At 41.5% G+C, this 71,503-nt stretch overlaps 3 protein-coding genes across 4 annotated transcripts; all 3 read left to right on the plus strand.

Annotated features, from left to right (window-relative positions):
* The first annotated feature begins 499 nt into the window (after nucleotides 1-499).
* On the plus strand, nucleotides 500-4,496 carry dlb (deltaB). The gene is made up of 7 exons (XM_042008478.1): nucleotides 500-637; nucleotides 728-967; nucleotides 1,125-1,182; nucleotides 1,260-1,517; nucleotides 2,251-2,612; nucleotides 2,713-2,929; nucleotides 3,145-4,496. The coding sequence occupies exons 1-7, from the start codon at nucleotides 581-583 to the stop codon at nucleotides 3,861-3,863; spliced, it is 1,911 nt and encodes a 636-aa protein (XP_041864412.1). The 5' UTR covers nucleotides 500-580; the 3' UTR covers nucleotides 3,864-4,496.
* Nucleotides 4,497-6,859: 2,363 nt separating this feature from the next.
* On the plus strand, nucleotides 6,860-42,237 carry ppp1r14aa (protein phosphatase 1, regulatory (inhibitor) subunit 14Aa). Of its 2 annotated transcripts, XR_006012941.1 has the most exons (9): nucleotides 6,860-6,891; nucleotides 7,764-7,815; nucleotides 7,899-7,930; nucleotides 11,320-11,644; nucleotides 14,898-14,978; nucleotides 15,113-15,145; nucleotides 28,531-30,013; nucleotides 38,910-38,914; nucleotides 42,227-42,237. XR_006012941.1 is itself a non-coding variant. In XM_042008480.1 (7 exons), exons 1-7 carry the CDS (start codon nucleotides 6,875-6,877, stop codon nucleotides 28,726-28,728), a joined length of 738 nt encoding a protein of 245 aa, XP_041864414.1. In that variant the 5' UTR covers nucleotides 6,860-6,874; the 3' UTR covers nucleotides 28,729-30,026. The 2 variants fall into 2 exon arrangements, 1 of the variants encoding a protein (XP_041864414.1); XM_042008480.1 differs by lacking the exons at nucleotides 38,910-38,914; nucleotides 42,227-42,237 and having other exon boundaries at nucleotides 28,531-30,026.
* exoc3l2a (exocyst complex component 3-like 2a) lies at nucleotides 32,908-45,938 on the plus strand. The gene is made up of 13 exons (XM_042008477.1): nucleotides 32,908-33,041; nucleotides 36,887-37,455; nucleotides 38,025-38,242; nucleotides 38,641-39,391; nucleotides 39,475-39,586; nucleotides 39,669-39,779; nucleotides 39,871-39,971; nucleotides 40,627-40,737; nucleotides 40,833-40,968; nucleotides 41,560-41,682; nucleotides 41,774-41,929; nucleotides 42,799-42,920; nucleotides 44,784-45,938. The coding sequence occupies exons 2-13, from the start codon at nucleotides 36,911-36,913 to the stop codon at nucleotides 45,079-45,081; spliced, it is 2,784 nt and encodes a 927-aa protein (XP_041864411.1). The 5' UTR covers nucleotides 32,908-33,041; nucleotides 36,887-36,910; the 3' UTR covers nucleotides 45,082-45,938.
* Nucleotides 45,939-71,503: the final 25,565 nt, after the last annotated feature.

Below are 71,503 nucleotides of genomic sequence, written 5' to 3' on the forward strand. Positions count from 1 at the left end.
TAAAATATACAATAGTTTCTTTTTCATAACCACTCAAGCTGTTTTATCTTTAGGTCTTTATTATTTTTAGTTTTATTATTTTAAAGTACGGTGACAGGCCCAGTCTTGTTCACTTTGCCTTGTGTAATTACCATCATGCACTAATGCAAACCATATCTCCCTTGCAACAGCTTCTCATGCATATTCCTAAGAATTTGGTCCAGATGTAATGTGGGTTGCCCAAATCCCCACGCAGCTCTCGCGTGTCAAGCTGCTCCCCTGAGGTCTGCCAGGCTCCACCTCTCTGGCTGTGACGCCCAGGATGAGTGGGTATAAAACCACTCTGCGCCTTTACGCACCAGAACATAAACAAGAGAGTGCCCTCAGCCTAAGACTGAGGAGAGGACAACTACCAGGAGGATTCAGGGGACGTTGAATAAGCATCTTTACAGTAGTAAAACAGTTTTTGAAAGTTTAAAAAAATTATATATATATATATATATATATATATATAAGTTTTCAGAGCTTTTTTTTCCATCTGGGAATATTGTTGCGCACGACGAATGAGCACATCCAGTTAGAAAAGTAAAGAAACTTCAAGATGGAAATGGCGCATCTACCTCTGAGATACTTCTTGGCTCTGGCCTTAGTGCATGTTGTAAGTTGGCTCCTGTTGGAACTCAGGTAACATTCTCAAGGGGCCAAGACGCGCACGACGTTTGATCATCTATTTTCCCCCTCTCTCCAGGTTTTTTCCTCTGGTGTCTTTGAGCTGAAGATCCATTCATTCCACACGGCGCAGCGCATCTGCAGAAGACACAGGGACTGTCATATTTTCTTTAGAATTTGCCTAAAACACCCAGAGGATGTGATCTCTGCGGAGCCACCCTGCACCTTCGGGACCGGACACACCAACGTCATCAGGGCAGATCATACGTCGATCTCCAGCAGCGCGCCCATCAGGGTGCCTTTCCACTTTAAATGGCCGGTAAATGTCAAATTGTCAAATTTTGTTGAATTACAACAAAACAATATATAACGGGCTAACCTGGTCTGGCTTTAGGTGTTGTCAGTTTTAGACACGTGCGTAAAATACCCACATGACTGCGTATCGGTGTAAGGGCACGCTCTCTTTTCTATTCTAGGGGACATTTTCGTTGATCATTGAAGCCTGGAACACAGAATCACCGACTGAGTACACAGGTAGGTTCTCTACAAGTTAATTAGAATTCCGAAATATTTTTAAATATTTTAACCACTCACTTCAAATTCCTCTCCAGATAACCAGAACAACCTCGTGAGCCGCTTAGCAACCAGGAGGAGACTTGCCATCGGCGAAGACTGGTCCCAGGACGTGCATTTCGGCGAGCAGAGCGAGCTGCGGTACTCCTACCACGTCTTCTGCGACGAATACTACTTCGGAGATGGCTGCGCCGACTACTGCAGGCCGAGGGACGACACCCTGGGCCACTACACCTGCGATGAGGAGGGCAACCGCATCTGCCTGGAGGGTTGGAAAGGAAACTACTGCTCTGAACGTGAGTACAACTAAGATGTCACTCCGACTGCTGCCGTTTAGTGACACATATAAACATCCAAAAAATGTTTTTTTCCTTGAGAGTACACAAGATTTGTTGGATTTCAACTGAATCAACTCATGAAGATAAAAGAAAAAAGTGTATAAATTTATATTCGAGAGAAAAAATACACATCAGATAAAGAAAAAAGATCTTAAAGAGTAGAGACAACTACGCTGTACTTTAAGTCACAAAATAGGAGAGACGGGAACAAAAAATGGACAAAATATAGGCTATTGCAACCTTTTCTCCTCCCATGGATGGAACTATTTGAAGTTTTAAAGGAATGGATAAAAAGTGTTTTCTTCTCACTGCTCAGCCTGTGGTCGATGTTTAACCTCCTGCATTAAAAATTCAGACAGACAGAATATCCTTTTCTTTTGGTGTCCATCTGCCTTTTGTTCAGTTACAATGAGAGACGCACATTTTTCAAGGTGGTCTGGGTGGATTTATGTGTGAGAGAAAGAGAGTTACAGTTTGTGTGTTTGTGTGTGTGTGTGTGTGTGTGTGGGGGGGGGGGGGGGGGGGGGGGGGGGGAGCATTTTTCTCCGGCAGTGTGCCTACCAGCTGCTTGGCTTAAACAGTGAAGTCTGGAGCAGGGCTGGGTTTAGACAAGGGGCCCTGTACGCGCGCGTGTGTATGCAGAAGGCGTGCCATTGTAATCACACACCCTCCCCCTCCCTTTTTTCTCCAGCCATCTGCTCGGCGGACTGCAGCGAAAGACACGGCTACTGTGAGGCCCCAGGGGGCTGTACGTGCCGCATGGGCTGGCAGGGCCCCTCCTGCAACGAGTGCGTCCGCTACCCAGGCTGCCTCCACGGGACGTGCAGCCAGCCGTGGCAGTGCAACTGTCAGGAGGGTTGGGGGGGGCTTTTCTGCGACCAGGACCTCAACTACTGCACCAACCACAAGCCCTGCGCGAACGGGGCGACGTGCACCAACACGGGTCAGGGCAGCTACACCTGCACGTGCCGACCCGGCTTCGGTGGCACCAACTGTGAGCTGGAAACCAACGAGTGCGACAGTAACCCCTGCAAGAACGGAGGCAGCTGCAATGTGAGTAACTGTAAAAAGATGATGAATAAATAAACTCCTGGTGGAAAATACGTTTTCCTTGTTGAGCTCGTTTACCTGAAGTTTTTTTTTCCTCCTGCAGGATTTGGAGAATGACTACTCATGCACCTGCCCGCAGGGATTCTACGGCAAGAACTGCGAGATCATTGCCATGACATGCGCAGATGGACCCTGCTTCAACGGCGGCACCTGCGTGGAGACGCTGACCGGAGGCTATACCTGCCGCTGCCCTCCCAGCTACACCGGCTCCAACTGTGAGAAGAAGCTGGACCGCTGCAGTAACAGACCCTGCCTGAACGGTGAGTGGGCAGCACGTGCTTCTCCTCTAGGGACATCTTGTGGCGGAAGTGCACATCAGCAGATTCATGGTTTTTCCTTAGCAGCTGCTGTTGTTTACGCTTCTCCCAGAATGTACTTGGAGCAAATATAGCCAAATTAACGCTTCATTTTAAAACATTGGGTACCTTCTTTTTTTATCTTGGATGCTGAGCTGAGTGCTTCTCTCTTTTTGCAGGTGGTGAGTGTTTGGACCTCGGCCAGAGCATCTTGTGCCGCTGTCAGGCTGGCTTCACCGGTGCCAACTGCCAGGTCAACATCGATGATTGCGCCTCAAGTCCTTGCCAGAATGCTGGAACCTGTCAGGATGGTGTAAACGATTACACATGTTCCTGCACCCTGGGTTACACTGGCAAGAACTGCAGCGTGCGTTCAGACGCCTGCGGTGCCCGTCCGTGCCAGAATGGCGGCACCTGCTTCACCCACTTCACTGGACCCGTGTGCCAGTGCCCTAAAGGGTTTATGGGTCCAAGCTGTGAGTTCACACTACAGCCCAGTTTCAAGCCTGCTTTGCGACAGGCTGCCCAGCCTTCTTCCACCACCCTCACCATTTCCTGCCTCTTGGCCACCCTAATGCTGGTTCTAGTGGCAGCCATCCTTTTCTTGAGGAGGAGGAGGAGGAGGATGGAGGGAAGAAAGCAGCTGAGCGACATCGCGGTGTACAACGACTTGGAGACAGTCAACAACCTGGGAGGGAGTGAGAGAGACGCTTTCCTCGGTCCCAACGGCCTGTTCAAGATCAGCAACAGCACCGCTCGCCTCAGCCTGTCCCTCTGTCCCGAAGGCAGGTCCGGGTACCGGCACAACCCCGCGGAGAGCAGCCTGGTCAGAGCAGAACGCCCGGACTTTATGTGGAGGGACGAGGCCATGCTGGGCTCTGGAGCAGGCCTGAGATGAAGCAGGGAGAAATATCCTTTTTCAAACGGAGAAAAATAGAAAAAAACAAACATTTTAGCACTTGTTGCGCCTCTCTTCCTGCAGAGTTCAAGGAGGAGCGAATGCATGAACCCAGACAGATGTCAGTGTAGAAAACTCTATTCTGACAAACGAATTTCTAATGAAAATGATTTCCGAAGACGTTTTTGTAAAAGTATTTGGGGTTATGCTCTTCCATGTTTAAGATCCAAAGAGACCCACTGTAGGACCTACAACACAAACCAAATACAGGAAGACACAGAACTCTGGGGGAAAGCCCGTAAACATCCTTCCCGTTTTTTCTCTTAAATATCTTCACTTTGTTTCATCTTTTAAACAGAATTTTTCTTTTGCTTTTCAATCTTCCTTTGACCATTATTTCCTTATTGTGCGTACCATCATTTTGTTTAGTTAAATCTTTATATTATTTATTTATTTGAAAACTTGTGTTCATGGTTTCACTTTGTCACAGATGTAGAGATTTATTTATAAGATGCTGAATGAAAACCGATGCTTGATGTTGTATCTGGATGTATAACGAAGCTGTGTGAAATATCCCAAAGATATGTTGTGTGGGGATATTTTTAAAATAATTGCTTTATCACACAAAGTCAGCCATTACTGTAACTGATATATATATATATATATATATATATATATATATATATATATATATATATATATATATATATATATATATATATGATCTACTGCTGTTCTCTCATGTGCCATTTTGTGTTTATGCCAAAGTTTGAGTTATGTTGCATATTTTCATTCATATTATTTAAGCTCATCATGTTGTGGTTGTGATGTGGAATAAAAAAAGAAAAATGCTTTGAGATGATTCTGGATTTAAATCTGTTCCACAAACTTTTTTATAATTGCCATGTGTTGGGTGGGAAAAGTCACAAAGGTGGTCTTTATTATTGTCATTGCTTTGCTGAAGTGTACTATCAATTAGTTATAGATTACACATTAATTGGAATTAATGGTTAATCTAATTGTTACTTTCCGTCATGAATCAAATATTGAAAAATGGCAGAAACACTGTTGCACAGTCATGTACTTGACTTGTCCGTTTTCTCCAAATAATAACCTAAAACTGAGAAAAGCAGCAAATATATAATAAAAGTTGAGGCCAGAAAACATTTTCCACTTTTCATTTAATAAATCTGAGCCATCAGTAGTTTGATCTGTAGCTAGACGAGCTCGTAGACCATCATTCTGCTGCTAGGACGCTGGACAGGACAGGAATTAAAAAAGTGGCTAATGAGTGTGCATACATGGAGAATGGAAAGACCATAGAGAGGGGTTCAGTGCATCAAAGGAGGTCCCTCTGCTTGAAGCAGCAGAAAAGAATGACTAAAAGGTCACCAAGCCAGCCTTAATTGTAAGATTGATCAAGAGGCCAAGTTTTAAATCTAATCTTTAAAGTACAGACAGCGTGGGCTACCATAACACAAACCAAGAGCTGCTTTCACCATAGAAAATAAGTGAAGATTCTACCTCCCATCTACTTCTGGAAGCAATGCCATGTGGATGGCCAGTTTGTAGCACACACTGAGGAGCTTCGTTTGGGGCTGTGAACGTTCTGTGTTTGTAGTGGGGACGCTGACGTTCTCCTGGTTTGGAGTGAGGCTGCACAGTGATAGTTAGCAACGTCCCCTCATGACCAGGTTGTTTGAATCTGTGTGGAGTTTAATATATGCTTGGGTTCTTTCTGTCTGCTCTCTTCACCAACTTTAAAAGTTCCTGAAAACCACCCAGGTAGGGAAGACCAAGAGCTGTGAAAATGAACGATTACCCACAAGTCTGTTTACACTTAATGCTCAAAGCTGCTTTATCAAAGTGTACAAGCAGCTGTTTTGTGGATGTGTCCTGACATAAAAACTATTTAAATCTGATGGAACTGAGACAATCACAACTTAAATCAGAAACGTTATTCTTGATTTATTGTTGTTTTTACTCTTTCACAGCCTGGAAACTTCTGTAATGCAGTGAGAAGAAAGTTGTCATACAAGGTAAATTTGGTTTTAACTTGAATTTTTGAGCTGGCCCCTGCCATGAGCTGACGAAGGGCCTGCTTCCCAAATCACCACTGAGGGCCCCTCAAGAGATGTTCACTTTTTAATGCAATTTGTTTACTGCTTTTATGTTTTACATGAAGATTTGTATACTGTATGGTCAAAGGTAATGCTTTTATTGTTCTATTTTATTTGATCTTATTTATTTTACAGGACAGCTCAGCCACGTTGTTGTTTTTAAAGTGCCTTATAAATAAAGATGCTTTGGTATGTTGTCATAGACAACACAGTGTTATGTAATTAGAGCTCTGCTAACAAAATGTCACAACAAAGGACACACTCTTCAGGTGTGGAAAAAAGAGAGGGAAACGGAGGACAGAGGGGTCGGGGGTTCGGAGCTTAGAGGTAAGTTTCCTCAAGTATAGAAATTCTGAATATGTTTGACCCTTCTGATCTAACAGGTTGAGTGTAGCTAATTAGCCAACCAGTTAATATAAGTAGTAATGATGGACAGAAGAAAAAAACGTATTTACCCACACCTGTAAGATGACGTCACTGAGCTGTAAAGCATTACAACAAAGATTCTCTGTCTGTCTTTTACCTTGTTCTCTGGTTCATTTTTATATTACAGGCTTTTGTAAGTCCCAGTCGGTAAGCCATTTTACTACTTAAAAAAGAATGAATGGACCTACACTTTATCTTATCTGGGTGTTGAAACCTGTTCAACTGTAATGTGCAGCACATAGAGTTAAGCATTCCTCATAAACTCACCACAGCTGCACAGTTTTCAGAAAAAATGTGGACGGTTTTCCAGCAGATGCTTAAAAGCACTGAGCTAGTTGGATCTTGTTTCACACTGGAGTTAAAAACAAGATCAAGGGAAGGATGCTTGTTGGATTTTTCCACATTAGAATAACATCCTAGAATTGAAAAGACTGCAGGAAACCTTCACCTGTGAGCTGCTTCACCATGAGTCCGTGTGACAGGTACGTTGCTTTTCATGTTGACACACTGAGCATTTTAGAGAAACAAGGATTTATTCAAAACAATGTATTTAACTGTATGAGCCTGCTAGACTTTTCTAAATAAATTAGAACATGTTAAAACTTTTCAGATTTCATTTCTGAGTTTTCATTGAAAACAGACTTAGTAGCTATTACGGATAACTGAACTTATAACTATATATCTGTGCTTATAACTACATCACAGACGTGACGAAGATGTAATAAGAAACACATTAACTGTCAAACCAAGAGCCAGAAATCTGCCCTCTCTCCTCCCTGTTTCTCCTCCTCTTTCTTTCCGCCCTTCGATGTGTTCAGTTAACCCTGATCTCTGCACTTCTTCTTCTATGGGCTCAATTCATAACGATTCATCAGTTTACAGGGCGAGCAGCTGATTTACAGACGCAAACAAATTATTTACATTCATTTACAACTGCAAGACCTTTCTGACTTAATATTGAGCCCAAATTCTTCTTCTTTTTTCTTTCTTCTACTTTATAATTTTTGGCGGTTGGTAAAAACAAACTGGTGCGTTACTGCCATCTAGTGGTTGGAGTGTGGACCAGAATGTTTCCCAGTCCCATGCAGCCCCCGCCCCCGTCATGCTGCCGTGCCCCCAGCTTGAGAACCACTGCTTTAGTCTCTTTTCTTTGTAGAATTATCAGTGAAACTGAAGTAGATTATTTTTCAATCCTTGATTTGCAAGAATTGTTCCATCAGTTTGCAGATTGTATAAAAGCAGCTGACATGAAGTGCAGGTTGATGTTTAGTTATTTCTAATCACACAATAATGTGTAAAATTTATCAAGATTAAGATATAAATTTATGTACAACTTTAAAAACATTTTTTATAGTAAGTTCAGAATCGGGTCCAGACTGGCAGTGAGGAATCCACCAGGACGACAGGTAAACAGAAACATGAAATCAGGTGTTTGGTTTACTCAACGTGACATAACATAAACTGACGTCTTTTGTTCTTTTCCCATTAGAAGTCCCAGACTTCCCTCCCGTTATTCCTGTTGTAAGTTAACCCTTTCAATGCCTAGTGTTCATTAGTGTTCTAGTCCAGTGTTCATGTGTGATGATGGTATGTTTGCAAATAAGCCACTTCAGTGGATATTAAACATACACTCAGGAAAAAAAGACTTTGTAAATACCAAGTGAGACTCAGTAATTAACAGGAAAAGAAAATTATGCAGCTGTAATTTTTAAAAATAGATATATGATGTAAAATATGGCATTTGTATGTTTTTTTCTCATTGTGCCCTACCAGGAGAATGATGTAAATTATAGCCAAAGGCAAACGTTACGATGCATCAAACAGAAGCATTTGTTTGAAATTGTAGGAAATTAAATTATAAAGGAAAGAGATAAATAATAAATGTTTTATGTTTAATTAATACTTTTAGAAAATAAATTGAATAAAGTCAAATAGGATTACAAATAAAAATAACTCAACTATATTTAAATCCAACTTTATCAAGCACACAAGAGCAACCCAAAGTGCTTTACAAAATAAAAGCAATAAAAACACTAAAATAAAACAAGTAAAAACATTAGCTCAATAAAACATTAAAATTATTAAGAGTTGAGAAATGACAAGAATGAAAGCACATTACAATAAGTAAGGATAGAAAACAGATAAAAGCATGCATGAGATCATTCAAATCAAACATCAAACAGGCTTTTATTTTGTAAATAAATTCTGTCTTAAAACCATTTTTTCAGACTTTTGAGATAAAAGGCAGGTTTGATGCGGGTCTGTAGCTGGTTAAATATCAGCTGTATAAGCAGTGACAGCTAATGTAGAAGTTACTGGAACAAAGCTGAATAAAGGCAGACTGATCTGAATGAACATTTCCACACACACACACACACACACACACACACACACACACACACACACACACACACACACACACACACACACACACACACACACACAGGAGTGTGTGCTGAGACCAGTCCTTTTATCTTCAGGGAGACATCAGCTTTTACCATCGCTTGTATCGGCCTGGTATCAGGATTTGGATTTGAAGGACAGCAGTCGCATCACTTCAGGCTCCGGAGCTCCTGGCTAACAGGAGGCCCACGTTCATCTCAGAAGTTTGGATTTAGACATTTCCTGTCCGGACAAAACACTAATTTCACAAAGAAGCAGCAATGATCAGATGAATCATATTTTACCATCAAGTTTCTTTGAGATGTTAGGTGTGTGATCTTAGGCGTGTATATGACTTCAGGACCGGAAAATATGGCTCTTGTTCCGGCTGGACCTGTGTGTCTAACGGGGTCTGCACCTGGATCCTCCTGGTTCATCCAGTCCTGTCAAGTTTCTTGTTCCGGTTATTTTTCTGTTGGAAGAAAGCACATTTATGACTTAGTGAAACATTCAAGCGTATGTCCAGCGGTGAAACTTCTTTTCTTACTGGATGTGGTGTGTTTATCATATGGATGCTTTTTCGTTGTTTTACAACAAACTTAACTCTTATGCTTTTTATTTCCAGCTAAATGGATTCTACGAGGCTTAAATTGTGACTTTCATTCAGCAGTTTTTTTCTCTCCCACTTATGCTGATGATGACAGCGTGTTCAACAGAACAACCCATCATTACATTTACTCACAACAATGATATATATATATATATATATATATATATATATATATATATATATATGTATATTGTAAGTCATTTGTTTAAATACAAGATCACCATTTCATCAAACAATATCATCTTGGACATAAGTGCAGCAGCTTCTCCAGTACCTGGTTGAGCCAAAGAGCTGGACAAATCTTTCTAACTCATTCTGAGTAGAAGAGTTAAGCTAAGTGTGGAAATGCTCCTTAAACAACTGCGTCTTTAGCTTGCTCTTAAAAGTGGATACGGACTCTGCGGATCGGACGGAGTTTGGTAGATGGTTCCACCACCGGGGAACAACAGAGGAGAAGAGTCTAGCTACTGATGTGGCGCCACCTTGTGGTGGGAGCACTAGGCGTCTTTCACTGGCAGAGCGTAACTGTGGAGAGGGAGTGTAGCTCTGGATTAAGGAGTGAAGGTAGACCGGAGCCGTTTGGGTTATTGTTTTGTAAGCCAGAAGCAGAGCTTTGAATCTGATGTGCTGCAACTGGAAGCCAGTGGCGAGCGATTAGCAGCGGAGTGACATGAGCTCTTTTGGGCTGGTTGAAGACCAGACGTGCTGCTGCGTTCTGGATCATCTGCAGAGGTTTAACTGAGCATGCAGGCAGGCCAGCCAGTAAGGAGTTGCAGTAGTCAATGCGTGAAATGACCAGAGCCTGGACCTGGAACTGGGTCGTGTGTTCAGTCAGGTAGGATCTGATCCTCCTGATGTTGTAGAGAGCAAATCGGCAAGTTAGCAACCAAGGCAACATGGTCCTTAATGGTCAGCTGGTTGTCTACCATGACACCAAGATTCCTGATAGAAGATGTAGGCACAAGTGTGATAGAGTCAAGCTGCACGCTTATCTGTGGCAGTAAGGAAGGATTGGCTGGAAAGACAATAAACTCGGTCTTGGACAGATTTAGCTGAAGGTGGTGATCCTTCATCCATGCGGAGATATCAGCAACATGCTGATATTCACATTGAGACGGTTGTGTCGTCAGGTAGGAAAGAAAGGAAAAGCTGAGTGTCATCTGCACAGTAGTGGTAGGAGAAACCAGGAAAGTTAATGATGCACCGAGTGAGGAGGTGTATAGTGAAAAGAGAAGAGGGTCGAGCACCGAGCCCTGAGGCACCCCTGTTGTCAGCCCATGTGATCTGGACACGCCCCCTCACCAAGATACTTTGAAGGATCTTCCTGTGAGGTAGGACATAAACCCTTAAGGACAGATCCTGAGATGCCAAGCTCCGAGAGTGTGGAGAACAGTATATGATGGTTGACTGTGTCAAAGGCAGCAGACAGGTCCAGCAGTATAAGGACTGAGGATTGACCAGCGGATCTGGCAACCCGTAGGGAATCAGTAACTGACAGGAGAGCAGGTTCAGTAGAGTGACCTTGCCTATAGCCAGACTGATATGGATCTAACAGGTTGTTGTCTTGGAGGAACTGTGAGACCTGACTGAAGATGGCACGCTCTAATATTTATTATTATTATCTAAGCAACACTATAATTTTTTTTTATTATTTAATACTTAAAAATAATTTAGGGAATAAGTAGACTACAACTTTCACAAGAATTATTTTATTTGATTTATTGATGATTGGTGGAACTGAAAGTTTTTATTAATAAAGAAATAATGTAAATATTATTTTTAAGAGTTGTGGCAGAATGGGCAGAAAAAAAAGTTCAATAATTTGATTGTTTTACAGATGCAGATCGTAAAGATAGTTTTAAATGTTTATCTTATTTAAGCGCGTGTCTTCATTCCTCCTTCCTTTGCTTGAATAAAGATCCCACACAGAGAAAGCAGCCGTGTCCCGCAGTGCCGGCGTCGCCTCCCAGCTCCTCTCTCCTCCCTGCGGGTTAAAAGAAAAAAACAGGACAAACAAGTCGGAGGAGCTCACAACGGGAATGGCTGCCCACGAGACCGGAACGACGTCTGCAGAAACGGATGAGCTTCATTTATCCGAGCTGGGTTCTTTGGATGAGCAGGGGAGCAGTATCTCGAGGAGACAAGCCCGGGTCACCGTGAAGTACAACCGGAGAGAGCTGCAGAGGCGGCTCGACGTGGAGAAGTGGATCGACGAGAGCCTGGACCGGTTGTACAAGGGCCAGGTGAGTGGATGAGTTCTGAAGCTAGAAAATCCATTTTGACTCATTCAACTCACGTGCGCGTCTGCATCTTATAAACAAAGTGCAGTTTTGGGGGGAACATTCAGGTCTACAACTTTTGAGATATTAAAATGAGAAAATGTTTGAGACATAAGTTTAATTCTGAAGAACGTGTTGCCAAGGCAACTTGAGGTTCTAAAGCTACGAGTCTCATCTCCAGGTCGCAGCTGATGTGTGAGGCGCTGGACAGGAGAGGTGGGGACAGCCTGTTCTCCATACATGGCCAAGCTTTCTGTGTACACCACGTCCAAGATTGTTTCCCTCTGCAGATCTGGATCTGCCTTGGGCCTCTGCCCTTACATGGGCAGTATGGGACAGAGGGAGAGGGGTGAATGATGGGAGAGGAAGAGGAAATGAGGAGGGAGTTTCATGGGAGGAGGTAAACAATGTACATCTGGATTCTGAGGCCAGGAGGCAGGAAGTTGGAACATCTCAGGAAGTGGAAGATTGCCTTATTTATTTATTTATAATGGAGGGGGGGGTCAGAAATGTGTGGCCTCCCAGGTGCCAACCCACGAACAAATAATGAAATGCTAAAAAATATCAAATGGCGTCAAACTTTCTCAGTTCAGAGGCCACATACAGCGCAGGTTAATCTCAGGCTCGGACCAGCGGAACAACAGCAGAACGCCAACAAAACCTCAAAAATCCCCAGTTTGTTTTAGGTCCAAGAAGAACACGCATCACACATCGTTCGCTCTGCTTCCTTCAGGGAAACTGCAGGAACATGTGCATTAAGTCCAGTGGGAAAGTGTGTCCAAACCTTTTATTGATAATGTAAATGTATTTATGTACTTGTCATGGAGAACTGACACCAAAACAGCCACAGTGACACAGCTTATTTCTTAGAATCATGCCACACACAAAACAAAGCATTTAGCTGATTATTTGAGCACATTGCTCATGAATTTAATGTTCTGAACTGGAGCTTATGGCTGTACAGCAGAGTTGTAGTCCTGTACGTGCATGCATACGGAGTAAAATGACCATATATGAGCTTAATCACAAGCAGAGTGAAGCTGTGGTGTGGTGTGGATGGCTGAAGTACTGTTCCTTCTCTCTGCTTGTACAATGACTGTTCGAACAAAACTGGTTATTGTCACAGCGTTAGTCCTCCTCCTCTCCTGGGCTTGAACATGCATCATGCAGCTGATTGTTATGTTCCATGCAGGCTTGAGGATGGATTATTTTCTGAACCTTGTGAAGCAGTTCCTTTTTACTTGGCTATTACTATTGACAGTGCACAGCAGTTACTCTTCAAAAGTATCATATTTCGGATTTATTTGTATCCTTAGAAGATCAGAGCTTGTTTATTACATCTGCTGCCTTTAATAGGTCGCCGTCTTCCATTAGCCTGAGTGGAACATTTCTTTCGTTGTCTAAAACGCTGCTAAACCAAATAACTCGGCCTGGGTCTGGGTGGGACATCTATCCATCGCTCTGAAGGATCTCTAGAATGTTTCAGGACTGCAGTGAGCATAAAACTGTGGCTTTAATGAGCTGTACAGGTTTGCATGGTGATATGTCCCAGCCCAAGCTCAGAGTGAAATGATCCAGCCTCCACATCTTTATGTCCACCCACAGCTTTAAATCATGCTGCATTCGCTGAACCTCACCTCATCTCATCTCATCTCATCTCATCTCATCTCACAGCATCTTAAAGGTGGAAGGCCAGAAATCTTTTGCTAATCTTTGTGAACAGTGATTTATCAGCTTTCTGGTACTTTGTACAGTGTTTTATTGGATCAAGATTAGTATGAGAAATACTTTACTTGGTAAACAATCTTTGTACTTTGGTCAAAATGCAGAAGCTGGGATTAATAAATTCTCCACCAGGACCCAACTTGAAAGTGCAACTTCTCATTGGCCCATTCTTTGATCTTCAAGTCACAAGCCTAAAATTTCCATCTCCCCTTAATAGCAATGTACAAATGCAAGATTACATCAGCTAAAATGTTAAACTTTACCCATATAAGCACCAGTTTTAAACTTTAAACTTAAATAAACTAGAGACAAAAATGACTTTTGTCAATCCTTTATCTTCTGGCTGGCTGACAGTACGTCCCTGATACCGTCGCTGTGGGGTTTTAGCAAACTGGGCCAGTCTGGTGGGAGATGGCCTAAAAACAGAGATAAGTGCACCGAATGTCATCTGGATGAGGGAAATGTAACATCTCAGAACAAGTATGACTATCAGCTTGGTGTGTGGTAGCATTTTTTTAAATCATTTTAAAAAGATGCCTCCAGGGATATTGGGGGAAAGTTGGTGGTGTGAAGCTGGGCTAGCGGTCTGAAATACGGCACAACCTGCAGAAGACGAGCAGAGAGCGAAACAACAGCGAGCTGCTGTGCTGTTCCTCTGCATTTCCATGTCAGACACATTTAATTCAGACCTTTGGAAAATATTGCAGTTTGGGGAGAAAAAAGGAAATAATTTATTGCCTCTCCACAGAGTCATCGTTTCAGTTATGCAATGTCACAACATTCATTTATGTCTGGGAAATAAATGCATTAATAAGTCTGAGTATTGATCTTAGAGAAAAATCAGTGCAATCTGGATGGTGGAGGAGACGGACCGTTCAGTGAAGTCTTCTCCAGCAGATCACAAAGACCCTCTTCAGTTAATGTCTGGACTCTGTGATGGTCAGCCCCTGTATCAAAATGATGTTCAATGCTCCCTGAACCACTTTTCCTCTGTTTGAACCAGATGAATCCAGGTGTTCCCACTCTGAAAGAATCCAGCGCTCACAGCGAAGAAAATCCACCAACCATCCACTGCTCGTTATTATATTCAGTCAGTTGTTTTCTGGGTGCATAATGTTACTGATGCAACCCCCACATGCTGGTACGTGGGTGCAAAGCTGGATGGGTGCAGCACTTCATCCTCCACCACTCTTACCCATCACTCTGGTTGAATCTGGACTCATCAGATCCCAGTTTTGTTCCTGTTGCCGCTAAAACCAGTCAAATGAAAGACTAATTTTCAGTTACCTTCACTGATAAACGTTCTTTTTTTTGTCCACATATCTTGAGACTTAGAAATGCTCTCGCTCGTTATCCTGAGTTCTGAATTCTCCAAATGTGACTGAAACATATGAATGACTGTTCCAACAAACTGCTTTTACTCTTTTTCTTATTTTCAGTGTATGTTTTTGGGTGTGCACATTTCAAAGTTTGTGTGTTGTTCTGGCTTCAGGAGAGCGACATGCCAGAGGAGGTGAACATCGACGGCTTGATTGACCTGCCTAATGATGAGGAACGAGTCCAGAAGTTAAAGGTAACGTCTGTTATTTGTGATAAAAGCGCTCATATGACAGATATGAGAGACATATTGTTTCCTGGTGATGACAGAATATTGATGATGGTCTGTGCTCATGTTTGTTTAAACATTATCTTTATCTGTTTGAACAGGAGCTTCTTCACAAGTGCAGTAACAGCACAGAGGTATGTTTGGACTCTCCCATGGACTGACTTACACATGCAAATGTAAACCTCACGTGCTCACAAACAGACACCAAACTGACACTGCAACATTTGATCTTTCAACTGTCCCTCCAGCTGCCTCAACAATAGTTTTCTGTGCTCTTGCGGTCTTTTCGCCCCAGTTCAACACAGAAACAATGAGTCCTTTGGGCTGAAACGTCCTCATAGTGGCCTGGTTAGATGTCCAATCACTGGAAAGAGAGCACTGAGAGGCCGTGCTGCAGCTTTGTAGGATTTTTCCTTCTAAAAAATCAAACACTGTTTAAAAGCATTAAAACATGTTTCTGCTGCTGTTCAAGCTGATCCTGATAGAAACTAGTTCCACAGTTCATATTTTGGTGTCTTGATCTGTGGGTTTTGGTTCTGCTTTTGGTCTAGTTCTTGTTCAGGTTCTGTTTCTTTTACATTTCTTTAATAACCTTCATCTCCAGCTGCCACACCTGCTTCTCAGCTGCAAACTGCCACACCTGCTCCGAATTTGCAATTTTCTCCCTCACTTTAAATAATCCAGGTTTTCGTTTGCTCACTAGATCCTCCATATCTTGGAGATGCCTCCCCGGCATCGATTTTGTCCCTGATCCGTTAGATTAGAAAGCTCATTCTGGCTAAGAACAATGTAAAGTGAATATAAAACTATTTAAATATGTGTTTTTGGTGAATATTGGTTTAAGACAGGTTTAAATCTTTTTAACTTGTTTAATTAAATTGATGCTGAATTTAAAACATTTTAAAGAAGAATTTTTGTCACATCTCTTGACATTTGTTTAATGTTTTAAATTTAATATTTTATTTGAACAAAATGTAAAAGAAGTCAAGTCTTTGAATACATGTTTTTGTTGAAGACCGTTGCAGTTTCTGCTTGTCCTGTTGCCAAAACACAACACATCTGGGTGCTGGGTTTCCCACCAGGAGTAAGGCTCCGATGTCACAATAATAAAATTTGAGCTGGGGAATAATAAATATTAAAACAACCAGTTAAAAACCCTCCTCCTCCTTGTATGGGGTTGCTGGGTGTGTCATATTGGAAGTTCCTGGTCTTTGCTGAGTGCATGGGATGATCTGTGTTGTAAACAAATAAATAGGAACCTGGAAAAAATTCAGCCATGACCAAAAGAAATAAAGACTAAGTACTCAAATTCTTTTATACTATTCTTTTCTTCCTATGAGTTAAAGCTGTTATTCCAACAAAGGAAAAGTGGTAGAAAATCACTGGTTCTCACTGCAGCAGTGGATCCAAATGCCACCAAACAAGTGTAGCGGCTGCTTTTAACATACTGGAAATCTGCAGATTTAAACCAGGATAATCAATGTACATCCATCCATTTTCTATACTGCTTCAGGGTCACGGGGAAGATGGAGGCCTATCCCAGCAATTAGCCAGCGAGAGGTCGCTAATCTATCGCAGGACCAACACAGAGACAAATTACTGCTCTTCCTCAGTTCTAGCAGAATTTAAAGCAACCGATTAACCGAACATGTGTTTGGATGGTGGGAGGAAGCCACCTGGAGAAAATGCTTTTAATGGCGATTGTAGAGCTAATTCTTTTTCACCATTATTTACCACTTTGGCCTACTGAAATATAAAATCGCATTTGCAAAGGATACTGACCCAAGATAATGTCCATATAAGTCAATATAATATATTTATAAAAAAATCAAGCACATGAAGATAGCGCCCGCTAGCTTGGCCATGCCGGCAGATGCTAGTTAAAATCAGAATACTTACAGTTAAAATCTGTGTCCACATTTACTGCTGTAATTTCATCTAATTGTGGAAATGAAAGATTTTGAGTGTTGGTTAGATAAAACAGGAGACATACTCTCTTACAAGAAACAAACATATCTTTCCATTTCTTGTCAACTAGAACAGGGCTATTCAATTTAGTCCCACAAGGGCCCCAATTTGGCAGGTTTTCAATTGTTTCCCGCCCCAACACAGCTGGCTCTGATTAATGAGTCATTCTACAGAACCTCATAGGCTGTTGGATCCATTTAATTTTTTAAAACAAGATGATGATGGTGAAACTGTGTTCCCTTAAAAGTGAACAATGGAGGACATGGCCGCTTAATGAAAACCCAAGGGCCGGATTTGGGAATCCCATTTTTCATTTAATTTCATTTATTCATAAGACATGAATTATATTCTGTTTAAAATAATCAATCACAGTTTAGGGTCACCCCAGAAGCCATAAACGGCTTATAAACAGCACCCCAAAACAATACCCAAAATACATTTATACATACATTTGTCCTATCTAGTTTATCCAAATCTAGAACCCCAAAACTGCCTAAAATCTAAAACTTATATCTTTTTAAATATGATTGAAAATATTAAGTTTCTAAGTTTTTCACATCAGGCATCTTGCACATTAAATACAATTGAATTGTAAATTATAAATGAAAATTTATGGTAATTTATTTGCTTATTTTCTAACTTTATATTATTAAGAGTATAAAACTGAGTGTATGTTAATAGTAATGTATGTTTAAACTTCTTGGATAGGCATTTTGACTCCTTTATAGAGTCTTCAGTCTCTTTCCAAATCTGAGGGCCCTTACATTAACACCAAAACCTGAACGTTTGAGTTTACATTTCTTTCCTCTCAGGAGTTGTTTTCTTCTTATGTTGGTGTGTAGGATGACTAACTGGTTTGAGATGACAGAATCTGTCATTTAGCCTAAACACTACATCACACACAATACAAGCATTATGAAAGATGTTGCACTCAGTCAGTTTCAGAATTCCATATTTATAGAAAAGAGGATCTGAGGGTTGAACCTGGACATGATAAAACTCGTATGATTTTCTTCTGTAATATCAGTCATTTCTCGAGGTACCTCGAATACATGTTACACCGTATGACATTACAATAATTTATATGAGGTTAAAAAGAAGACCTGTGTAAGGCTAGAAGAGCTTCAAGAGGAAGAAAATGCCTCAGTTTGTAAAACAAACCAACATATTTAGATAATTTAGTTGTTAATCAGTATTTTTTCTAAAATTTAAATTTTCATCAATATAAATTCCTAAAAATGTTATAGATTCTACTCTTTGAATAGCTCGGCCACTTATATTAATCTGTACTTGTTCAATATTATTATGGTTTTTATTTGATTGAAATATTATACAATAATATTATACGTTTTATTTAAATTGAATGATAATTTGTTACATTTGAACCAAGTGTTATGGTGTCAGATTTAAGCCATAAGTCTAGGGGGCGCAGTTACACACCCACGATAAAATGACACTCTCTCACACGCATAGATATTAACTTTGCGCGCACAATCTAACTGTCTCACACGCGTAGATATGAAGTCTGCGCACAATCTAACTCTTCAGACGCTACACTACAGGCTGCGAGCGAGGGTGTCATATGGGGCTATTATTGTAGCAATATTATCTACAAATCCGTGTTGAAAGTCACAAATGCATACAGAGAGTCGTGTATCCGTATCTTAATTTGTGTGTGCACAGTTGGATTCGCAAATGTGTAAATAAATCCACAAATGTGTGATGAGATTTCTGTGTCTGTACAAGAATCTGCAAATGTGTAAAACAACTTGTGTGTAACCCGGTTTGCAAATGTGTAAAAAAATTCCACAAATCTGTATTTAAAGTTGCAAATGTGTAGACCAATCTGTAAATGCGTGCTAAGATCTGCACATGTGCAGACCGATCTGTATCCACAGAGAGACATGAATGCCTGGAGTATTTCAGCTACAAGGCCCAGAAATACAGACAAATCGCTGGTTACGAGTCAAGCAGCTTCTGGATTGGCTCTCTCTACACACGTGGATTTTGCTACACTTGTTCCGTGAGAAATCCACAAATGCGTGTCAGGATTCGTATCCGTAACGCTTGGGTTTGCGTGCCCTGACCGCTGGCTCACAGGCTGCCTCACTCCGGCTGCCGTTGGTTCGCTTGCTCTGCTGCTGGCGGTAATATAATTACTGCGGTCAAGCCAGCCGCCTTTCGTTTTCGCGTAGTCAAGCCAGCCGCTCCTACATTTTCAGTGCGCACCTACCGTCAGTTTACGGTAAATGCAAGCGTACTGCTGCAAGGAAATTATTTCCGGTTCACAAAATAAAAGCACGAATTTAAATGTGTATTATCAAGTGATGTTTTAAGAAACTGATTCACGTTAACTGTAAACTATCGGGGTATACTGCTAACATTTACACTAAATAAATACCTTAGAATGTATGGAGTTGAAAACAGTTTTATCTATCTATCTATCTATCTATCTATCTATCTATCTATCTATCTATCTATCTATCTATCTATCTATCTATCTATCTATCTATCTATCTATCTGTCTGTCTGTCTGTCTGTCTGTCTGTCTGTCTGTGCTAATAAACATATACTGAGGCCTTAAAGCAAATACTAAGTGGTGTATGTTGACCATCCTTGATAGCACTATCATTCTAGACTACTTTGGGGTCAATAGGTCACATGACCTGGGAGTTATTGTAATAACTTTTGAAATAACATGAAATATATATGTGTGTGTATATATATATATATATATATAATACATTTTATTTAAAAACTCCTTTCAAAAAACCCAAGTACACTTTACAGGAGAATGAAAACATTTAAAAACATAGGAGAGAGAAGTATACAAAAAACTAACAAGCAAAGCACTAACAAGCAAAACAGACGACAACAGTGTAATGGTGAGTGAAAAACTAGATGGCATAGGACTGTCTGAACAAGTGTGTTTTCAGTTTAGATTTAAAGAGAGGGAGAGAGTCTATGGCACGAAGATCAGGGGGGAGGGAGTTCCAAAGACGGGGAGCAGAGCGGCTGAATGCTCTACTCCCCTTAGTGACAAGGCGGGCAGGGGGAACAGAAAGTTGAAGAGAGGTGGAGGAGCGGAGTGAGCGGACAGGAATGGAAATGTGTAGAAGCTCAGATATGTATGGTGGAGCCTGATTGTGAAGTGCTTTGAAAGTGATAAGGAGTATTTTGAAATTAATTCTTTTTTTTATGGGAATCCAGTGAAGTTGTTGTAGGATGGGGGTGATATGATGAGTGGAGGGTGTCCGGGTGATGATTCGAGCTGCAGAGTTTTAAAGGAGCTGCAGTCTTTGGAGGGCTTTGTTGGGGAGACCAAAGAGAAGTGATTTACAGTAATCAATTCGTCAGGTGACAAGGCTATGGACGAGAATGGCAGTGGTATGGGGGGTAAGAGACGGACGGAGACGGGAAATATTTCGCAGATGAAAATATGCTGACCGAGTGATATTATTAATGTGGGACTGAAAAGAGAGTGTGCTGTCAAGGACAACACCCAGACTCTTTACTTGAGGGGAGGGAAGGATGGTTGAATTGTTGATGGAAATGGAGAAACTATTAGATTTGGAGAGAATATGGGGCGTGCCTATCATTAGGACTTCTGTTTTAGAACTGTTGAGTTCTAGGAAATTGGAAGAAAACCAAGAATGAATTTCTTGGAGACAGTGGGTAAGGGAGGTTGGTGGAAGTGAGGAAGATGGTTTGGTAGAGAGGTAAAGCTGGGTGTTGTCCTTGTAGCAATGAAAATGAATATTATGTCGACGAAAAATGAAGCCAAGTGGAAGAATGTAGATGATGAATAGTAGGGGCCCCAGGACCGAGCCCTGGGGCACACCAGCAGAGACAGGGTAAGGGTTGGATTTGTGTGATTTAAGTTGAACAAACTGTGTGCGGCCAGAGAGGTAAGAAGTTAACCAGGTGAGAGGGGTGCCGGAGATACCGATAGATGACAGTCTGTCAAGAAGAGTGCGGTGAGAAAGTGTCAAATGCTGCTGTGAGGTCAAGAAGGATGAGAATGGACAGTAAACCAGAATCTGAAGCTATAAGGTCATTGGAGATTTTGAGGAGTGCCGTTTCAGTGCTGTGGAGGGGACGAAAACTGTACTGAAACTGCTCGTAAATATTGTTTGTGATGAGGTGGTTATGAAGCTGAGAGGCAACAGACCTTTCAAGAATTTTGGAAATGAAAGGTAAATTGGACATAGGGCGTAAGTTATTAAAATTGGTGGGGTCCAAACCGGGTTTTTTCAGGATAGGTGTAACTGTAGCCGTTTTAAGTGCAGGAGGGACGATTCCGGAAAGTAAAGAGGAATGAATGATGTTGGTAATGAGAGGAGCAAGAGAGGAGGAACAGGTTTTGTTTTTTGTTGTTGTAATTAGGTTACACATGTTAAGGAAATGTTTTTGTTTTAAAACTATTTGAAAAGTGCCTTTAAGATAGTTTGATATTGATGTGTAAATAGTTACAGTAAATATATATATGTTTACCATTTTTGGTCATTTAAATATTATTGTCTTTGTTTATTTGTTATTATTATTATTGTTGTTATTTTCAATTTTATTGGTACTATTGTTGTTCTTAGAGTGATGAGGTTACACATGTTGAAGAATTATTTTTCTTTTAAAACTATTTGAAAAGTTCATATACCATTTGACCATTCTATTTATTTTATTTAATTTTATTGTTCTATTGGTTTTAGATCTACTTTACTTCCAAATATATATTTTGATAGACATTTTGAGAGTGACATGTGTAAATAGTTAAATGTATATATTAACTATTTTATGGTCATTTCCTAATTCAAATTGTTATTATTACTAGTATTATTTTTATTTATTATCATTGTGTATTTATTGATGTTGTTTTTGAGGTCATTTTAATGTTAGATATCATTATCATCATTTTTTTCCCCACAATGCTTAAGTTACACATGTTGAAGAATTGTTTTTGTTTTAAAAAGGTTTGAATTTGAGATATCTGAAGTCCTTTTACTGTGTGACCACTGTATATATTGTATTTCATTTCATTATTCTATTGGTTTTTGATCAAATTTACATAACAAATGGGAGCATTTTCGGCTCAATAGCTTTGAGGTCATGTGACCTATTGACCCCAAAGCAGTCCAGAATGATAGTGCTATCAAGGATGGTCAACATACACCACTTAGTATTTGCTTTAAGGTCTTAATATATTTTAAATGATTTTTAAAGTGTAAATATGAGCATTTTCGCTCAATAGCTTTGAGGTCATGTGACCTATTGACCCCAAAGCAGTCCAGAATGATAGTGCCGTCAAGGATGGTCAACATACACCACTTAGTATTTGCTTTAAGGCCTCAGTATATGTTTATTAGCACAGACAGACAGACAGACAGACAGACAGATAGATAGATAGATAGATAGATAGATAGATAGATAGATAGATAGATAGATAGATAGATAGATAGATAGATAGATAAAACTGTTTTCAACTCCATACATTCTAAGGTATTTATTTAGTGTAAATGTTAGCAGTATACCCCGATAGTTTACAGTTAACGTGAATCAGTTTCTTAAAACATCACTTGATAATACACATTTAAATTCGTGCTTTTATTTTGTGAACCGGAAATAATTTCCTTGCAGCAGTACGCTTGCATTTACCGTAAACTGACGGTAGGTGCGCACTGAAAATGTAGGAGCGGCTGGCTTGACTACGCGAAAACGAAAGGCGGCTGGCTTGACCGCAGTAATTATATTACCGCCAGCAGCAGAGCAAGCGAACCAACGGCAGCCGGAGTGAGGCAGCCTGTGAGCCAGCGGTCAGGGCACGCAAACCCAAGCGTTACGGATACGAATCCTGACACGCATTTGTGGATTTCTCACGGAACAAGTGTAGCAAAATCCACGTGTGTAGAGAGAGCCAATCCAGAAGCTGCTTGACTCGTAACCAGCGATTTGTCTGTATTTCTGGGCCTTGTAGCTGAAATACTCCAGGCATTCATGTCTCTCTGTGGATACAGATCGGTCTGCACATGTGCAGATCTTAGCACGCATTTACAGATTGGTCTACACATTTGCAACTTTAAATACAGATTTGTGGAATTTTTTTACACATTTGCAAACCGGGTTACACACAAGTTGTTTTACACATTTGCAGATTCTTGTACAGACACAGAAATCTCATCACACATTTGTGGATTTATTTACACATTTGCGAATCCAACTGTGCACACACAAATTAAGATACGGATACACGACTCTCTGTATGCATTTGTGACTTTCAACACGGATTTGTAGATAATATTGCTACAATAATAGCCCCATAGTGTCAGCTCTGCGCAAGCAGGACTCCACCTGCGCGCGCTCTCTCTCTCGCCGTTTATGCTCGCGAGGTGAAGCTCTGCGCGCGCGGAGAAAACACTTTTGACACTTGGGGACGGATCAGGAGACGTGGGGGGGTTGAGCCTTGTCCTTCTTATGATTGGTCACTTTCAGCCCCGATCCCGCCCTCACGGACATAATTTTTTTTCCTGCAAGACAATTTCCGGTCATTCGTCGGCCACGTACGTCATCGCGGTGCGCGAAGTACTGTCCCAATTCACAGAATTTGAAGGACCCTCCGAATCCACCCTTCGAATCCGCACTTCGTTTGGCCTCAAACGAAGGATGCTGGTGATGCATCCTTCGCGGCCTCTTTTCTCCCACAATTCGTTGCGCACAGGACGGTGGCGAATCAGCAACCTCAGAAGAGTCGTATTAAGTTTAAATAAAGTTTTATTTAAAAAAAAGTTCGTTTTTTTAGTGTGCCTCTAGAGAGAGGGTTAGGGTTAGGGGTTAGTACAAGAGGAGGAGAGTACAAGTGACCACAGAAGAGAAACATGAAGCCGTTTGTCAATTGTGATTTTAATACCATGACACATACAAAATCTAAAACAAGAAAAAGACATTATCAATCCTCTCCTCTTCCCACCTCATCCTTTCATTTCTTTTCCTCAAGCTCTCCTCTCACCTTCCTTCTCCTTTCATTTCCTCCTCTGCCTCTCTCACCATCCTTCCTCATCCTTTTATCTCCTCCTCTCCCTCTCGCTTCTTCCCTCCTCCCCTCACTTATACTCTCCTCTTTCTCTCCTCAACTCAGTCTAGATTTCATGTAAAGTAGGTTCAGTAAGTCAGAATAAAATCATTAGAATGATTTCATTCATTCAGGAAACTACTGTGGGGAACCGGAGGGAGAACCAGAGGATGTCGTTATCTGTAAATCATAACAGTGCAGACGACACTTTCACAGGTCCTGCTTGCATAAGACAAAAGTTCCAAAAGTGTGGAGATGTTATGAATGCAGGAAGGTGCAGAACAAATGAGACCTTCCGCTGTTATGCATCAGAAATAGTAAAAAAAAACATTTGAGAATCTTTATTTTTTATTATATTTAGCCCAAGGTTACATTTTCTAATGGTTTCATTCTAATGATTGTATTCTGACTTACTGAACCTACTTTACATGAAATCTAGACTGAGTTGAGGAGAGAAAGATGAGAGTATAAGTGAGGGGAGGAGGGAAGAAGAAGAGAGAGGGAGAGGAGGTCCCTGTCATTCCTCCTGCTGGTCACTGTTGTCCTCCTCCTGTCTGTCCTCCTCCTGTCCCTCCTCTGTCAGCTCTGCTCACTGCCCTTTTTCTTTTCAGGGCCTGAGTTCGTGCCATTTGGTAAATCCTCTTCTGCTTGTTGGGAGAACTTAGATGAGGAAATATTGTTGGCACATAGTCTGGGCTTAGTGGGTTCTGGCTTTTTGCACCTGATGAGACAGAGGTTTCAGTTAATATTACTCGACCTGTTTTCCAGGCAGCTACAACCAAGTAACCAGATGAATGAAATATCTTAAGTTGATCTAAGCACAATAAACTATCAACATTGACCTTCCACCCGAAGTTAACAGAAACTGAAAACTGTAAATGCTGCTAGTGCACAGAAGTGGCCATAAATAAAACAACAGGGAAACGATTAAAATATCCGCTGCTGTTTTACCGATCGTCAGTTATTATTAAGACAGCACAGACTGCAGAGGAGCGTCCTTTAGCAGCTTAGCTTGTTGTGGTGTAAGCTAACTTTTGTTGCTGTAGACCGATATGTAAGCTAAGCTAACAACTGCTATCTCTGTTGAAAGATCTTCATATGAAATGCTAATCAAATGCAATTGTTGCACAAAGGGTCTAATCGGATTTAATCTAATCACTTACTTGTCTAAAAAGTTTGTTTATCAGACCCCGCTAGCTAAAGCTAGCTCTCCTAGCTTGCATTGAAACTCACCTGATATGAAATGTACACTGCACAGACGGCTACTTGCAGTCAGCGTCCAGTTAACCCTCCTGATCGCTGAAAGCCATCTCTGACGACGTTCTTCTTCCTTTGGTAATCGATAAAAAGCTATATCTCCGTCTCCTTTCTTTTTGTCACACCCAACTGCACAGCATTTTGACGGCATCTCCGACTACCTGTGTGGTTCAGGTACTCAGCGCAGGTACTCAATATGGCGGCGGCAAGCATTCGAACGCAGTGGAACGCGTCTGTGACATCAGCTGCAATGTATCAATATAATGAAGAGAAGTGGAAATAATATCGAGCCCTGTGGGACTCCACAATTTAGAGTTTGACGTTGTGACATGCTATTTTTTATGTGAACATATTGCTCCATTTCCTAACGTTGAACCGAGTGCTGTGCCCCGACAGCATAATGTTGCAGTTAGGTCAATGGTGTCAAACGTTTTTGATAAATCCAGGAAAATGCCAGTACCACATTCTCCTTTATCAGTAGCATCATATAGTTTTCCAGTGAGTTGGAGAATAGCCCTACAAGTCATGCAGTGCATGTCGGGCGGGGCTCCCGGCTCATTGCGGTCACTGCCCCTCAATTTTAATTGCACACAACACACACTACATAAACAGTCAGGAGCGGGGAGGGAGAGGGTATTGGGGACCTCTCACACCCCTGTTCCCCCTGTGTGTGGCTGGGGGTGGGTGGGGGGAGGTGGCTGCCCCAGGGGCCGGGTCCCGGGGTGGCTGCGCTGGTGGGCTGCTGGCTCTGTGGGTTGCTGGGTCAAGGGGGGGGGTGCTTGGGGCTCGCTGTCCTCTGGTCTGCCTGGGGTGTCCCCCACGGGGCATGGTGGCGTGACTGTGTGATGGTGAGTGCTTGTGGGTACGGCACAGTGGAGGGTGTGAGTGTGGGGTTATAAGGGGTGCAGATTGGAGTAGGTGGGGGGTGGGGGGAGGGGTCCGATAGCACCCTGGTTTCCGGGATGTGCGGCTGGAACATCGGGGTGTGTGCTGGCCTACGCCGGGTGGCTGTCTGGGGGGGCCTGGTCCTCCTAGGCATGTTGCGGGCCCTCTGCCTTTGGGGGGTGGGGCGGCCACCTCTGGGCTCCTGGGGCCCTGGGCCCTTCACTTGGGCTGCCCTGGGTGGCCGGTCCCTGGCGGGGCCGGCGGCTGCTGATCTTGGCCCACTGGGACCTGTGCCCCAAGACCGTGGGGGACTCTTGCTGGGGCTCTCCTCTGCCGCCCTTCGGGTGGGGCTGGAGTCGTCTTCGTGGTGGGGTGGCTTGGGTTGGTGCTCCGGGTCTGCTGCTGGGGGCCCGGGCCTCTGGCCCCGGTCTGCCTCTGACCTCCGTGGAGGCGTAGTCGCATTTGCACAATCTCACTCACCACTCTTCATCACTAATCACTCCTCTTCCTCATGCTCTGCATGCTGACACAGTCATTGAGTTGTCCAGTGGGTTTTTATACTAAGCGATAATTATTATTTTTTTTTTTTTTCCTGTGAGTTAGTATCTGGTCGCTGTTATGTCTTTTTGATTTGGTTATTATTTAAAAACTCTTAATGACTTGCAGCCCTGTTTTTTCTGTGTGTGTTTCTGTTTTTGTAAAAGTTGTAGGAAATGTTCTGGTGTGTTCATGTACAGGTGTAACAGTTTGTTGTCTGGTGATGGTGTGGATTGAAGGGTCGTTTCCTTCTGTCTGTGATCTTTTTGTCTCCTTTCTTCTTTCCCTTTTGCTTCTTTTTGCTATTTTCCATCTTTTTCTGTCCCCTCCGGTCAGGTCCAGCAAGATTACATAGATTCCGTGATTCAAAGTAAATAAATAAATAAATTAATCAGATTATCAGGAGGAGCCTTACCCATAGGCCTCCCCTTGGCAGAGCAAATTTGTTCAGCACGATACAGCAAACAGATTATCATTTTGCTGCTATGATGCTGGACAGGACAAGTTAAAAAAAAAAAAGAAAAAAAGAGAATAGCCCTACAGGTCGCGTTCTTCTTCCTAAAGCCATATTGTGATGGATCAAGTATGTGATATCTACCTAAATAATCACTAAGTAAGTAATTTAAGTTTCAGGATGGAGGATCATGTAATCCAGTTTACTTTTATTCCGGTTGTTCAAAGCCACATTGGATTGGATCTGCCTGATCCAGAATCCCTTTTTGAGATCATCAAATCTGGATTTCCAGCCTTTAAAACAATGTGGGCTTCTGGCTACGTGAAGAACAGCAGGTAGAAGAGCTGGTTGGGGGTTAGTTTAAGCACTTTTCTCTTTGCGACAACACACAGGGAACCATGAACATCCACTTCAGGTATAATTTTATGACTTCTCACCAGAGCCGCAACAAATAAAAACTACTCCGTTAACAACTACATTGTGGATATTCTGGAATTGTCTTAAATAAAATAAGTGGACTGTCCCTCTCTGTGAGGTGTTAATGAGGACCCGAGCCCCGTGTGGAGGCCCAACCTCTGGCTCTCTGTCAGAATGAGGGACGGATGGACATGTAGCATCGTTACTATTTCTGACAGGTTCTTCTCTGATTATGCAGCGATGACTGACAGGAACATGGATTATTGTGTGTGCTATAGAATTTGTGGGTGTATTTCATGGGACATGATGTCTTGTTATTTTTGCTGTACGATGCTGACAGGCTGAACAGGAGCTTCTGCCTGTTTTAACCAATTTATCACTGTAACACTTAAACAAGTCAAGTGTAAAATGCAATTATAAGCATCTGCAGCAAATTAAAAGGTCTATTATTTGATCAGCTGTTAGGTAGAACCACATGTCCTTCCTGAAATCTGCCTTCTGCTGGGTTAAGGGTAATCCTGTTTTCTTGGATCCTACTCAGAAGTTTTGAACAACCCAAACTGAGGGTTTAATCCGGAAAGCAACCAGGACTGGACTACGTGATCCAAGCCCATTTCAGAATCCGGATTTCCCTTTTGAACAACCCATTTTCAAGATTTGATCCAATCCGATAACTGATATCCGAGCAGATTACATTTGCACAACCAGACCCAAATGATAAAATATTAAACCTGGGGACCCATATTAAATATTAAATCCTGAACTCCATCAAAAGCTCATCAGACTAATTGAATTTAAAATAACTAAACTTAAATCAACAAGACAGAGAAAGGTCTTTGAAATTATGGTTGCACATATAAATTTGAAAGACCTGTTGTGAAGTTGAACTTCTTTTAACTCCTTTCTGTGTCATTTGGTCTGGTTGCTGTGTTCATCTTCAGACCTTCATCATGGAGCTGGTGGCCAAGCTAGAAGGAGTTCACAAACAGGAAGAGCTGCAAACTGAAGGCATCGAACATCCGGTCATTTGCCACAGCTATCATCGTCATGAGCCCTACCACTTCAACAACCCACAGCATCATCCACACCGTCCACACCACCACTTCCACCACACCCAAGGCAAAAACCAGAGCCTCTGATGACCTCCGTTCCACATAAACACACTGTTGGACATGAAAATGTAAGGGGTTACTTATGTTGGACTATGTGAGTAAATGTCAATGAAGGTTGGAATATAACACCTAAAAAATGCTCTTTTCCTATGACTGATGCTATTCTCATAACTTCTTTCTGAAGCCAGCTTAGCATAATGAAAGAAACCATGAGAACAGCCAGCGTTAGCATGTTTAGAGACCTACAGAAATCTGCTAACTATTGCAGCTACAGCAGCTTCACACCAGCTGTAAACATTTTGAAGTTGTTGCCATGGGGGGCATCTATTGTCTTACAATGGCATAAATGGGACTCTACAGGTTTTTTTCTTCTTCACTATGCTAATCTAGCTAGCCTCTCCTAGCTCAGTCTTTGCAGCTAACAGTTCGCAGCTGCTATTGGCTAGTGCCTGCTAGCTTAGCTAGGCTGGCAGATGCTAGCCCCTATTTGTCCCCACCAGCTTCTCATTTTCATTAGTTCTTCACAGCGTATGCCAGGTATTTGTACATACCACCCAGCAGATAGTTGGAAATGGTTTCTTTAGTTTTTAATGTGAAACATAGTTCTCAGCCGATTTAAACTGACATGGCTAATTTTGCTCCTGACATGTGTAACACTTAACATGTCCAAACGTACAAATCGTACAAGGATATTGATAAGCGAGTTTTAGAGGAGCTGGCAGGCAGATTTTGCTATATTTAGCCAGAAGAAGAGGTGCTGTTTATTGTCTCATGCCATTTTGCTTAGTGAAGCTATCCAGTTTCAGCTCTGATAACAAATATGACAAGTTATTTAAATAATTCTTATTAAAGGAAAACAGAAAAAACCCTGTTTTTACATAAACAGCTCATTTTATCTGGGTAGATAACTGACAATGACAAACGCAGTTATATGCAGCATGAAAACATGATATATTTTTACCAGACTGGAAAGAAATAGTCACTACTACGTCTTATTTCACTTTATTCATATTAGTTAACTGTAACATTTCTAGCATTTTAAACTAAAGAACTATATGCAGTGTTTCTGTAGGTGGGTTTAAATTTGTTTATTTCAAACTCCAAACTTTACAAATTATTTAAGAATATTAGGAAATTGTTTAAGGATTTTAGGACATTCAATGTGGTTTGTGACCCCTTAGTATTGCTAAAGCATTGTTGCATTTTAATTGTCACTCAACCCCTATGTTTTTGAATTATGTTACATTTCCAGTCATGTCTCTTTACTTAATTTCATGCTGCAAAGAGATGTTGGTCTTTTGCAGAAAAAGTAGTACTAATAAAATAATTTCTGTCAGTGTGAATTGTTTTCTTTACTGTTTTCCAGTCCAGGAGGAATGAAGACAATGTGGGTTATCTGAATAGGTCAGACAGCAGTCTCTAGTCCCACCCTTTTTCAGTGTGTTTGTGTGTGTGTGTGTGTGTGTGTGTGTGTGTGTGTGTGTGTGTGTGTGTGTGTGTGTGTGCGTGTGTGTGTGTGTGTGACTTTATTTTTGCAGCATAGCAAGTATTCAAATGTTTAAGTGAAAAAGGAAAAATAGTTGATCTTGGTCTGTCCATATGTTAAGCGTCCACCCACCAACATCTTGTATATAGTCACTGGCCACTTTATTAGGTCTACTTTGTTAGTACCTCATAACACCTGCATTTGTCATCAGAACTGCTTTAATTTATGTCATGTCAATATTAACTGCTCCATATTGACATGACAGCATCACACAGTTGCTGCAGGTTTGTCGGCTGCATCCATGATGAGAATCTCCCGTTCCACCACATCCCAAAGCTGCTCTACTGGACTGAGATCTAGTGGCTGTGGAGGCCGTTGGAGTCCAGTGAACTCATCGTCATGTTCTAGAAAGCAGGTGGAGGTGATCTGAGCTTTGTGACATGGTGCATTATCCTGCTGGAAGTAGCATCAGAAGATGCTCCACTGTGGTCATAAAGGGATGGACATGGTTAGCAACAATACTCAGGTAGGCTGTGCTGGTTAAACCAGGCCACGTTGGTACTAAGGGGCCCAAAGTGGACCAAGAAAATCTCCCCCCACCATTACACCAGAGGACAGTAAATGTAAAAAATGGATCAACTTACCCTACTCTTCCCTACTTATTGAAGAGGAATTTCAAATGGAGGAATTTACAGAAGCCCATGAAGCTTTCAACACAATGACATGAGTGCTAACTATTGATTGTTGCACGTCCTTTTCACTGTGCGTGTGAAGCAAGGGACCCTAACCCCTAACCCAAGCTGAGACTTAACCTGGTGCTTGATTTAACTTTGGTCACCATGGTGATGTGCTTTGTGCAAAAGTGCAAAATTGAGTAAGAAATGGCAAAACTAGAAGCTAGGTTGCAAAAAACTAAAAAAACAAAAATTGCTATTGGAGCTGGAACAATGACTAGGCCCTTAGTTATGGGGCTCTAGTACTTGCTGCCTTTCCAGGCCCAAGCTGCACATCCATGCATGGAGCTTCCATCCCAGCCTTCATACTGGAAGCTCCTTCTAAAGACAAACAAACATGGTTATTTGAAAATATCAATCACATAGAAAGCTGAGTTGCGTTAGCTGGTAGCTAACTTTGGGTCCCCATAGTAACCCTAACACTAGTGCTAACAGTTGAATCTGATATGGTGTACAATACTACAAGCACATCACAACCTGAGATACACAATTCTGGAAACCAGCCAGATGGAAAAAACTCCATCTTCTTACTACAGTGTGTACAATCTGTGTACAACCTACCACAGCGTGGTTGGAGGTGGATTAAGGCATAAACACAGTTAAAAACAGGGTTCTTTCAGCATTGGGTGCTTTAAGATAAAAAACTACAATCTTTGAAAGAATAAAAAGTAGTGGAGCTGACTGTGTTGGGGTCTGTGGCTTTTCTTGTGTTTGTGTTTATTGTTCTTGGGTTTCTTCAGCTAACGGCATGTTCTGCCGTGCTGTTCTGTGTAGTTTCTTGTTCTTGGTTTTAGTTTTTCTTCTGGCCTCTCTAATGTTTCCCCAGATGTCCTGGGCTATATCTTGTCATCAGATGATCTGCTACAGTATGTTCCATGTTAGTCAGTGTCATCATTTACCAGCATTCTTTGTCCTAATCAGCACTTCCAGTACTTGGTACTTCGATTTCATGGTTTCCTTCATCTGTTGCCAGATTTTTATTGCGCTTACCAGAAGTCAGTTCAGTCTTATTTCTCTTTATGCCCAGCCACTTTTTGTTTTAGGTTTCCTACTCTAGCAATTGGTTTAGCTTTTGTTTTAATAAAGTTTTAGTTTGTTTAGTCTTGTTCTTAGGTTTACAACATATTAAATATTTTTGCAGCTTTAAATGTTACAACAGACATTTCTATAGGAGAGTTTCTTTATTTTGTATTGAGAAACAAGTGATGAAATATTAGCCTGTTTGTACCATTTAATACTGCTCAAATAATCCTTGATCTCCAGTCTTTTACTCTTTGGTAGAACGCATCACTTCTTGCTCTACTCTGCTCTGCACACTAGGTGGCAGAAGGGAGCTACTTTTGATACAGGTTTTTTTTGTAAAAGGTGGTCTGAGAGCACCTTACTGGTGCATTACTTTGCTTTATTGTCTTATAATCAATATAATGGGGAGTCAGCCACACACACATTCAAGTCTGTTTCAGTAATAATGTTTGTTGCCTTGTTTGTGTGCGATTGGAGCCCTGCTGTGGCGTGCCCTGGCCTTGAAACTAAGCAGCCAAGCAAAGACAAGCAGCAGCAGCGGTGATTGTCAGATCAGTCCACTTAAAGTCTTCCGCTGAGAAAAAAATGCACTGCTGATGTTATAAGAAAGGAATTTCTACTCAAGGTTACTGACACTGAATCTTCCTCATAGTTTAGTTTTTATTCTCTCAAACAAACAAACAGCCACACAATCACACAGATGTTGAGTAAAGCTGGTACGAACCCTTCTGTCCTCATCCACTGTTCAGTTGATGCAATTAGTCTATTTAAAAGGGTCCATTGGGTGTGTGTGTGGGGGGGGGGCAGGACGCGGTTGCGGGGCCTAGAGTCAGTGGTGTAGGTGAGGGGGGTGGGAGGACGGGACGGGCCTTTCCTCAGGAAAACATATCACCTTCCACCACAATAGAGAGCGTCAGGAAACCGCAGGCAGCCACATTGCTCTCTTGAGTCACCCAGTACTTTCAGACACACTCACCAGTCTCTCTCTCTGGCACACACACATGCACACACTCCGCAGCCTGGCAGCTCACACGGCCAGCTCACACGGCCAGCACACTCCAGGATGACTCTGCACTGAGACGCAGCACTGTGGTCAGGTAAGCCTCATTTTCTGCACAGAAATGATGCTTTCATCATCAGCTGGAAGCTGTATTTCTGTTATTTATCATCAGAGCAGCTGTTGCTCCAGTAATAAATAACTCATTAGAATTTCTGTTATTGACTTCATAACTTTTTATTTTAACAGTTGTTTGAAATATTTGCTGCCCAGTCACTGGATGTATTCAGCTAGAAATCCTTAAAACATCCTGTAATTCCTCATTTGACTGTGATGTTTGATAATTTATGTAAGATGAATAAAGAAGCCCCAGATTTAAGGTTTTTCTTTATTATTTTGTTTGATAATCTAACCTTAATGAGGACTGCTTATCTTTCCAGTCCTCTACCCTTGTCATGAGAAAACATTCATAAGACAAAATCATGAATAATGAGATAATGGAGAGCACACAAAGCTTTTAGAATTTCTACACTTTACCGACCCATAGGATCATTTTTCCAAATCTAATTTTCTATTCTGTCTGTTGTTGAACTAAATCTGTAAAAAAGTTTTTTTTAAATTTCTAAATTTTGTTTAAAAATGCTGATAATTCCTATTAACCTGATATTTATAGAGTAAATTAAAATGGCAAGAAATTAAACAGCTGACATCAACAAAGGATTGTGTGGTTTTGTGTTCAAAGGTCTGTGTAACATAAAAAGAAGATGGATGCAACAGTACAGCTGCTCAAATGCGTATCAGAAACGTTCTCACGTTTGCAGTCAATTCTTTTTATTTAGTAAACTTTATTAATATGTTCAATTCATATTTTTACATTTACATTGTTTTAAGGTTTAGTTTATATCTAAATTAAAGTATCTTGCATCAACCTTAAAAACAAGACAAAAAACGGGCTTCAGTAATGCTGAAGGAGGTTTGAACACTTCTCACAAATCCTCACAATACCTTTGATGCTCATATGAAATCGATGTCTTAAAAAGTTTTTTCTTCTTCCTATAAATCATTTCATTCTCCTACAGCAGCCTTTCAGGGTCAAAATATACATCCCCTGTTATGGTGCAGGATCTGTGATTGGACATATATTACACATTTTACTGGAAAAGTATTTGTGTCAAATATTTGTAGAGAAATAAAAATAAAGCAAATACAAACTGTGTGTGGGGATGTAAAGATTGGAGACTCAAAATTCTGAGTCTATTCTTTGAGGTCTTGAGAGAGAACCTCAGGAAATGATTTGAATGAATTCCCTTATTATGCTTTATAAACACGTGTAAATGCAGTGGTGTATGTCATACACCTGCGTGTAGCCGCATATACCTGCGTATACCTGTGTATAGCCATGTATATCCTCATATACCCGCAAATACCCGTGTATAGCTGCATATAGCCGTGTATATCTGCGTATAGCTGCGCATGTCCACATATACCCGCGTATAGCCGCGTATATCTGCGTATAGCTGCGTATATCCTTGTATAGCTGTGTATAGCCATGTATATCCTCGTATACTCGCGTATACCCACGTATAGCTGCGTATATCCACATATACCCGTGTATAGCTGCGTATATCCACAAATACCCGCGTATAGCTGCTTATATCCACATATACCCGTGTATAGCTGCGTATATCCACATATAGCCGCATATAGCCGCGTATAGCCGCATATAGTCTCGTATAGCCGCATATAGCCGCGTATACCCGCGTATAGCCACGTATAGCTGCCTATATCCAAGTATAGCTGCGTATAGCTGCGTATATCCGCGTATAGCTGTGTATAGCCATGTATATCCCCGTATACCCGCGTATAGCCACGTATAGCTGCCTATATCCAAGTATAGCTGCGTATAGCTGCGTATAGCCGTGTATAGTTGCGTATAGCTGCGTATAGCTGCGTATACCCGTGTATAGCCGTGGTCAGACAGAGGATGTGCATTGTTTGTGTGATTAGACAACATGTAAATAACAACAGAGAATTAAGACAACACAAGAGTAACATAGCTTCCTGGGTCACCTCGCAGAAAGATTACTCCTGGTTTATTTTTGCGACTAATTTAGTTAAAATTTTAATCCTGTCAATGAATAAAAAGGTAAAAGGTCACTTCTGTAGTCGGTTCTAAAAAAAAAGCAAACATTTAACTAACTGATTTTCCTGTAAATATAGCTTTTGTTCAAAAGTTTTATTTTTGACCTGGTTTTAATTTACTTTTCAGTAAACACTGTTTTTCCTAAAAAAAAAAAATAAAAAATAATAGGTAAATAAATAAATAAAATCAATAGTTGTGTCTCTGCTGGGCCTTTTCTGTGTGGAGGCTGCATGTTTGCATGAGTTTCCTGCTCCGGTTTCCTCCCACAGTACAAATACATGCATGCCAAATTAATTGAAGTCTCTAAAATGGCTGCAGGTATTACTGCGAGTGTGCACTCCATTGTCTGCCCACAGTGTCCAGCCTGTTCTCACCACAAAATGTGAAGATGTCACAAAACAGAAAAATAAAAGACTTAAAAGACTAGATTTATTGTTCATTTTGTGGCACCAAGGCACAAGGCACCGAGACTTGGCAGCTGGGAATCCAGGAAAAGGATATTTTGTTGTGTTAAGTTATTATAGTTAGCACGTTTACATGATGCTTGAAAAATATCGATCCTGTTAGTTCAGCCAAAACCAAACTTTTAAAATGTATGTTCATCTGATAGAAGTCGTACAATCAAAGCTTTGAAAACCAGACTGATACATCCAGATATCACAGAGGACCTAAAAATAAAACTTCGGCTTGCTTAAGACTGAAATAGGCATGGCCCTGCTGCTTTACAGTTTCATTTTTCTGCATATTTTGATGTATTTTTGTAAAAACAGTAAAGCATAAGTGTATATTAAAACTGGACAGGGTGGAACTGTAAGGGGCCTTTGAGGCTTTTACTCTTTTAGGCTTTCCACTTGGCTATCCCCTCCCCTCTGCAGACATGAGGGCCACTTTCTTTCATTATTAGGGATGAAGGAAAAGTGTCATCTAGCCCTTCAACGGAGGCTATTGGGGGATCTATGAGGTAGATGACCATTAGTACTTGATCCCTTAAAGAAGAAGAAGAAGAAAAAGAGCACTTTAACTTGAGAGAGTCAAAACGAGAGTCTAGGGGCCAAAAGGAGGATTAGGACTGAGTTTAACTTTTCATGGGTGTCTCACAGTTAAATGTGAGACTGGGTTGGTGTGCTAGCACTCTGATGGGCTGCTGAGTGGTCCAGGTTGGCCCCGCCCTCTCACCCAGGGCCAGTTAGAATAGGCCCCACCCCCTGCGTTGATAAGGAGGGAAACGTGTTTAGACTATTGGACAGATAGATGATAGATTTTCATCTTTTCTTTTTATTTTTAGCTCTCAAAGTGAACAGCAACAGAATATGTGAATTTAATCCAACTAATAGCGTTTTTGTTTAAGTTTTGCTTCCATCTTTCAGTACAATGTCCAGATAAAACCAGAAAACTCTCAAAAGGAATTATTTTCTTTCTCAAATGTCCTCATAGCAAACGATTGCAGGTAAATTTAGTCAATAGAAATATATTTTTCTTCACTTTAAAATATCTTTAAAAGGTGTTAGGAGGTTATATTTCCTATTTCCTCAGTGAACTGCATCACACAACCAGCATATTGTCAGAAGTTTTGATTTCTGTTACATAAACTGTCCGACTGCCAAGCTGCCAAATTTGGACATTTCATAAGTCTTATTTTAAATAACAACAATATCTCTCAGGAAATGAGTTTGTTTTCGTAGGTTTCAGTATAAAATGATCGTTAGTTCAGCATGTTACTTGAATTTCTGAAGATTGATGTGTTTATAAATGATGTTTGGCTGAACATTGACAGCATCTTTCACATGGTTTCTGTTTCGCAGTTTGTTAAAGTATCGGTTGCAATCATGCCCATTCTAAAAAAGCTCCCAGGAAGATCCAAAAGCTGCCACGAGTTCCCCAGGGTGAACGGAGAACTGATCCTCCCTCGGCTAGACTTGGACCTGAGGGACTTGAATGATCTCAATGACCTCAAAGAGCTGAACGACCTGAAGGGTCTTAACAAAAACCTAAATCCCTTTGAGGATGTCGACCTGGAAGAAGATGAGAGGAATGGCGGTGATCTGGGCCTCATCATGGGGGAAGTCAGAGGTAACCTCCAGCTCAGGTCCTCCCATGATGGAGAGGAGGAGGAAAACGAAGTGAACGCAGAGAGGCATGGAGCGGGGAACCCCAAAGGGAAGCCACTCAGAGGGACTCTGGAGCGCATCTGTGGAGTGTCACCCCTGAAAACCCTTGGAAAACTTGGGAAAGGACTCCGCAAATCAGGACGAAACGTGTGGGGGAACAACTCCCCCCACTACAACTCTGGAGACTCAAATACACTCCCAGCTGAGAAAGAGAAAAGAAAAGGACTACGAAGAAGCTCTGAGGGGATAATGACCCTGCTCCGGTGAGGAGGGATGGGGGGAAAGAGGAATATAATGATCTTAGAAGATTTGTGTTGGAAAAATTCTGATTAAAAATATACATTTTGACATTGAAATGGGGGGAATTTTATACCTTTTACATGTTTTAGAACAATTCCACCTTATTTACAACCATGCACCCTGCTAGTAACAAAGAAATGTCCCCAAGTTCCCAGACTCCCACTGGACTGGGTGGAAAACATCAAATCCCTTGTTCCCTTCACTGGTCAGCAATACACCAGCATATAGTTTGCTTAGGTCCAGAAGGCTTATGTAATATGCTATGTCAAGCTGTTGATCTACGGAACCCCTTTTGTTTTTCAGTGACATATTGTTTACCTTCTGTGCTCAGTGAATGGGACTATTTTTAACTTAAGTGGTCATTCTCTGCAGCAGCACAGTTTAACAGATGTGCGAATATGTGGCATTCCAGTCATAGCTGCAAGCAGCAGCCAGTACAGTACGCTACAAACTCATTGCATTACGATCTGACTCAAAGTGCTGAAAGAAAGTGTCATTAAAGATCTTTGTTGCTGCTGCGGATGCTGTCCAGATTCACAGGTCGGCGTAAGGAAGAGCGCAGAGAAAGCCTGCCCTGCGGAGACCTGAACACAGTAAACGAGGCGGAGGGATCCAGGCGATCATCTTTCCTCAGGATAGTCAGTCTGGGCAAGCTGAAGAGAGAGTCCATGTCCGACAAGGCATCCCAAGAGACTGAAGAGGAAACGGTGGAGGAGGAACCAGTGGTGAAAACCAGAGAGCCCCTTTCAGGTAATAATCAAGTAAAGAAAACCAACTATATTTACTGTATGTCCTAGAGGACTTCTGCTAAGTTTCCACAACTTTAGAGAAGGGTTTGGACGTTCTCAGTCAGAGAGGTCCCCAGATCCCTGTGTCACTACAGGTCACTCATCAGTGGACTCTGGAATCAGGAAATGACTGCACTTCCTCCTACCCCAGGTTCCACTAAAAGTTAACCAGGCTACTGTTGGCTTTCTCCACAGGGAACATTGCAGGGAACACAAGAATTTAGAGAATGAGCAAGAAATAGCTCAGCTTGATGGTCAGGAACAGACACAGCTACTCAATGACCACAACACAAAAGCCGCTTGCATGTGTTTTATGACTGCTGAAACAAAGCTTTCTTTTTCTATTTTTCAACCCAACAGTTCTGGAGATCCTGCAGCTGGTTAACCACAGGGACCTTCTCCTGGCTGACACACACATACAGGAGCTGGAGCGAGAGTGTGAGCTACTCTCTCTGATGCCAGCTGCAACTCCTCCCACTCTTACTCCCACCCTGTTTTCCAGCACCCCACCTGGCTTTATGCCTTTATCATCCTCATCTCTAGACGAGTCCCTTAGCTCCAATGCAACCCTGGACTCAAGCAGAAGGAAGGCTAAGGATGTGGAGCTGTTGTATGAAGCTCTGCAGAAGGAGATGTGGGATGTAGTGCGAGAGTCCCTCCGCCAGCCCAGCGCTGGACCCAACCTAGGTCTGGTGGTGCTAGTAATCCAACAGGAGGAGCACGCCGACGCTGCCTGGGCTCTGAGAGAGGACACCAAGCCAGAGCGAGAGAACCCCCACATCCAGCCCAGCCAGCGTCCCCGGCGGCTGAAGATGAAATGGAGGCAGGCAGTGGCAGAGGCTGCAGACTGGAGTCTGCCTCATCAGGTGGACACCCAGGTAGGCCAGCTGGCCTCATACCTGGAGCAGCTGAGGAGTCGGATGGTAGACGACCTGGATGCAGCCAAGAGGAACGCTGTGTCCATTTATCCAGAGGAGTTTGTCGCCTTCCAGGTGTACTTGGAAAGTTACCATCGAGCTGTGGCCAAACGTCTTCGGACTATCACAAGTGGGCCACTGCAGATCACAGATGTTTACTCACTACTGGACTGGTTCTACAACATCTACAACAGGTTGGTGAAGATTTACTGGAGTCTCATACATAATGATGATGTTTTAACCTTTCACTAATACATATTTATTCCTTTTCTACAAGGGATGTCCTGGGCACCATTGGCAGCACATCTATTAATTACTCAACACTGGATCCTATTCTGTCCCAAGATACAGTGGACAGGCTGGAACAAGACTGCATCAGTATAGTCAGAGTAAGAGAATGGGGTTTTGCATGTTTGTTCCTCATACAGCCTAGATATTAGATATATATTCATCTCAAACTCTATTTTTAAGGACAAGGTGACAACAGAGCTGATCCAGGTTCTGGATGAAGAGGAGAGGCGATGGGCCCAGACTCTGCACATAGAGGAGTATCAGTCACAGCTAGCACGCTCGGTGATCCAGGTACAATGTCCCAACTTCTCTAAAACTTCCCTGACATCTTGGATAGATATCTTCTTGAGTAACACAACTGCATTGTCACCCATATATTTAGAGGCTGAAGGTGGACTTGGACAGATCCACATCTGTGAGCCAGTTTCTGGGTGCCAGAGTGGCTCGCTGTTGTCTGATTGGACTGGCGGACTTTCTCTACAAGTGAGTGCAAACCAGAAAGTAGTGAAGCATCAGAACTCCAGAGGAATGCAAAACTCAAAATCACATCTAGTCCAAAAGATTTAAAGCAGTCTTAAACATCTTCACATGAAAAAGCAGAACAATTCAAATCTGTTTCTAGTTGTATAACAAAATAAGTAATGTAATAAGTAAACTTTTAGGCATCATAAACCATAAACCATGAAAAAGTAAACTCGTAGAAAGAAAGTGATCCCGTGTTGACACTGATATCAAACAGCACTGGAGTGACTTTAAGTAAATTAAATCATACTTAAATTCATGATTAGTAGAAACAAATCCCAAATGATAAAATATATTGTTGCACTATAAGATGTTAAAAAATAAACAATAAAAAAGAAACATTCATTAAAAAAACTAAGAATTATATTGTGAGGACTGTAGTGAGCAACAATGAGTGATTCAAAAATGCTTACTAAGCTAGCCTTCTGCACACCATGCTTCTCCTCCAGGGAGTACCACGTTAGCAAAGTCTCATTTACTTGATCATGATATATATGTGTGTGTGTGTGTGTGTGTGTGTGTGTGTGTGCGCGCACGCGCTCAAATACACATAATATTGGCTCTTGATTATCTATTGACTTCAGAGATTCTCATGAGAAACATCTGTGATGTTCAGTTTCCAGAGGAAGGTGGAGATGTTTCATGACACTCAGGCAGAATTTGGAGACAGAGGGGACGGATACGTTTCCAGGACCATAGCTCTGGTCAACTGCTGCCCTCCTCTCAGGTAGGAAGACAGTAATGGTAACAATATTTATTTAAAGATTATGGGAAAGTAAATGAACTGAAAGTAAGACTTGCTATGTTGTTTGTAACCTGCAGGTGTTTTGTGGAGCGTTGCCGGCAGTGCGACCCCCAGGGCAGCGAGGAGTCGGTGCAGCGAGCCAACGCCTCCCTGGACAGGATCATCAGCCAGTCCGTCAGAGTGCTGACTGACAAGCTGTTTGAGCACATCAGGGTCAGTAATTCAGTTTAATCTCAGTTCATGAAGCTTTATTACCTCTAATCAGATTCCATTGGAGACAAAAATATAAGGTTTCGTAGCTTTTCTGTCTCCACTCCCTAAAATCACTAAAAACTAAAACAAGAAAAGCACAAGGTTAAAACAGAGCTAGTAATAATTAGTCCATAAATGTTGAAGAACAAACAAAATACAGTATATATTTGAAATATGAAGCTTTGCAGCTCATGCTTTTGGCTGTGCTACTTGCTTGGTTGTAATAATCCATATTAGTGTAGTACTGATGGAGCTGTGTTAATGAAGGAGATCAGATCTTGTTGTTAACTAAACAATACTACAAAAAAGCCTAGTGGTTCAACATAAGTACAAAGCAAAAAATATATCAGATTATTGGCTAAATGTATAAAGGAAGTAATGTTTATGCAGAAGAGTATTACCTTCAAGGTGAATCTAGTTGGAATTATTTTGCAACCATTTAACCACATGTTTTATATCTAAATCATGACATAATTGCAGGATTCATTGCAGCAAGATGAACTAATGTAAGCACACTTTGCTCCCTGCTTTGTTTTTCTGTTTGTTTTTCAGCCTTTCTTTGACAAACTGGTAAAAAGAAAATGGCTGAACAACACAGAGGCCTTTGAGGCAATCGAGGCAAGCATAAAGCAGCACTTCAAAAAGTTTAAAAGGATGGATATTCCTCCGTATCAGGTAAAATGTTGTTTGCTCCAAGTGTTTCATGAATGTACTGAAGAGCGCTAGCTGACGCTTACACGAGGCTGATCCCTGCTCGCTCTGGCAGACACTAGTGGGTGAGGTGCACAGGCGGGTCCTGGTGGAGTATGTTCGAGCCATCATGCGAGGACGGGTCATTTGCACATCCTCCAAGATGAGGAAGAGGATGGCTTTCCGTCTGCAAGATGAAGCCAAGCAGCTGAAAGGACTCTTTAAGGATCTGGTGAGTCTGGTTATTATTATCTTAGATCAGACTCACATCCTTCACAGCAACAAAGGATCTGATGAAAGTAAGATCCAAAGCATCCAAGACATGCAAACCACTGATTCTTAAAAACACAAAGCAAGTGCTGGCGAGGGAAATGCAGGGTCTGGTGGCTGTGAATGGAGCCTGACCCTTGAACTTCCTAGGTCAGGAATAACTCAGAAAGTGTTGATACAGCAGTGAGCTACAAAAAATGGCTGCCATCAGTGTGATGGAGATGGATGAACCGGGCTTACGTTAGCACTTGCCAAAAAGGGGAAGAGCGTGTATAACAACTAGGCCTGACTGCATGGCATTTGCCCTCTTTCTGTATACGAGTTCAAACAAGTGTCCGTCACCTCGCTGACAACAGGAAGCTGCTGTGTTTGGAAGGAACTTCCTGTTCCTGTCAGCTGGCTGACTTTGATGTGGCTCTAGGTTGACCTTGATGGCCTTTCTTGCTAAAGAGTGGGATAGAGTTTCTTTGGAAACTGGGAACATATGGGGCTCAGGGAGGATGAATATTTAATGTCTGTCAAAAAAAGATTTTTATTAGTGAATGCCAAGAATTCTTCTTTTGTTTTTCTGAGTATTTCAGGGGAAAAAACAAAAACTGAGAAGTAGAGATGGAGTTCAAGTCAATCAAACGTTTGGCATTGTGTCTTTAATCTGCTTTTCCCTCCAAATGTGGCGCCCTATGACTGCTTGTCACATATTATCTGATAAAATGTCCATTTATCAGGAAGTGGGGACATTTGGATGAACAACGACACAGACATAATCAGTCAGCATTTTTAAGATAGCGAGAACCTGACATATAACAAATCTCTGCTTCCTGCCTGCACCAGGAATCAAACTCCTCCTGGCTGGACAGCATCATCTGCCACCTAGCTGACATCATTCTGCTGGAGGACACTCCCTCCATCCAGATGGAGGTGGCTGTCCTGGTGAAAGAGTTCCCAGACATAAGGTGAGGCTTTTGTTGCAAATGAACAGCAGTGAAATGTTCATTTTTGCCACTAGGAAGCAACTATAAAAACAGATATTCTCTGCAACGGTCCCCCAAAGGTCCTTTTTATGCTTACTGCTACACATTGACTGTGTTGTTGTTGTTGTTGGCTCAGAGCCAGTGAGAGAAAATAAAAGACTATGTTTTTACTCTTTTTCTTTTTTTTTTTTTTTGTCACAATGGATCAAAACAAGGGAAAGGAGCACGGAAACATATCTGCATGAACTTAGCTATTTTTGGAGGGCAGTGAGACTGTGTTTTGGGAATGGATGAGGCAGGGAGGCCTGGTGAGGAGAGGGGGGGGGGGGTGAGGGCAGCTTGTTTGTGCCCAGATTAAGACTCAGGTGTCAGTTGGCAACTATAAACGTATATGACGCATAACCCTCTAAGGAGTAGACGGGAAGCTGCTGCCGAATACTTCCTGTTCCTGCCACCCTGCAGGAGACAGACTGGTGCCATACGTGGAATTAAAACTGGGAGGTGTAGAAGAAGCAAGAAAGCATCGGACACATGCTAACTCACTGCTGAACTCCCTCCTTCTGTTTACTGCTTGGTGTCCCCTGCCTGTATGCCGGCTTTCCTTTAGTTTATGGATGCATCGTTTTACTGCAGCAGCATCCTGCACGTGTGGCTGCAGACACATGTATGTTCTTCCAAACTTCTTTTCTCATTATTCAGTCATGTGACTTTGTTGACCACACATATTCAAGGTGTTTCATAGATTACACTCTATCACTTTAACAAGAAGAGCTGGGGACTTAATAGATTTATTCTTTTATTCCTATATATATATATATATATATATATATATATATATATATATATATATATATATATATATATATGTATAGATATATAGATATATCTATACATATTCAAACCAGGCAAATTAGATATAAGCGCTGTAGATAAAAGCAAGTTGGAAGCTGGAGGAGAGGAGCTGGAAAACTAAAAGTTTTCTGTCCTGTTCCAGTGTTCTGGGATCGAGGAGCTTTTTTGAGCTGTTATGGAAGAATTTTCTTTCAAGGCATTTAGAAGCTTTATATAATACTGACCATATTTTTAACTGTAATCTTAATTAATGGGAAGCCTGTGAAAGGAGACTAAAATAGTATGTGTCAGTGCTGGCAGCAGTGGTTTTAGATCAATTTAAATGACTTGTGTGGGCATTCAACTGTAACTGCACATGGTAGCCACTTCTAGATGTAATCAATACACGAACGACTTTTCCAGCATCACTTTGGTACAATTTGCATCTGATCTTGGAGATATTTTGTTGATGAAACCAAAAACTGCTTTAGAAACCTGTTTAATTAACAGACATGTCCTGGCCAAAAATCACTCCAAGCTCCCTCAAAGTTGTACAGGAAGTAAAAGTGGAATAATCTAGAGAGTAATGATGTAACTGGAAAGAGATTCTCTGACATTCTTAGGATGAAAAATAATAGCCTGAGATTTATCTCAATTCAAAAGCAGAAAAATATGGGACAACCAGGATTTGATGTCTACAACACGTGTGTGAAACTTTCCTATTAGACTTACTAGAAATCTGCTGCAACTAAAACGGTAAATGATGCATCAATAAGTTCAACAAAATAAATTATAAATGCATGGAAATAGTTTTTGCTTGAACAAAGGTTGTCTCAATAAATCACATATCACATTATCATCACTTGGGCCATATTCATAGACTTCTAGAGAAAAGGTCAGTCACAGACTTTATGACTCAGAGGCCATGACGGGCATTGACAACACCAGTCAGACCCAGAATCCATTAACACCCATCGACTGTCCTTTCCTCCTTTTATCTTTCTACCCTCACAGGAAGAAGCACGTCTCCACCTTGCTGAATGTGCGAGGAATGATGCGGCAGGCGGAGCGACAGGAGATCCTCAATGTCGTCAAAGACTTTGAATGCAGCAGTGCCCTCGTTTGCCGGGACAACACCCTCTTCTCTGACATCCCCATCACCTCGGAGGTGCACTGCATCAGCCTGGGATTCCTGCGCCTCGCCATGACCATCTCCAACTGGTTTGCAGAGCACCGGCCAAGGCGAAACAGCAGGACAAGCTCCAAAAACACAGCGCAGCAGGCTGCCGAGAACGTGGAAGAAACACACTAACTTCACAGAGAGGATTAGATATTCGTGTTAGCTGTGAGGATACTGATGAGATGCACCTTGACCAAAAAGTGATTACATAGATACCAAATATCTTTACCAGCTACTTAAAGGAAACTTGATCTCAGGTACTGCTTGTACTTTATGGTCTCACTGACATTTTTCCATTTCTACAGATGCTCTTCTTGGTTTTGAAAATGTGAAGCAGGCCATGCATTTTAACAGCTAACCACGATTTGTATATTTCTGGTATTGACTTACACAAATAGAGAAGTATTCAGGTGGTATAAAGCATCATGTTCCTCCAAAATGTTGTTAAAAGATGCAATGCAATATGATCTACAATGTTTATTTACCTAGCCATACTGTATATCCCATTTTTTTGGTATATAGTCCACATGTGTAGTACTATTCAGAATTTACAGACAGTTTTAGATTCCACATCACAATACCACCCATATCATAACTTTACCCAAAGTCCCTCTGCAGCATAACGTTTAGCTAGAGAATGATGAAGATCTCTCTTCAGAGAGGGTGAAGAGAGATGGGCTGGCCCCCACAGAGTTCTTGAGTTCATGAGTGACTTCATGAAGTCTGGATTTAAAGGACTGTGGCATGCTTTCCATTACATTTGGAACAGCAATAATTTGTGTGCAAGTGTACCGAGGAGACTTGGGGCAGTTTTAAAGGCAAGGTTGATTTTTTTTACTGCACTTTGCTTGAAGTTAACTGATGAATAAAAACTATTACTTGCTTTATTCTTGAGAGAATCCTTGGTTTGCTTTGGTGCCTAAAAGGAGGGAAATGAAAATGAGTTGAACTCTCACTGTGAATGAAATAGATCCATTTCTGGAAACATAATAAAGGCCCATTGACTGGGTAGACCAACCAGATTCAGATGTTCTGTCATTTTGGGTTTAAATGCTGTGTTTTGGATCACAGGTAATAAAACACTTTGATGCTTTCTGTATGTTCCTAAATGGATATGGTATTGAACTACAGCTTCTAACTTTAGGTGCCGACTCTTGTGTTAAACAGTGCATACCACTTCAGACAGACTGACGCATAGCCGGACGGTACTTATACACTCATACATTATGCCTTTGTTGCTTATCTGAAGGATGTGCTGGCTTAGTTCTGTAAACAGATTTTAAAGTACCGGTGCTCTGCACCAACTACTATCCCACCAACGCACAACAAGACCCCGAGGCCAACAACGGGATGGTGTTCGTTAAACAAAGGTATCCTGTTGTCCAGTGAGGTGCCAACGGATGCTTTTATTGGAGCCAAGTTTACGTTATGCACTAGGAGGAAACTTCCCCTCTGCTGCAGCCGCCAAGCTTTTTCATGTCTGAGCTGCTCGTGGGCTTTTCAAACAACGTGGACCAGCCTCAGCAGGGGTCATTCTGCACACTGACCTCTCCAAGTCAGTGGTTTATATCTCAATTTGAATGCATTACATCCATTTGTTTGCACAACCAATTACTTAAGCAATAAAATGTGATCCTTCCTGCCACAATTATATACGTATGCATCACCAAATAGAAGATAAGGTGTTGATGAACCAGATCTTACAGAATCCATGAGAACTGGGTGGAGAGAGATGCATCAACCTCTAAATGAGGACGTTTTTTTATTTTGATTAAAAAAAACGTATTCTTCTTCTTCTTTTTTTTTTTTTTTTTTTTTTGTCATCATCAGCATATCCCAGGTCGATCTGACCTCTAATTGCTCCATGCACTTGTTTTTATTTATGTTCCAAGAAATGGTAGGACAAAACAAGAACAAGAATAAGTATAGTTGGCCTTAGGTGAATGTTAAGTTTAGCGGTTTGGTTTATGAGTCATGTGTATATCTCGGAGAATTATCAGACATTCTTTCATATGGCAGGCTGCTGGCGGATGCTGGGCGGCAGTTTTTCAAATATCCCAAGCGGGGACTTACCATCCTCGACTAAGGACAGGTTGGAATGAGGGCCAAACTCTTGGAGGTTTCCCTCGATCAAGCCACTAAAGTATCACAATGCAATCCCTGGGAAGCACTCCCCTGCTTCCTCTCATTAACACTGCTCTGCAATGGAAAATCCATCAGGCTGCATTCGCTGTTTGTTTTCGGAAGCAAGCCGTCCCCTGTCTTTGTTCCCACTGTCATGCACTTTTCATGCTTCCACTCTTTTTTGTTTGTTTTTTGTGCAGTGCTCTGTATATTATTAAGTACTCTAAAGGTTGTGCTATGGCTGAGAGGGCAGCACTTGTTTCAGGTCAGTTCTGAGCATGAGGGTGTGTTTAGTCTAGACCAGTAATCCCCCAACCAGCCAGCCTAAAACAGCGGGTATAAATCATTTGACTTTTGAATGGAAGAAAAGAAAGGCCTGAACCAAATCTAAATAAAATACAATTTTATAAAAAAATTGTGAACATAAATAAGTCTCATCAGTTACTGTAGCTAAAAGTAAGAGACATACGAGGCAAAGAGAGAAAAAGAAGAGGACTCTCACTAATGGCAGTAACATAGTCCAAATAACCCAAAGAAAAAGAATTTCAGAGGTAAACATGCTAAATTACATATAACAATTCCAAAGAAGAGGCTTTTTAAATGTAACAAAAACGTAATGTTTTTTAAAAAAACTTGTTCATCTGTTTCACCTTAAACAAGCTACAGCACTTCGGAAAAGCCCACAGCAAATATACTAGTGACTGGTGAGGGTGTCAGGATTGGGTATAAAAGAAGCCTCTACCAAAACTTTACTCTTTTCAAGTTAGGACTGGTGTCAGCTCAACACTTTCTTTCAAACTATTTTTTTTTTTTTTTTTTTTTTTTTGCTTTTTTCCAGACCTAATTGTGGACCAATCGAAACATTCAGATAGGAAAAGAAGTTGGTTTGGAACCTGAAAAGTCAGTTCTTAACTGGAACCAAAAACTTATGTTTCTTCATGAGCCAAGACGTTATCGGTGGGCAAAAGCTGTGTATCATTTGTTAAATTTCAATAAAGTAAAAAACAAAAACAAGAACAGGAAACCAGTGCCGGCTACCAGTGCTCACACAAAGCTGTGTGACACCCTATGTTGCAATAAAGTTGCCTGGCAAGTCCTCCCACTGTGGGTGTATCAGTCATGGCATTCTGGTTAAACTGGTGTTTATATGGACTAGTTTGCAGGAAAGCATCAAAGTTCTGAGAGTCCTGAACGGAGCCAGAACCAGAACCAGAATGGTGTCCATCTGAAGTCACTAAAAGAGGAAGGTAATGCAAGTTTATTTAGTGTATTTCTTACATAAAAGCAGTTCAATGTGCTTCACATAATAGAAAGAGCATAAAACCAACTGAAATCATATTAAAACACAATTAAAGGGTATGAAAAATCATAATAAAATACACAGAATCACATCAAGTAACTAAATTAAAAGTATTCAAAGCAAATAGCAGTTTAGATAAGCTGAAAGACAGCAGATTTCAAGCACAGGCACAGAAGAAAAGAAATCTCTACCGGCAGTTAATTCCACTTGTTTGCAGCTTAACAGCTAAATGCTGCAACCCATGTTTAGTCTGGACTCTGGTCTCTGGTCTCTGGTCTCGACTAGCTGACCTGAGCCCTTGGATCTAAGAGCCCTACTAGGTTCATATTCTCTGAACATGTCTTGTTAATATTCGCTCTGCACAGAAACACTGTTGAGTTCATGGATGCGAATTCATCTCAGATGGACAGAAAGGCAGTGAACTTGTGTTCCAAGGTCAAAGAAGTCCCCATTTCAGCTGATTTGGGGGAAAATATGACGTCTTTATGCATCACATTCAGTGTGCCAAATATGAGAAAGATAATTCAGATTTTTATCAGATGAAGACACAAAAGCCAGCGTCTGTGGTGGCATGAGGGAGGATCAGTGTCCATGGTATAATGACTTTATTTATGTGATGGTATCATTGATGATGAGAGTTTCAGGAGATATAAGCTACCATCAAGGTGAGATCTTTTTCCCAAAAATTCCCAAACTTTTCTGGAAATGGAGTAAATAGAAATCAATGTATTCTGAAAGGTAGAAAATTATTATTGGACCACATATCAAGTAGAAAATATGAGTAGATATAAAGTAAATAGAATAGTAATACTTGGTGTTGAATGGTTTCAAACGTGAGCATGTAGATGATTCTCTGATTTGAAGGAACACTGGTGCTTATAATTCAGTGGCTTCCAGGGATACTCCTGCACACTACTGCAGAAAAGGTTCTGGCTGTCCTCGAGCTCATGGTTTTATAATCTTTTTTTAACCAGGAGATGGCCATTGAGATTAAAAATCTCTTTTACAAGGATGTCCTGGCTGTCCAAGATGAAGCAGCAGTACAGATAAAAGCAGAGTACAAACAAATGTAAGACATTTAACAGTTAGGCAACAAGATCACCAACATTTACGATCACTCCAAACATAAAATCTGAGGACATTGTGATTAGTTATTGAATAGAAAAAAGATCCTACACAACTACACCATACAAGTACAACTAGAAACTGAGAACTCAGATATCTTTTGTTTGAAACTTAAAAAAGGGATGAGAGAGCCCAGCCTCATCCTAGCCTGCAAATCATTCCAAGACCAGGACCTGAAAAAGGACAGACTCCTCTTTCCTGACTCTGTCCACACAAAAGACACCTTGAACCTCCGCCAGCTACCGGCACTAAGACTGGAAGTGTTCTGGAGAGCTATGAAATTAGATATTGGAGGGTAACCTGCCCAAAATGGCCTTATAAATGAAAATATACCGATGCTGCAGCCTACGAATAATGAAGGGAGTCCAGTAAGTAAATATAAAGTACAATGGTGAGTCCTAAAAACTGAACCTGTACCTAAGAGCAGCCTGGTAAAGAGGTTCCAATTTGGCCAAGGTCGTTGGACATGCAAACCTACAGATTGTGTCGCCGTAGTCCAGCTGAGATTAGAACCTGGACCACTCACAGTTAAGGTTAGGGTTAGAATATGAATATGGCTGAACCATGGGAGCTAGCCCCACTGAGCTGAGACAGACTGATTATGTTCCATCATGGGCTCTGCTTACTCTCACAACTCCAACCTCAGCACACTCAGTGAAAATGACTTGTCCAATAAAGTCACTTGTTGTGTATTCAGGCTGAGGCCAGTAGATCCTGCAATTATTTTTGCGTGCATCCATTGCGAAAGAGCTATAAAGATTCCATTTCCATATGTTCATGGAGCAACAGTCACGTGGAGGTTCACTGCTTAGTTTGGAAGAAAAACAAGAAGCAGAGACAAACAGCTATCCTGGCTGTGTCCATAACTTCCTTCCATCCATTTTCTATACCATTTTCATCCTGTCCAGGGACCTCGGGGAGCTGGAGCTTATCCCAGTGGTCATTGGGTAATGACGTCTGGTATCTGTAATGTCTTAGCTCAAAGGTACATCTTGTGGTTTTATGTCTGTACAAAAAATGATTAACTGAATGTAAAAAATAAAAATGAAATGTGATTTTACTGGGAGTAAAGTTTACTAACCAATCATTCCCACTCAGCCAAATTGAGAGCGCTCATGGATACTTGAAGTCAACAATAAACGTTTCCAGAACACTTCACATCATTTTAATGCTTTCATTTTTATAAAGAAGAACTATTCAAAAGATTGGTGAGGACTGAAGGTGCTGGTAGGTTTGCTATGTTTCAGCATGAAGTCAAAAACACAAACGTTTGAAGAGAATTACAAACAATTGCGATTTTTTCTTCTATAAACCGTTGAGTACGTAAAAAACAAGAAACAGTTGAGGACATTATGAAAATAAACTGTTTTGTTTCGGTTTATTAAAAAAAAGTTGCGGACATCTTAACAAATTTCAAGCTCAATTATCAGGAATGAAAATGTGCTATAAAATAACAAATTCAGTTTTTGCTGATAAAGAAGAAAAGTTAGTAGAGCTCAGCCACCGTCACACCTCTTGACTGGTTTAATGAAAGACCCGCTGGATGTATTTTAATTACACAGTTTAGAGCGACAGCACAAAAAGCGCTCGTTTAAAGTTTAAAATTTTATTTATTTTTTTAATAACAGGATTTTGTGGGTAAAAAAAAGGCTCATTGCGCCCTTTACAGGGTAAAACTAGGTTATGTTTTTCTTGACATGGAGAGGTTACCTAACCCCCAGTTTTTAAAATAAAGGAAAAATACAGGAATAAAACAGAACATATAATAGAAAATGGAAATTTCTACTCATTTAATATTCTCACTTCACAATATGGAATCAGCAGCACTAAATTTTTAGAATATCACCAGCTTAAATCTATTATATGTAAAAAATATACCATTAATCAATTAAACTTACAGCTACCTAATAGGGTGGCAGAATTCATGAATCTCAATGCCCCAAAGCTATTATCAAAAACATATAGACTATTATCCAAACTAGAAGACTCAATCTCTCTTCCAACTTCAAAATGGGAGGGTGACTTATCCAGTAACTTTAATAAAGATAAATGGTCACAAATATGTTTAAACACCTTTAAAATTACTAAAAATTCAATATGCAACTAATACAATTCAAAATTCTGCATAGAACTCATTATACAGGACAAAGGATGTTCAGGATGGGTCTGTCACAATCAAACATCTGCACACACTGCAATGAAAACACACCTGACAACTACTTCTATTCTATTCTATTCTATTCTATTCTATTCTACAGTCATTTAGCAGACGCTTTTAACCAAAGCGACTTACACCTGAGAGTAAGAACAACACAAGCAAGAATTCAATCAAGATGGACGTCATCATTAAGTGGTAGTCAGACTGCTGGAGTCCAGGTGGACCAGGTGCTGTCATGTCGTGCTAGAGGCAGTGCATAACTTTTTTTTTACATATAGTTTTTTGTAAGTCATTTTGACTACACATGGAGAAGCAGCATTTAGCTGTTATGCTGCAAACAAGTGGAACAAACTGCCAGTGGAGATTAAACTTTCCCCAAATGTAGACATTTTTAAATCCAGATTAAAAACATTTCTTTTCTCATGCACCTATGCATGAAATCTGAAATCTGCATGTTAACTTTTTTTTTTTACTTATCTTGCTTGTAATTTATTATTTTATTGTGATTATGTGTTGATGCCTTTTACTCTTTCTGTTTCATATGTTTATTGGTGTGTGTGTGTATACAAAATGGTGTTAACAAGTACCACAATCAGTTTGAAACCAGCACAGTGCATGCTTTTAACTTTACTTTACACAAAATGAATTTTTTTTCTTATATATTTATACAAAACATATAAAAGATAACAACAAAACAAAGCCCAAAACTAACAAGGTAACCAAAGTAAATAAACCCCCAAGGCACAGGACCAAAAGGACCAAAAAAAAACAACTATTTTAGTTAGTCTCAAAATAATTCAAAAAAGGTTGCCACTTTCTGTAAAATCTATTTGAACCGCCACTCCTAGAGTATCTAATCTTCTCAACTTTTAAAAAATACATAACTTCATTCATCCACTGCATGCTAGAGGGGGAATTTGTTGACTTCCAATGAAGGAGGAGATGACGTCTGGCTATCAGAGAAGTGAAAGCTAACATGGACAGTAGAATACCGGGTGTATTCCTCTGGAAGACCAAAGATGGCAATATGTGGGGAAACATCAAAAGGCTTCGAGAGTACCTTCGACATTGTGTCAAAATACGTCCCCCAAAAATTCTTAAGTGACTGGCAGTGGAAAAAACATATGTGCCAGATTACAAGGTGAGCCCGCGCATCTATCACAAACATCTATTGTGGTTGGGAATATTTGAGACAGTTTTGTTTTTGAGAAATGACACCTAAACAGGACTTTGAACTGTATCAGAGTCAAACGAGCACATATGGAGCTTCTGTGAATAATATTTAGTGCGGCGTCCTACCTACGTTCATCGAGGACAAATCCCAGCTCACGCTCCAAAGCCTCCTTTGTTCTAGTTGTTAGGAGACCATCATAGGACTGAATAGTGCAGTAAATTTTTGAGACAAGAGACTTCTGTAAAGGATTTAATCCTAGAAATTCATCCCATACCTGCTCAAGAGGGGGGTGAGGGAAAGCAGGAAACAAGGACTTGGCAGAATTCCTAACCTGGAAGTATCTAAGAAGATATGAGAGTGGGAGATTAAATTCGCGAGCCAAATCTTCAAAGGAGCGAAAACCCCATCTCTACAGAGGTCCCTAAAACATTTCAGTCCCCTATCATGCCACAGGATAAAAGTGGGATCTGTAAATGTAGGTTTGAACATATGATTCTTCAGCAATGGGGTTAATGATGAAGCAGGGGTAAATTTAAATTGCTTTCTGAGTTGAAACTATATTCTGAGAGTGGGGATAACCACTGGGTTGGAAGTAAGGCCAGAGGGGTTAGTTGAGACCGGGCTGGTCAGTAGTGCAAGAAGAGAGGACGAAGGACATGACCGTGCCTCTAGCTGACACCAAGGTATGTCAACCGCCCTTGACCAAAACGCAATCCTAGTTATATTAACTGCCCTATAGTAAAACTGGAAATTTGGCAGAGAGAGACCACCATCAAACTTACAATTTTGAAGTACTTTTTGGCGGATCCTAGGTGTTTTGCCATTCCATATGAAGTTAGAAATAGTTTGATCAATAGTTTTGAAAAAACATTTTGATAACAATATAGGCAAAGACTGAAATTCATCTTGATTATGTTGATTCTCCCAATCAAGGAAAGAGGAAGAGAGCACCACCTCTGGAAGTCTGCCTTTACTTCAGTCAGCAGGGGAGAGAAGTTAACTGAATAAAGAGATTTAAAACTCCTAGCTACATTAACCCCCAGATACCTAAATCCAGAAGAACTAAGTTTAAAAGGGATGTCAGACTGAGAGAGCTGAGAATCGCTAACACACTGACAGGATAACATTCGCTTTTTGAGAAGCTGACCTTGTACCCTGAAAATGCGCCAAAAAATAAAAAATTACAGAATAGCAGGACCTGCATTTAGAGGATTTGAGACATACAGTAACAAGTCGTCGGCATATAATGAAAGCTTATATTCCGTGCGCGAACGTGTAGTGCCAGTAAAAACGGGAGAGGATCTCAAATAAACTGATAATGGCTCCATTGCAAGCGCAAATAAAAGAGGAGACAAAGACAAAGGGCAACCCTGTCTACATCCTCTATTCAAAAGGAAAGAACTGGACTGGACACCATTAGTAGTAATAGTGGCACATGGTAAAGTATAAAGAAGACGTTTCCAAGATATGAAGCCTTTGCTGAAACTGAATTTATCCAAAACAGCAAACAGGTAGTTCCACTCAACTCTGTCGAACCCCTTTTCCGCGTCGACTGATACTACCACTTCCAGTGTGGTTGTGGATTCTTTAGAGTAGATTACATTTAGTAAAGTATGAATATTGTAAAAAAGCTGATGGCCCTTTACAAAACCAGTCTGCTCCTTAGAAATAATAACCTTTTCTAGACGAGCTAAGGCTTTTGCAAGTATCTTGGTGTCCACATTCATTAACGAGACAGGCCTGTAAGAAGTGCAAAGTTCTGGATCCTTGTCCTTCTTTAAGAGGACACTAATAGAGGCCTATTTTGATTTGTGTTTTTGCTGATTTTATGCCTGGGCTCCCAAATTTCAGAATCTCTGCTGATGTATAATCATCAGTTTCTTCTAGAATTTCAGTACAATGCTGGACTTCCATCAACGTTCTGTTACAGCCATCGTACAACTCTCCCCCTGTTGCTATCGGGTATTCCGGCTTACCTGTTCAGGGCATTGGCCCTCCTCCCATGGCAGAAACGTCCCCGCAAACGCGGTGGTCATCTGGTGAGTCTGAAGGCATCCTTGGCTCGCTTCTCATCGTTTTCCCAACTGGGATCTGGATCCTACACGGTGCCCTGGCGTTCCCTGGATCCTCCTGATGTCTGCCTTGTACCTGTCGCTGGCTTTGTGGGCCAACCTCTCCGCTCCTGTTCTCGGCTCCGTCGGCGTGGGGTGAATCCTGGGAATCTGAGGATTTGCCATGCCGCTGATCATGCTGTGCTAGCCCGCCTGGCTAGGTCAGCTAACCCCGTCACCACACTCAACTTCGGTCTGTTAAACATCTGATCTCTTTCAAACAAGGGGGATCTCATCCAGGATCTCATATCAGACTGTAAGTTGGATTTTCTCTGTTTAACTGAAACGTGGCAACAGCCCATATGACTTTATTCATCTCAACTCATCCGCTCCACCGTTTGTTTACATGTCTAAACCTCACGGCTCCGGTAGGGGGAGTGGTCTCGCGATGATTCGCCACCAGCAGTGGAAATTGGTTGGTTAGACTTGGTTTGCTGCTCTGGTGTAATTCCTACAGATTCTATAGCCCATCACATTCCCTTCTCTGATCATAAATGAATCTCCTTCAAATTAAACATGTCTCTTTATAAAACCCGGCCTCCCCCTTTAAATTTCCTTCAGGAAAATCAAGGATATCAATCTCGACACACTGTCTTCTGCCATAAATAACCTCCCCACTCCTTGCAATTTTTCCACTCCTGATAATTTAGTTTCTCACTACAATGAAAACCTAAACAACCTTCTTAACATCTTCGCTCCACTGAAACACAGATGCGTCTCCCTCTCCCGCTCTGCTCCATGGTTCACTCCCGCCCTGTGCCAACTTAAAGCCAAAGGACGCCAGCTTGAACGCCTTTTTTTTTTTTTAACGGCGCTGTAGGAGACGGCTGCCTTACCAGTGTCTCTTAGGCACCCGTGTTTCTTTCTTTCTTTCTTATCGTTTTATTCCTTATTTTATATATATATATCCTATTGAATATTTTTTTAACTCTAGCATGGCACTTGCACGTCATCTTGCTTATTCAAGAGAGGAACTTTTTGCATTGTGGACTAATGTCGGAATGCAGCACAACGTACCGACAGCTGAGGAGGAAGTACAGAGGCTGCAAGTCAGGATCTAAGCTAAAGGCTACTCAACAACGTTTTAAGCCAGTGATCCCCTCTGTACTAATGTGGAACGTCAACTCACTACCTAACAAGATGGACGAGCTGTTGGCACTGAACAATCAACGGAGTTATCGCGAGTGCAGCTTATACATCTTCACAGAGACATGGCTCACTGATGCGATACCGGATGCTAACGTGGATCTACCGGGTTTCACTGCTGTGAAAGCTGACAGAGACATGAACGCCTGCGGTAAGAGTAGAGGTGGGGGGCTCATCATATATGTGAACAAACGTTGGTGTTGCCCAGGACATGTCTCAGTGAAAAAGGAACTGTGTTGCCAGGACTTGGAACTGTTTGCCGTTAGTCTGCGGCCATATTACTTGCCGAGGGAGCTTAGTCACGCGATCGTGCTCTGTGTTTACATCCCGCCCAGCACGGAAGCATCAGCTGCCTGTGAGAAGACACACAGTAACAGCAAGGCTGCAGACAAAGCACCCCGAGGCGTTTATGGTCATATCTGGGGATTTTAATCATGCTTACCTGGACTCTACCTTGGCATCCTTCTACCAGGCTGTAGACTGTCCCACAAGGAACAACAGAACAATAGACCTGCTGTACTCCAATGTGAAGGATGCCTACAGAGCCACCCCCCTACCCCCACTAGGAAAGTCTGACCACAACCTGGTTCACCTACAGCCACAGTACACCCCCTGGTCAAAAGGATGTCTAAAACCACACGCTTAATCAGGAAGTGGTCACCTGAGGCAGAGAATGCTCTGAGAGACTGCTTTGACATCACTGATTGGGATGTACTGCTGAGACAACATGGTGAGGAGATAGAGGAGCAGACTCACTGTCTGACGGACTACATCAACTTCACGCTGGAAGTAGTCTCCCCCAATAAGACTGTCCGTTGTTATCCAAATAACAAACCTTGGATAGCACAAGATGTCAAAGCTGCCCTCAACAGGAAGAAGGTGGCTTTCATGAACCATGACAGGGAGGCAATGTAATTAGCACAGCGGGAGGTGAAACAATGCCTGAAGGTGGCGAGGGACACCTACAGAAGGAAGGTGGAGGATAAACTGAGTAAGAGCCGTATTAAGGAGGTCTGGGATGGTGTCAACACCATCACAGGCTTCAGATCAAAGGCCATAACAGCGGGGGGGGGACAGTGGAAGAAGCAAACAGGCTGAACATCTTCTTTAACCGGTTTGACCAGCCCACGGTCCCCCCTCCCCCACTGCAGTACACAACCTCCCTGACTTCATCCCCTGTGCAGCCCCCCTGTCAACCTTTACCCCTCCCCCCATCTCAACACCCTCCACACATAACAGCAGAACAGGTGAGGGGAGAATTGAGGAAGCTCCACCCATGGAAAGCAGCAGGCCCTGACAGAGTGCCTCCTCCTCTGCTTAGGACCTGCGCTGCTGAACTGGGGGAACCACTCCAGCATGTCTTCAACCACAGTCTACAGCTGGGGAAAGTGCCTACCCTGTGGAAAACATCCTGTATTGTTCCAGCTCCAAAGAAAAACCGCCCAGGTGAGCTGAACAATTACAGACCGGTGGCACTTACATCCCAGCTGATGAAGATGATGGAGCGGCTCGGCGTAGGACCAACAGGCGCAGAGACTCCTTTGTCCCCCGAGCCATCAAACTGTACAACTCTGCATTAGGCAGGAGGGGGAGAAGGAGGGGGGAGAGGGAGGTGTGCAGTCCGCCTGATACAACACATGCACAATAACCCATACAAACAGTTGCAATAACTTATACGTGCAATAGTGAACTGGGAATCTGTACCACCTCTACTGTGTGCAATGCTTGTTTATATTGTTTTATTTAACTTATCTTATTGTTATTTATTGCATTCTATTTGTGCTTTTCTTGCTCCATGTTGCCTCTATTTTGCTTTGTACCTGTATATATTGTGTCTTGTGCTTGTCCTGCTTTACTGTTGGTGTTGTATTGCTGCTGGTACCCAAATTTCCCCGAGGACTCTCCAAAGGGATTAATAAAGTATTTCTATTCTATTCTATTCTATTCTATTCTATTCTATTCTATTCTATTCTATTCTATTCAATTCTATCTCCAAAATTCTGGAAAAGGCTGTCGCATCTCAGCTCCACAAACACCTCACTAGTAATAACCTTTATGAACAATTCCAGTCTGGCTTCCGTCCTTTCCACAGTACAGAATCTGCTCTGTCAAAAATCAGCAACGACCTGCTGATGGCAGCTGACTCTGGTCTTCTCACAATCCTCATCCTCTTAGATCTCAGTGCAGCATTCGACACCATTTCACACAGCATCCTCCTAAACAGACTGGCAACCCTTGGTGTTTCTCATACTCCTCTCACTTGGATTTCCTCGTATCTCTCCAACCGCACACAGTTTATTCAACTCAAGGTCCATCTAACCCCACAAGTCACTCCCCGTCTCAGCCGGTGTACCCTAGGGATCAGTCCTGGGCCCCTTCTGTTCATCACTTATCTTCCATCTTGGCTACATTTTCCATAAATATAATATCAACTTCCATTCCTATGCAGACGACACCCAGCTCTACATCTCCTCCAAACCGTACTCCTCTCTTCCACCTTCCTCTCTCTCTGACTGTCTCCAGGAAATCAAAGCATGGTTCTCCTCCAATTTTCTCAAACTAAACAGCAGTAAAACTGAGGTTCTACTTGTCGATACACCCTCCACTCTAACCAAGTCTCACAGTTTCTCCATCAACATTGACAGTTCTGCCATTTCCCCCTCCCCTCAGGTCAAGAGTCTCTCAGTCATTCTCAACAGCACCCTATCTTTTCAAGCCCACATCAGCAGCATTCCTCGGTCTGCTTACTTCCACCTTTGTAATATCAACCATCTGCGCTCGTCACTCACTCCGCATGCTGCTGCAATCCTTATCCACAGTCTTGTCACATCCCGCATCGACTACTGTAACTCACTCCTCTTCAGTCTTCCATAGCTCCCGAGCTCTGGAACTCTCTCCCATCCGAGATTTAAAACATCGATTCTCTTCCATCATTCACATCTGCACTCAAAACCCACCTGTTGAAACTGGCCTATTCCCTATAAATCATGTAACTGACTGTTACTAACTGTTTGTGTAATTTTTATATCAATGTCTTTTGATCCATTTTTAACTCTTATGTGATTTATTTTAACTGAATAATTTATTTATTTTTCCTTTTTTGTATGGTGACCTTGGGTGTAGAAAGGCGCCAAGAAACAAAATTTATTATTATTATTATTAAGCCATAGGGAATCAGTAACTGACAGGAGAGCAGTTTCAGTAGAGCGGCCTTGCCTATAGCCAGACTGATATGGATCTAACAGGTTGTTGTCTTGGAGGAACTGTGAGACCTGACTGAAGACGGCACGCTCTAGTAGTTTAGACATGAATGGAAGTAGTGAGACCGGCCGGTAGTTTCCAACCTGGGCTGGGTTGAGTGGGGGTTTCTTCAGCAGCGGGGGAACCGAGCTTGCTTGAAGGCAGAGGGAAAGACACCGGATTTAAGAGAGGAGGTGATAATATGGCTTACTGCAGGCCAAGAGTATTACCAGCTTTGTGTGTTGGAGAAGTCTGAACCAGTTTGAGATTGAAAAAGTAGATGAGAGCTCAAGTGAAAGTTCCACTTTGTAGAAATATAAAAAGCCCGTTCCACCTGCTCGTCCAGCTGAGCGAGGGGTTTGGGTAAATTCTGCATCAACAGAAAGGGCAGCTGGTGTAGCTGTGTTTTCTGGACAGATCCAGGTTTCAGTCAGGGCTAGGACCTGAGTGTCTGAGAGATTTATCAATGAACTCATAAATTCTGTTTTGTTCACTGCAGACTGACAGTTCCAGAGATCAAAGGTAACAGAGGGTGTAGCAGATATGCATGCCATTGGAAAGAACAGGTTTTGTGGATTGTGGTGTCTATGGGTGACACGTCTTGGTCTGTACCATGTCTGACAGGGATGGTTTGAAGCACATTGTGCATTGCTTTAGTAGTGAGGAGGTTTAAGCTTGTGCCCTTGCTCGGTGGACTCGTGCAGGTAGACTCGCAGGTCTTAACCCGATGTGGGCTGACACAATGGCCGACGCCTCGCTGACGCTTCAGCGCCGCATGTGTGGTAAAGTACCTGTAGCTGACACAGCTGAGCTCACTTTGCTTGATTGCAACCGGCTGAAACCGCCTCTATCTGCTTTGCCTGAGCAGTACACAGTGGGTGTGCCCCCCGTTACGGCCTCAGCTGGTTGGCGAGACAAGGTGCTAAAGACAGAGCCCCACACCAGCAATGTCAACAATAACCCGAAACCAAGCAGTTTAGGAATATCTTAGTAGACCACATCAGTAGTGAGACAATGTCTGCCTCCTCAAAGAACCAGTTAGCTGAATCTCATTCTGTCTGGTCCTCTGTGATGAGCTCCATCACTTAGTGTTGCGGCAAAACAATAACTTATTTGAGGGTCGCTGTGGGCTAAACTAAGGGTTATCTGCCAGACGCGAGTTCCAAAGTATTCCCAAGCACTTCTGTGTCAGCAGCGATACATTTATTCTTTGCAAGCATGGTTCCAAAACAAATCCAGACAACAAGTAAACGATATTCTAACTGAAACAGACATACTATAAATTGTGCAACTACATGGTCAACAGAAAATGTGACCACCACCGAGCTCACCCCACTTCCTCATCCATTCATCCAAAACACCTGTGAGTTGGTACCTTTCGAACTTCGTGACACACACACGCCCACAGCAACACACCCACCACCCAGATGCCGATGCTGCATGTGACCTGTGCCACCTCATAAATATGCAAATATACTAATATGGCTCCTACACTTAGTGTACGTGGAGCACTGTGACCTCGTCGTTTTGGGGGTTGGATGTTGGTGGGGAGTGACTGGTGGCTGCGGGTTCTTGGTGGTTTCCCGTGGTTGGGAACTGGGCTGCTCCGCAGTGGGGACTGCTCTCTGTCCGGCCCTGTCAGGGGCTGTGGGGGGTCTGCGGTTGCAGTTGCCTCGTGGTGGTGGGGTGGGGCCACTGGTGGTGCATGGGTCGGTGGGCAGCAGCCCTGGGTTGAGGGGTGCCTCGAGGCCCCCCTCCCTGAGGGGTGGAGGGGTCGGTTGGTGCCGGTGGTCTGGGCGTGCCTGGATGTGTTGCCATGGGCTGGGTTGGTGCATGCCCTGGTGTCTGGTTGCCCCCTCGGGACCCAGGGGCAGGAGGGGTGTAGGGTTTGGAAGGGGGACTGAGTCGTGATTTGGGGGATTGTAGGGGGACGTGCTTGGGTGTGTTTAGGGGATGAGACTGGGAGGTTTGAGTGCATGTTCATGCTGTGTGTGTGTGCCAGAGTGAGTGTGCAAGGATATAGATGCGTATGTGGGGTGGGGAGGGATCACATGCACTTGTGGGGGAGACCTGGGTGGGCCTGGGGGTGGTGTGCCATGGGTCTGGGCTCTCCCACATTCCTCCTCCCCCTCCTGTTCATCCCCCCTAGGTATGTGGTGGGTGGGGCCTTCTGGGGTTTTGGTGGCGGCTCCCTGGTCGCTGTGTGGCCCGGTCGTGGGGGCGGCTGCTCCTGGCCTGTCCTGTCTCCGCTGCTCTGGAACCGAAAACGAGTTGCTCAGCTCAGAGTAAGTTAACCCAGTTTCTTTTGAGGCTCCTAGTTTGTTGCCCCTTCTTTCTGGAAGAGGCCCCAGATAAAAGGAAGGTAGTCAAGTCTAGCTTCTCACTTCATGCCCTAAAATCAGTTGCCACAAAAGAGTTGTAAATGGGTTAGAAGGAAAAGTTGTACTGTATGTCATGGCCTATAGGTTTTTGGTTTTAAATGTATGGTTTTCTCAGACAGTTCAGGCAAAGTCTTCAACGTGTTTAAGTTGTTTCCTGTTTTGGTTTGTGATTCTGTTGTATTTACTTCCTGTCCCCTGTTTACACCTGGTTTTTAGTGGATGATTACCACACCCGATCCTTATTTGTCACTACTTCCTCAGTATATCTTCTGACCAGTTTCCTTTGTCTTTTGCCAGATCATTGTGACACATCCTGCCTGAACAGTGCTTTAGGTTAGATTTAAATGGAGTCCTTTGTTAAATTCACCTGCCTGCCTCCCATCTTAGTCCAGCATTTGCATCCAGCCCCTTGTCTTTGTTTGACTATGGATTGTGGCACTGTGTTTGCAATATTTCATTAAAGCTGTTCCTAAGACCTCAAGAACTGGTAGTGTCTCATGAAGAAAAAGGGCATACTGTCTCTTTTGAAGCATTTTTTCATTTTAAAACAGACTTCTCAGATCTGACTGCACATTAAGAACTAATTCAGGAAAAGAGCCTTGGTAAGACAGCTAAATAAAAAAATAAAAAGCTACTATAACCATTTTCACATATGAACTCTGGGTCACTTTTGTTATATGTAATAAACTCCGGAGTTGTACAGATCATGCAGAAAATGAGATTTTATTTTATTTTATTTCAACTTGCGTGTCAAGTAAAATGGATGAGACAACTGAAATATAGCTATCTGATGACTTTTTTTGGAACAGCCAGCTGGGAATGAACTACATATCCTCTGATCTGATAAAACGAATGTCTGCACGAAGTCTGCACGTACCAACATGCACTGCATTGTTTTATTGATGGTCCTATAGTCTGTCACGGACCCTGTGCAGCTCAGCAGTAATAGATCAAATCAGCCAGCTACAATTTACATGGCTTAAACCAAATAGTGACTCAACAAAACATCCTTTAATCAGAAAATAAAGTCACATCAGGAAAACTCAAGACTTGCTGAACTCAAGAAATGCCATGTCACTGTGACTTTACGGTTGAGTAGATATTTAAGAATTTTACAAAGTGACTAAAACAATTACATAACAAATCAAATTCTGAATGTATTATTCTGGACCAAGCATTCAAATTTAAGTGCAGAAAATTCATAAGTACATAGACGTTTTATTAGACTGGGTCTGAAAACCATGACAAAATGCAACCTGCACCTGGAAAATGCAAGTAAATGCAATTTACTGAAATATATAACCATCCCCATGGACAATATGATGCATGGCTATGTTAAGTAACACACTGCATAACAGCCTATGAATTACCAGTTCTGACATGACCCATCAGGGCGAGATTCTGTGGAGAGAACCTTCTGTCCTCCTGTCTGTCAGGATGGCTGCCCACTTGAACCAAAACAATGGTGAACTTCGTCACTCCTGATGGGATATCCTGATTTATGTTATCTGAGCATATCCATCAAATGGATCTTTATTTAGCAACGAGGAGGAGAGGGGCCTAGCCTCCGTGTGCCCACTCAGTTCCACATCAGTCTGAGCAGACATGTCAACTTGTTTGTTTTGTTATCAGCAGTCATGTTAAATGATCGTTCTCAGGCCCCTGGCCACCGCCAGCCAACTGGAGGAGGATCACCTCAGCTGGAAAATCTGGACTTATCTAAAGTAAACTTTCTAAATATTGTTGAGCCTTTTGTCTCAAAACATGTCAGTGAAACTTGCATCAGAATTCATTCCTTGAAGAGTCATTCAATTTTTGTTGCAAGTTACTGTGGGTGGATGGATCTGAGTATTTTTCTCAGGTCTCTTCTGGCCCGATGCCACTTACACTGTAAACATCCCAACCTGCAGAGTTATTTGTTTTCCTTTGTTTAAACTATTTTGACGTCTCTATAATAGTGAAAAAGAAAAAAAACAGGAGGAGGCTTTGTTGGTCGTGACTGTCTGTATTTATGTGAGCACATCCCCTGTCCTCACAAACCTGGCCTCCTTACAGCAGGATGCTTAGCATCAGCGCCAATCAAGCAGTGATACAGCGCTACATACCAAGATGGAAATCCTCCAGCCTGCAGGAGGTGATGATCAAACGGTTTCAGATTTCTTCTATTAGCCAGCTTTTTTTTGTTTGTTTGTTTTAGCCAAGCTATCAGCTTATCTGTAAAGAGCTCAGTCTTTCTACTGGCTGGTGTGATTAGTTAAGCTGTATTCTGACCATTAAAGCCCTTAAAGGACTCCAGCACACATTTTAGATTCAACACACTTGAAATAAAAATTCCTCATGCAGGAGGAGAGAAACTGTTTCTTACTTGTTGCTACGAAAAACATCACAAATGTGTGAATCTGTTAAGATCTGGTGACTGAGGAGGATAATCCAAGTGTTCACAACACTGCTGTGGTGTTCTTGCCATTTATTTAAAAAAGAAAGAAAAAAAAAAAACAAAAAAAAAACTGGGGTCTCAACCCACACAGATGCCCCAAGATGATTTAATAGGGTTGCCATATCATTTAAAAAAATATAGCTTACACTTATCAATATATATAATAATAATAATAACTTTATTTGTATAGCACTTTTCGAAACAAAGTTACAAAGTGCTTCACAGCATTTAAGAACACATACACAAAGGTAAAACAATAAAACATGAATTCAAAAGAGACAATAAAATTAATTAATAAAAACAAATTCACAATAAGAAAGCCATTCTATAAAAGTAAGTTTTTAATTTAGTTTTAAAAGTGCTTACAGTGTTGGCTGCTCTGAGCTCCTCAGGCAGAGAGTTCCAAAGTTTAGGAGCTCTGACTGAGAAGGCCCGGTCTCCTCTAGTGAGGAGACGGGAGGGGGGCACAGTCAGGAGGCTCTGACCTGAGGAGCGCAGGCACCGACCCGGGACATAGGGAGAGAGCATGTCACAAATATAGGTGGGGGCTACACCATGGAGGGCTTTAAAAGTAATTAATAAGATTTTAAAATCAATTCTAAAATTGACTGGTAAAACCAGTGTAGGGAAGCTAAAATAAGGGTGATGTGTTCATGTTTTTTAGTGCCTGTTAAAAGTCTTGCTGCAGAGTTTTGGACCAGCTGGAGACGACTGAGCAACTTCAGACCTAAACCTAAGTATAGCGCATTACAATAGTCCAACCGGGAGGAAACTAGTGCGTGTATCACCTTTTCCAGGTCAGACTGGGAAATAAAATGTTTGATTTTGGCTATATTGCGAATCTGATAAAAACAAGATTGGACAACCTTGCGAATCTAAAATAACCCCCAGGTTGCGGGCAGATTGTTTTACCAGATTGGATAAACTACCAAGAGAAGTGAGATTTTGAGTGATTTGAGATGGACCGAATAGAATTATTTCTGTTTTTGATTTATTGAGTTCTAAAAAATTTTGGGACATCCAGACCTTGATGTCGGAAAGACAGTTAAAAATGCGAGTGAATGATTCAGGGTCGTTCATAGCCAGCGGGACGTATAGTTGTGTGTTGTCTGCATATAGGTGGAAATTTATATTGTGGTTTTGAATGATTTGACCTATGGGAAGCATGTAAATGGAAAATAAAATAGGCCCAAGGATGGAACCTTGTGGAGCACCGTATGATAGGGGGGCCGAGGAAGATGAAAACTCTCCAAGTACTACAGAGAATGACCGGGATGAAAGGTAAGAGGAAAACCAAGATAATGCAGAGTCAGTAATGCCAATAAGATGCTTTAACAGAGTGGCGTGGTCAACTGTATCAAATGCTGAACTTAAATCAAGTAAAATTAAAATTGAACATAGACCATTATCAGCAGCTAAGAGCAGGTCATTGGTGACTTTTATAAGGGCAGTTTTGGTACTGTGGTGTGAGCGAAAGCTGGATTGACACTTTTCAAACATGTTGTTATTGTTCATGTGCTCGGTCAGCTGGGTGGCAACAGTCTTTTCTAAAAGTTTGGCTAAAAAAGGCAAATTTGATATAGGTCTGAAATTGTTCAGGTCCAGAGGATTAAGTGAGGGCTTTTTTAGAATCGGTCAAACTACAGCACTCTTTAGACCAGGAGGGGACATAACCAGAAGACAATGAACTGTTAATAATAGAGAGGATGTGGGGACCCACGGTGTCGAAGATGCCCCTCAAAAATCTAGTGGGCAGAATGTCTAACTTGCAGGTAGTAGGATTTGCATGCTGAATAAGATCCTTTAAGTTGGATAAAGAAATTTGTTTAAAATATGTCAGTGAGGACCCAGGTTGGTTCAGGACATCAAAGTTGCCAGGGGCAGGTGGAATGTTATTCCTAATGTTCGCAATTTTATTAACAAAATGAGTGAGAAACTGCTCACATTTTGCAGCAGAAGCATTGATAGGAGGGGTAGGAGGGCAAGTAGCTAAGTTTATTGTTTTAAATAATATTCTCAGAGATTAACTCTGAGAAATACAATTTGTGTGCTTCATCCACTGCCAATTGGTAGGTAAGCAGATGGTGTCTAAGGTTTTCTAAAGATACCACAAGTTTATCTTTTTTCCATTTGCGTTCTGCTTTTCTGCATTGTTGTTTTAACTGCCTAGTATGATGATTAAGCCAGGGTAGGAAATTCCTTTTGATAGGTTTTGTTTTATACAGGGCAATAGTATCTAGCATTTCCTGGCATGTATTATTGAATATATAACCCAGCTGGTCGAGGCAGCCCTCCCTGAGCTGGGTTCTGCCTGAAGTTTTTTCTTCGCATTAAAAGGAAGTTTTTCCTCTCCACTCTCGCCCCTTGCATGCTCAGGATGGGGGACTGGATCAAAGTCAAGATTTGATGCAATCTGTTGGTTTTCCTTAACTAGGCTGTAAAGTGCACTGAGATGACATTGTTGTGAAGTGGCACTATACAAATAATGCTGAAATGAAATCAAATATGTGGGGTTTTTATTAGGACTGTTAAATGAATGTGTTATGCAAACAGATTAATCTGAGAAATTAACACTTAAACACATTAATGCATAAACAACAAAGTTATTACTTGTGTCATGTTAAAAATCCAAATCTAGAATTATCCTGGTGAACTAAGCTGATTTTGGGCATGTAGGTGCTTTGTTACAGCAGTGAACCGAATCCACCAAAAACCACTTTGTCCTCCTTCTTTACAAAGTTTTTGATATTTTTCAAACCTTACATTTATTATTTTTCATCATCGGGTGTCCATTAACAAAATTTCTAAAATTTGGTGCTATGTCACAGCTGTTGACACAATCCACCAAAAACCCTATCCTCCTTATTTATGAAGTTTCTCACAGTTTTCAAGCCTTACGGTTAGAGGATGGCCATGGAACATGCATGTTATCTTTGGGAGTTGTGGCTCAAAAAGTCTGGGAACCCCTGCCTTAGAAGTAATGCTACAATACAATGTCATTGTAAATGTCAGTCATGACAAGTTCAAGACATTTCCACCATATGATAATCCAAACCAATATAGAACCACCTCTATGTTTCACAGTTTAGACAAGGGACTTCTTCAGGTGTCATAAATTTGTCCTGACTGAGGTTAAAACATAAAGACGAATAAAAAAGGGATTATGATGGCAAGCATTTTCACGTTGGATAAAGTCCAGGTGAGATGAGATTTTGGGTACTGGGACCTCTGCACGTATGTCTTACAAGACCAGCAAAGTCTTGAAAACACTTCTATAGAAGTCTGAGTTCATTATAATGCAGGTAGAGTAAAGTAACACGATCTGATAGCTATCAGAAATGTGTTACTATTAAATAATAATAATAATAATAATAATAATAATAATAATAATAATAATAAATAATAATAATAATATAAAAGTGTTTCACACTTTGCTTGTCTTCTAAAACGTAAATGCAGAGAAATGTGCGCTATCACCCCGTGCAGTCACAGATTACGCCGGGTCACAGATTTTGGTGAAACACCAATCTTCGTAAAAGTGTTTCAGTAAATGTGTAAACGTGTAAAAGTGTTTTGGTAAACTTGTAAAACTGTTTCGATAAACTTGTAAAAGTGTTTCGATAAACTTGTAAAAGTGTTTCGATAAACTTGTAAAACTATTTCGGTAAACTTGTAAAAGTGTTTTGGTAAACTTGTAAAACTGTTTCTGTAAACCTGTAAAACTGTTTCTGTAAACTTGTAAAACTGTTTCGATAAACTTGTAAAAGTGTTTCGGTAAACTTGTCAACTTGTTTAGGTAAACTTGTCAACCTGTTTAGGTAAACGTGTAAAAGTGTTTGGGTAAACTTATAAAAGTGTTTCGATAAACGTGTAAAAGTGTTTGGGTAAACTTATAAAAGTGTTTCGATAAATGTGTAAAAGTGTTTCAGTAAACTTGTAAAACTGTTTCCGTAAACGTGTAAAACTGTTTTGGTAAACTTGTAAAAGTGTTTCGGTAAACTTGTCAAAGTGTTTTGGTAAACGTGTAAAAGTGTTTCGATAAACTTGTAAAAGTGTTTTTGTAAACGTGTAAAACTCTTTCAGTAAACTTGTAAAAGTGTTTCGGTAAACTTGTAAAACTGTTTCGGTAAACGTGTAAAACTGTTTTGGTAAACTTGTAAAAGTGTTTCGGTAAACTTGTCAAAGTGTTTTGGTAAACGTGTAAAAGTGTTTCGATAAACTTGTAAAAGTGTTTTGGTAAACGTCTATAAGTGTTTGGGTAAACTTGTAAAAGTGTTTCGGTAAACGTGTAAAACTGCTTCGATAAACTTGTAAAAGTGTTTCAGTAAACTTGTAAAAGTGTTTCGATAAATGTGTAAAACTGTTTTGGTAAACTTGTAAAAGTGTTTTGGTAAACTTGTCAAAGTGTTTTGGTAAACGTCTAAAAGTGTTTGGGTAAATGTGTAAAAGTGTTTCGGTAAACGTGTAAAAGTGGGTAAACTTGTAAAACTGTTTGGGTAAACGTGTAAAAGTGTTTTGGTAAACGTGTAAAAGTGTTTTGGTAAACTTGTAAAACTGTTTCGGTAAACGTGTAAAACTGTTTTGGTAAACTTGTAAAAGTGTTTCGGTAAACTTGTCAAAGTGTTTTGGTAAACGTCTAAAAGTGTTTGGGTAAATGTGTAAAAGTGTTTCGGTAAACGTGTAAAAGTGGGTAAACTTGTAAAAGTGTTTGGGTAAATGTAAAGCTTCTTTGTTGTTGGTAAAAGTGTGTCAGCAATGTATTCAGAACTGTTTTGCAGTTGCACATGTAGCTTTGCATCAAGGATTGAAAAAGTTTTTCATGTTTTGTAGATGTTTCTTTCTGAAATGTAAAGTTTCTCAGTCCTTGGTAAAAGTGTTTTGGCATTGTACTTTTGTTTTGTAAATGTAAACATGGTTTCTATGATGTAAAGTGTTTAATCTTGTTATGCACTTCCTGGCCACCGTAGTAAACTGATAAACACATTCAGGTTCTTAGTTCCAGTATGTCCAAATCTGGGTGATAATATGAAGTTTGTCTTTTTGGTTTTTTGTGTCCACCCTCTGTGTAGACCTTTCAGAAAGAACTCTGTGTTCTGTGTTTCATTGATAACCCTTGGGTCAAGTTGAGAGCATGGCCGGCCTGTTTTTCAGAGCTGGTGTGCTATCTTTTCATGGTGATAAACTTCCTGATTACTGGTGGAACAGTGTTTTCACTGATGTCTTTTTGTTTTCTTCTTGAATCCTTGTCCATCTGCTTTAAGTTTACTCATTTATTTATTCATATCCCATCTACCCATCCTTCCATCCAGCCAAAAATTTCTGTAGCCAGTTTATCCAGTTCAGGAGGTTGGATTTATCCCATCTGCCATTGCACCCTGGACAGGTTGCCACTCTGTCAAAGGCCTGTATGAAATCTATCAATCAGATATTTCAGTTCAATGGGTGATCAGATAAAAACAGCCTGTTGATGCAGAACTAAAGAAGTTCGGATGTTCAGAGGCCAGAGCCCCCCCCCCACATTAAAATGAGGAAACTATACCGGTAAACATGCATAAAGTGCAACAGCTGCTCACAAGTGTTTCTTTCATGTCAAAAACTCTAACTGTGTCAGTCTTTAAGATAACAATGAAAAATTTTCCATGACTTAACTCTTTGCAAAGGAGAGTTGGAGTTCAGCTTTGTCTGAGCCTGTTGAGGCTACTGCGTTCTCTATAACTCACCCAAATACTTGACACAAAGAGGAGGATAAAAATAGATTAGAGGCAAAAGAAAGAAGAGAGAGTGGGGATGACAGTGAGTGACCAGACTCCGATGTTTTCATGGAAAATAGGGTGGACTAACGGACATCCTTAAAGGTTGTGTATTTGTGAGGGAAGTCCATGGCCTGTCTGAGAGGCCTCACCTTTGCTCTCTGTTGTTGTAACCCTAAAAAGCAAACATGGTCATAGCAGCCCCTTTAAGGAAAAGAGCTAGCAGCTGATATTTGGTATCTTCAGCTGGTGCGTTCTTTGAGTTTTAACGTTTGCTATGTTTTATGGTAAAATTGCTGATTACTTCATTTCAGAAACACGAGAAAGTAAATGAATAAAAACATAAATGTGTCAGTTACAATTGAAAATGCTTAAAAAATGGCTTCCTGATGATAACAGCTGCTGGTGTTTCTGCTCGTGAACAATGGTAAAACACTGTCCGGCTGAGAGCCTCTCCGGTGTTCATGAAGACGTCTCCCCCGCTTTGTTTTGACATGAGCCTCCGTACCTGCCAGTAAGTTGTGTGTTCCTGCTGCTAACAACAAATTTATTGGCCCAGGCCATTTGCAGGAGCGGAAACTACTTTGCATTGCGAGGAATAAGTCTGGAGTAAAACAATGGTTCCTCTTATGAAATATGGCAGCAGGGTCTCACCTTTGGCTCCCTGTGCCTTCTCCCCCGGCTTATTTACGTAAGCAGGTTGTGTCCTGTACCCCACCAGGAAGAGGTGTTGCAGGAAACCCAAATCTGAGTAAACTCACGGCATTAGACCCCAAAAGACACATTATCTGATCTCCGAGGGAGGTGAGCGAAAGGGTAAACACGAGTATGACCTATGCACCAGAATCGACAGGGAACCTAAAACTCACTTCTCTGAATTAGATTGCAGGCAGTGTTGTTTCCACTTTGTTGTCAGGTTATACAGCCTAACCTGTTCATTGTGTTTAATTCCAGCTATACCAGAGATTTATTAAACCGCTTTCAGCACACATTTAGCAAAAGAGTTAAATGTGTCAGGAATAAAGTACAAGAACAAAAGAAATGAATTAAACTGAGCATTTTGTATGTTAAAATATTGTTTATTCAGATTGTGATGACTTAAATGTAAACTGTCTGATGCCTTTTTAACTTTGAGATTTTTATACTTTTGATGGTTTTATTGTTTATTTTATGTCATTTTTAATCATTTTATGGACATGTATATTTTTTGTAATTCTAAAGCATCTATAGTCACATAAAAGAGATTTTTAGTCTCAATGGTCTTACACTTACTGGCCATTTTGTTAGGTACATCTTGCTAGTACCTCGCTGGATCGATTTTTGTCTTCAGAACTACTTTAATCCTGGTGTGATAGATGAAGCAGGTGGTGGAAACCTTCCTCAGATGTTTTCTCCATATTAACATGACAGCATCACACAGTTGCTGCAGGTTTGTCGGCTGCATCCATGATGAGAATCTCCCGTTCCACCACATCCCAAAGCTGCTCTACTGGACTGAGATCTGGTGGCTGTGGAGGCCGTTGGAGTCCAGTGAACTCATCGTCATGTTCTAGAAAGCAGGTGGAGATGATCTGAGCTTTGTGACATGGTGCATTATCCTGCTGGAAG

Source organism: Melanotaenia boesemani, chromosome 15 (assembly GCF_017639745.1).
Source record: "Melanotaenia boesemani isolate fMelBoe1 chromosome 15, fMelBoe1.pri, whole genome shotgun sequence".
Classification (NCBI taxonomy): Eukaryota; Metazoa; Chordata; class Actinopteri; order Atheriniformes; family Melanotaeniidae; genus Melanotaenia; species Melanotaenia boesemani.

What these genes read in the sequence shown, in the direction of transcription:
- dlb (XM_042008478.1), top strand. Translation starts at nt 581, where the DNA reads ATGGAAATGGCGCATCTACCTCTGAGATACTTCTTGGCTCTGGCCTTA. An exon ending in ATCACCGACTGAGTACACAG is followed by an intron (nt 1,183 to 1,259) that starts GTAGGTTCTCTA and finishes ATTCCTCTCCAG; the next exon opens with ATAACCAGAACAACCTCGTG. An exon ending in TAACAGACCCTGCCTGAACG is followed by an intron (nt 2,930 to 3,144) that starts GTGAGTGGGCAG and finishes CTCTTTTTGCAG; the next exon opens with GTGGTGAGTGTTTGGACCTC.
- ppp1r14aa (XM_042008480.1), top strand. An exon ending in ACCGGTTGTACAAGGGCCAG is followed by an intron (nt 11,645 to 14,897) that starts GTGAGTGGATGA and finishes TTCTGGCTTCAG; the next exon opens with GAGAGCGACATGCCAGAGGA. An exon ending in AGTGCAGTAACAGCACAGAG is followed by an intron (nt 15,146 to 28,530) that starts GTATGTTTGGAC and finishes GTTCATCTTCAG; the next exon opens with ACCTTCATCATGGAGCTGGT.
- exoc3l2a (XM_042008477.1), top strand. Translation starts at nt 36,911, where the DNA reads ATGCCCATTCTAAAAAAGCTCCCAGGAAGATCCAAAAGCTGCCACGAG. An exon ending in AACCAGAGAGCCCCTTTCAG is followed by an intron (nt 38,243 to 38,640) that starts GTAATAATCAAG and finishes TCAACCCAACAG; the next exon opens with TTCTGGAGATCCTGCAGCTG. An exon ending in TTCTACAACATCTACAACAG is followed by an intron (nt 39,392 to 39,474) that starts GTTGGTGAAGAT and finishes CTTTTCTACAAG; the next exon opens with GGATGTCCTGGGCACCATTG.